This window comes from Lathyrus oleraceus, chromosome 7, assembly GCF_024323335.1.
Source record: "Lathyrus oleraceus cultivar Zhongwan6 chromosome 7, CAAS_Psat_ZW6_1.0, whole genome shotgun sequence".
Classification (NCBI taxonomy): domain Eukaryota; kingdom Viridiplantae; phylum Streptophyta; class Magnoliopsida; order Fabales; family Fabaceae; genus Lathyrus; species Lathyrus oleraceus.
Window position 1 is genome coordinate 459,833,370 of NC_066585.1, and position 72,089 is coordinate 459,905,458.

The window sequence follows — 72,089 nt, forward strand, 5'->3', positions numbered from 1 at the left end:
TAAACTGGAGATCATATCCAAGGGCTCACAATTGATCTGGCAATGAGACGGTGGCCAGCGCCACCGTCTTCTCCGATGAGCTCCGATGGAGACCAAAAAATGCAGAATTTCAAATGCTAACTAAAATGAACGATCTAGACACCATTCAAAAGGTGAAGTGATGTACATCAGTCCTATGCCACTCAATTCCACTCTAGATTCCTATCAGGAGAGAAATCAGAGATTGAAGTTTGGTGGTGTTCAACTGAACTTACTCGATTCCAACAATTAAACACACAATAATGATGCCTCTATAGAGAGGACTTCAGACAACACAATGTCAAGGCAAATGGAGCAAAGTACAATGAGATTCGAAGCAAATTTCAGTCGAGCAAAACCTTTGGATTGTGAAGAATTGAGTCACTCTCTTTGGTTCCTTTTGCAAACAGAAACTTCAATAGATCAAATGATGAAGGTCTAGGAACTTTAGATCTGAAAATTCAACCAAATGCAATTGAATTTCAGATCTGAATTTTTTTGGAGAAAAATGAACTTGTTCCTTTAGGTATGGTTAGGGATTCAATCTTGCAGCATTTCAGGCACCTTCAAGTTGGAGAATTGAAGAGATATGGCAAGGTATTTATAAATGGAGAGAGTTGAATGCATGAGCTAACTCGTGTGCATGGCAAATGGATTTTGCATTGCATGGGCTTGTGTGATCACGTGGAAGGCCCAATGAAGGCTGAAATAACTTGCTGAGTTCATGTGAAAGGCAGATGGACGTGTACATTAAGTATAATCAGCTCATGCATGGCAATTGAATTGAATTTCACAAAATGCACTTAATTCTTCATGTCTTCGAAAATAGTGCTTCCAAACTCCAAATGCTACCTTATGAGTAATGGTTAGAAAGCTTGTTGCATAAGGAACAAATGCTATGTTGATCAAAATTCCAATTGGGCCTTGGAAATTAGATAAATTTGAGCTTGAAGTGTAGGGTGCAAAACATGCATATGTGAAGTTTCCAAATTTGGCCAATGTTCAAGCCCTTCTGCTTTAATGATGCAAGCTCCAAATAATAAAATCTTCAACATGCAAGTTGTAGGTCATTTCAAGACAATCAATTTGGACTTAAATTTTGAATCATTTGGATTTTTAATGAAGGCGTTATGGGCACTTGAAGTTGGACATTTTCACATTTCAATGCATTTGGCCCAAAGTGACCTATAATGTTTTGCATTATCACATGTATTTCTTTTGAGATTTTGAAATTTTTCTCAACATAACATTTGAAATAGATACAATAAGCTTTCAAATTCATCAAGTATCATCCCAAAATCATGAAAAATTAATGAGTTATGTGCTTGGGAAGTTGACCCAAAATTAGGGTTTCAGTCAAAATGACCTATAATGTCTTGGAATGGAAGATGAACTTCCAAGCTTAAAATAAACATTTGATGAACATGAAAGTTGTTCATATTGTCTTTAAGAACATTTTTTCTCTTGGGGTCATCTCCATTTAACCAAGACATAAAAAGTTAGGTCTCAGTGCATTTCAAGATAGTCAGATGAATTGACTGATCAACTTCTCAAGTCCACAACTCATACCTTGATGAATTGATGATTGATGGCACTCCAATAAATTCAAATATGCATGAAATGATGAATTATACAACTTCCCTTGATTGTATTTGATCTTGGGCTGAGGTTGCTTCATGAGCAAGGCACAATTGGTACACAGATGAATTAGGGTTTCCTTGGGAAACAAGCCTCAAACCCTTTGATTTGATTTGATCAAAATGGTGAATTGAGACACTTGGGAATCATATTTGATGGATGAGAGCTTTGAGAACCATTGTCATGCTTGCTTTCATCTTCCCTTGACCATATTAATGCACATAGGATCTCCTAGAAGCTTTGGACCTTGTGATTGCTCAAGCTACAAACAAAAGATGTTAGTGACATATTTTTGTGCTTTTGGTTAATGAATAAAAATGAGAAAAGCAATAATATACAAATCAAGCATGCTCAAACCACTCACAAGAGGTCCCAACCAAAGGGAAGGAGCCAAGATGCTCATGATCCTTGAGGCTTTGCAAATGCAATGTTATGATGCCATAAGGGATCTTAGGGCAAAAATTGGGGTCTTACAGGATGTAATTACTCCCTTTTGTTCAATTGGTATATCCTTGATATGTTCATCCTAACTGATTACGGGTATCCTCCTTGACATCCCCAGGAAAGTCTATCCTTGATATGTTCATCTTAACCGATGACAGATTTTCTTCCCTGTCGAGTTTATCCTTGATATGTTCATCCTAACCGATGACAGATACTCTCACCCTTGGTCTTCTGCCTAGTAACCGGTAGTTATAAATCCTATTTTCTGCAGTTTTCCCCGGCAAGGTTATTCTTACCCAGTAACTGGTAATGAATATTCCCTCCTGGTTTTCCTCAGCGAGTTCATCCTTGATATGTTCATCCTAAACGATGACGGATGTTCTCCCTATAAGATTTTTATTATCTCCTTACCCAGTAACAGGTAATAGATAATAGATTTCTGCTCCTCCTGTGTTGAAGTTTATCTTCTCCCCAGTTGAGTTGAGTGCGCATTTCCTTAGTGAAATCGTTTTCCCTGCACGAGTCGAGTATTTCAGTCTCATCCTGACTTATTCGTATCCCTTGCAGATGTTGTTGTTCTCCCCGACTGAGTTTCCATTTTGTGGAATCCCTCAAGTCTCCCAGCAGTTTTAAGTCGTAGTTTGGCCTACACATAAGTCCCTTTTATCCCCTCAGGGTCTATGTCTCCTAGTGAGTTTTCCTTATGGAATGCATTATGCTCCTGCTGACTTTCGGTTTCTCTGATTTATTTTTCCTTTGTGGCAATATCTGATAACATGAAATAATATCACATTTTTGGACTCGATTTAATTAAATCATATTATTATTTGATTCGATTTATTTCATATTATTCGATATTACTTGGTATTTTCCTTCTATTTATTTCAGGCCACACTATTTGAAGCATACGTGAAAAAGAAAGAAAAGGAGGTGCAAAAAGAGGATAAAAAGCAATCCACTAAAGCCCAGCCCACAACTACAAGGAGAGGCGCTGTGATGCTGTGACGATCGCCACACAAGGTGTGACGAGCGTCACGCCCTCCTGCTAAGTGTTACGAGCGCCACACAAGGTGTGACGAGCGTCACACCCCGATTCCTATATTTTGGCTTTGACGCGTAACAGAAGGACGGTTCACCCTTTTTCTTCGCTTGACCAGTGGACGTGTGACGAAAACCTACTGAAGGACTTTGGAAGAAACGGTCACTTGAAGGATTGGTATAAATAGGACCAATGGTGGAACCCTGGAGCTCTCTCTCAATTTTCCAGTTTTCGGCACCGTGCATTATTTTTACTGCTTTTTAATTTTCCAGCACTCTACTTTCCTAGCAATTTTAATTTCCTTTTCTTTTCCAGTCAATTTTCTTTGCATTCAATTAATTTTCTCACAATAGTTTCTACACCGGAAACTATTGTGTAACTTTTACTAGATCTAACCTTACGTTAGATCATAGTATTTTATTCCTTCGCCTTTATTTTACTGTCTGATCGAAGATTGTGAAGAACAAATCCAACCGGTCTGTGGTGAAGTGTTCAAGCATCGAAGTTAGAGAACAATCAAGATTTCTATTAATTTTACAGGTTCATCAATTTATTGTTTTAATTTATATATGCTTTGTACTGATGTTTATCTATATTGTCTGTCTGATATGGTTGTATTTAAGTATAATGATTGTTTAGGCTTGTTTAGCATGTCCGGCTAAATAAACTTAGGTATCGGTATGTAAAGTAAGCGGAATAAAGGAATCAAAACTAAGTTGGTTTAAATTTATTTAAAGATATAGTCACTCTTTTTATGGTCTCAATTTACAGGGTTAACACCAAAGTTTTTGTATGAGAGTAAAAGACATAAAGAAGTTAAAATCAATAGAACGATAGTTTGAGCTTTTAACTGGACAGTGTAAATCGGACATTAATTTTAAATCAGGGCGAAAGCAATTTTTAGAGTTAATTAAATTCTAATCATTTTCAAAAAGTATTTTTATGGGTTAAATGTGAGGACGAGAGTTAAGCATTTAAGTTTAATCATATAATCTAAGTCAACAGAGCGAGAGTTTGAGACGAGGGTGTTTAGATGGTTAGCATTTCCTTAAAAAGAGTTTCTATAGATTCTATTGTTTTCAAAAAGTGATTTTAGTTTTAACTAAATAGTGAGAGCGTACGTTAAGGTAAAATCATAGTCTATTCAACAGAGCGAGAGTTTGAGAAAAGATTTTTAATCAATAGTGTCTAATGAAAGGACTTATTTTAAAACTAAGAAACCAACGAAGATTTGATTCCCTAATTACGACGAACTACATACCGATATCCGTGTTATTCGATATATTTAATCTAGATTTCATTTTAGCTTTACTTTTCCCCCTAATCATCAAAGTATCATCCACCTTAGCTTTACGAAGTGACCTTAGAAAACGGTATATCGATTCATAAGTCCCTGTGGGATCGATATCTTTTATTACTACGCGATTAGACTGTGCACTTGCAGTTAATACCCCAATAGACTCATAAAGTCGCAATCAAGTTTTTGGCGCCGTTGCCGGGGACTTTTATTTAGTCGATATCGTAACTCTTCTGTTACGCTGTAGAGACTAAGGCATTTTTTTATTTTACTATTTTTTTCTTGTTTTTCGTTGATTTGTATGCCACACACTCGCTCACAAGGCGAACCGTATTACTTACGAATCAACGACGTTGAACGATATCTCCGAGTCTTACGACGAATTCGAGAGTATCGTGCTGCAAACAATCTTCCTCCAATCGAAATTCCTGATCTCAAAAATCTTCTTCCTTCGCCGATACCCGAGATGGCAGAACCAGCTCGTGCCCTTCGAGATTATGCCGCTCCATCGCAAGATGAGCCGCATTCGAGTATTGCTCCACCCGCAATCGAAGCAAACAACTTCGAACTTAAACCTTCGCTGTTACATGCAGTGCAACAGAATCAATTCTCTAGAAATCCTACCGAGGATCCAAACCTTCATTTATCCGTATTTGTCCAATACGCTGATACTGTTAAAGCTAATGGTGTCACTTCAGAGGCAATTCGACATCGCCTTTTTCCTTTCTCGTTAAGGGATAAAGCTAGAAGATGGCTTCAGTCTCTTCCTTCCAACTCAGTCACCACATGGAATGAGTTGAAGAAAGTCTTTCTTGCCCGATATTTTCCTCCAAGCAAAATAGCTATGTTAAGAGCCCAAATAAATGGATTTAAACAGAAAGATAACGAGTCTCTTTTCGAAGCCTGGGAAAGATACAAAGACATGATGAGACTTTGTCCACACCATGGTTTAGAGGACTGGTTTGTAATTCATACCTTCTATTATGGTCTTCTATACAACACAAGATTAACAATAGACGCCGCCGCAGGTGGTGCGCTTATGGATAAACCTTACGCTGACGCTTACCAACTTATCGAAAGCATGGCCCAAAACCACTATCAATGGGGAAGCGACAGAACAACGGTAGAAAAACCTCAAACGAAAACTGGCATGTACGAGATAAGTAGCCTTGATCATGTTAATGCAAAAGTGGATGCTCTTGCCCAGAAAATTGAAAGTTTAAATGTATCACCTCCAGCCACCGTGGTTGTCGTGACTCAAAATTGCGAAGTCTGTGGAATCCAAGGTCACACTCCTACAGATTGTCAACTCCTAACAGGAATCCAAGCAGAGCAAGTGAACTATGCTCAAGGAAATCCTTACTCGCATACCTATAACTCAAACTGGAAGAACCATCCTAATTTTTCATATAAGAGTAATAATGCTTTATACGCACCAGGACAGGCTCCCAGTTAAGCCCCAGCTATACCTCCTGGATATCAAAAGCCGACCTCATCTACGCCTAACAATAACGTCCCTAGGAAATCCAACTTGGAAATCATGATGGAGAACTTCATAGCTTCTCAACAGCAAACCAATAAAGATTTCTTAAACCAGAATGTACACACTAACGAACAGATTAAACAACTAGCAAGTAAAGTAGATGCCCTGGCTACCCATAACAAAATGCTGGAAACACAAATCTCACAAGTAGCTCAACAACAAGCGCCTACTGCTGCCCCAACTGGTACATTTCCTGGACAGCCCCAACCTAACCCGAAAAGCCACGCTCATGCAATTATATTGAGAAGTGGAACAGAGGTAGAAGGACCATCTGATCCAAGAGTTGAGAACCAAAACTCTAAAAAGTCAACTGAGGAAGAAGATAAACCTAAGGAAAAGGAAGAGAGTAATAAGGAAACCGTAGAAAAGAAAGAACCTTATGTACCTCCACCGCCTTACAAACCACCTATCCCTTATCCTCAGAGGCTGATTAAAACCAAAGACGCGGGCCAATTTAAAAAATTTGTTGACCTACTAAAACAATTAAACATCACCATTCCTTTCACAGAAGCTATTACACAGATGCCCTCGTATGCTAAGTTCTTAAAAGAAATTCTTTCTAATAAAAGGAAACTTGAAGATAGCGAAACCGTTACACTCACTACTGAATGTAGCGCTATAATCCAGAATATGCCTCCTAAACTTAAAGATCCTGGTAGTTTCTCTATACCCTATCACATAGGAAAATTTGTCATAGACAAAGCTTTATGCGATTTAGGAGCCGGTATCAGTGTTATGCCCTTGTCCATATGCAAGAGACTTGAAATGGGAGAATTAAGACCAACTAAAATGTCTGTGCAATTAGCAGATCGTTCCGTTATATATCCCGTAGGAATTCTTGAAAACGTTCCCATGCACATAGGTCAATTCTACACTCCAACCGATTTTATAATTATGGACATAAGAGAAGATGAAGTTACCCCCATTATATTGGGAAGACCATTCTTAGCAACCGCCGGTGCTATCATAGACGTAAAACGAGGACGACTCACTTTCGAAGTAGGAGAAGAGAAAATTGAATTCATTCTTTCCAAATTTTTGAAAGCACCTGCAATAGAAGACACATGTTACTTCATGGATATCATCGATGAATGCATAAAAGAAACAAAATTAGAAAATGACGAATTAACTGACTATCGTGTAGAAGACAGACTGAACTAATGTTTAGCAATAACATCGGATCCTACGCAATGCCTTAAGAAACCTACCCTCGACCTGAAAACACTTGCCAAAAATCTGAGATATGAATTCCTAGACTCAGAACTTGAATGACCCGTGATAGTCAATGCAGAATTAGGAAAACTTGAAACCGAAAAAATCCTACATATCTTAAGAAAATATCTGACCGCACTAGGATATAACATCACCGATCTTAAAGGGATAAGTCCTTCTATTTGTATGCACCGCATCATGCTAGAAGAAGACTGTAAAACTTCTAGGGAACATCAGAGGAGACTAAACCTGATCCTGAGTGAGGTAGTGAAGAAGGAAGTAACGAAGTTACTAGAGGCAGGTATCATATATCCTATATCCGATAGCAAATGGGTTAGTCCTGTACACGTAGTACCAAAGAAAGGAGGTATAACCGTTATCGAAAATGAGAAAGGAGAAACTATAACCAAACGAATTGAATCGGGATGGAGAATGTGCATTGACTATAGGAAATTAAACAAAGCAACCCGAAAAAATCATTTTCCTTTACCATTCATAGACCAGATGTTAGAACGATTAGCAAAGCATTCTCATTTCTTCTATCTGGACGGATACTCGGGCTTCTTTCAAATACCAATTCATCCTGATGACCAAGAAAAGACAACGTTCACATGTCCTTTTGGTACCTTCGCTTATCGACGAATGTCATTTGGCTTGTGTAATGCTCCTGCAACCTTCCAAAGGTGCATGATGGCAATATTCGCCGATTTTCTTGAAAACATCATGGAAGTCTTTATGGATGATTTTTCCGTATGCGGACAAAGTTTTGAAGAATGCCTTGAAAACCTAGAAAGAGTTCTAGAACGATGTGTAAAAGTAAACCTAGTACTCAATTGGGAAAAATGTCACTTTATGGTACAAGAAGGAATTGTTTTAGCACACATCATATCAAATAGAGGAATTGAAGTAGACAAAGCCAAAATAGAAGTAATCGAAAACCTTCAACCTCCGAAAACTGTGAGAGAAGTACGAAGCTTCTTAGGACATGCCGGTTTTTACCGACGATTTATTAAAGATTTCTCTAAAATAACTAAACCTTTAACCGGATTATTAATGAAAGATGCTGAATTCATCTTCGACAATAAATGTTTAGAAGCATTTCAAACGCTTAAACAAGCATTGATCTCCGCGCCCATAATGCAGACCCCGGATTGGAATGAACCATTCGAAATAATGTGTGACGCAAGCGACTACGCCGTAGGCGCTGTTTTAGGACAACGAAAGGATAAAAAACTTCACGTCATATATTATACAAGTAGAACTCTAGATGAAGCGCAAATGAATTACGCCACGACCGAGAAAGAACTTTTAGCAGTAGTGTTCGCACTTGATAAATTTCGTTCTTACTTGGTCGGAGCTAAAATAATTGTTTACATTGACCATGCTGCCATTAAGTACCTCTTAACAAAAAAGGATGCTAAACCTAGACTCCTAAGGTGGATCTTGTTGTTACAAGAATTTGATTTGGAAATCAAAGATAAAAAAGGAACTGAAAACGTAGTAGCAGATCACCTTTCTAGACTTGAAAATCTGGAACCGGAAAGAACATCGATCAACGATGACTTCTCGTACGATAAACTTATAGCTAATTTGGAAGAAAATAGAGTTGATGAACAGGTAGAGACCACCTTGGATGTATGCGTTACACCATGGTACGCCGACTTTGTCAATTATTTAACCACCGGAATAGTTCCACTTGATTTATCCTACCAACAAAAGAAACGATTCTTCCATGACATAAAACATTATTATTGGGACGATCCTTTACTTTTCAAAGAGGCCCCGATGGTATTTTCCGTCGGTGTATACCCGAAGAAGAGATAGAAAGTATAACCCAACATTGTCATTCCGCCCCTTATGGTTGACACGCAAGTACATCCAAGACCTGCTCTAAAATCCTACAAGCCGGTCTTTATTGGCCAAACATATGGAAGGATGTCCATGCTGCTGTCAAGAAATGTGATAGATGTCAACGCACAGGAAACATATCTAGACGTGACGAGATGCCACAAAAGGGCATTTTGGAAGTAGAGATTTTCAACGTGTGGGGAATAGATTTCATGGGACCTTTTCCACCTTCTTTCGGTAACAAGTACATACTCGTAGCGGTTGACTAGGTATCAAAATGGATTGAAGCTATAGCTTCTCCAACAAACGACACACGAGTAGTAACTAGACTCTTTAAGAATATAATCTTTCCAAGATTTGGTGTCCCAAGAATAGTAGTCAGTGATGGTGGATCGCATTTCATATCTAAGATACTCGAAAAACTATTGTTTAAGTATGGTGTAAAACATCGAGTAGCGACACCTTACCATCCTCAAACCAGTGGACAAGTGGAAGTGTCTAACAGAGAAATTAAACAGATATTGGAAAAAACAGTCGCCACGTCAAGAAAAGACTGGTCATCAAAATTACCTGAAGCTTTATGGGCTTATCGAACTGCTTATAAAACTCCCATAGGAACAACCCCATTTAGGCTTATTTACGGAAAATCTTGCCACCTCCCGGTAGAATTAGCACATAAGGCCTATTGGGCTATTAAAAATTTAAATTTAAACTATAAGGCCGCCGGTGAAAAGAGAATCCTTGATATAAACGAATTAGAAGAACTTAGACAAGACGCATACGAAAATGCCAGAATCTACAAGGAAAGAACGAAAAAATGGCATGATAAGCGCATATCAAGGAAAACTTTCAAACAAGGCGATGTAGTCCTTTTATTCAACTCTAGACTTAAGTTATTCCCAGGAAAACTACGCTCTAGATGGTCAGGCCCTTTCCAAGTCACTAATGTTTTCCCTAGTGGAGCTGTGGAAATTAAGGGAAAATCTATGGAAACATTTATCGTAAACGGGCAGCGTCTGAAACATTATCACTATGATGAAAACAATGAAGACTCGCAAGTCCTGAAATTAGACGTATTGTCTCATAAATCTATAGATTAACATTTACTAATTTTATGTCGAGCTTGCGACATTAAACAAAGCGCTTCGTGGGAGACAACCCACACCAAAATTTTTATTTTTTTATTTTTTCTTTGATTATTCTCTTTTTAATTCTATTTAATTTTCATTCTCCGTATTCTTTATTTTAATTAAATTTTTCTTCTTTTCTTCTTTTGGCATTTGGCCAACTCCTGACTAAATTCTTGTTTTTTCTTTTCTTTAGTTAACACTGACCTGATGGGACAAATTGATCGTATGGGTATCAAATTCAGAGGGAGAGCTCAGAGACAAAAATTTGAAGAACTTTCTGAGAGAGAGATGCACCCAACCTTCTATGCTGATGAAGATGCAATGATCGTACTTGGGCTAAGAGATAGTGTCCTGTATCTGCTGAATCAAATAGGGTGGGAAACCACTCCTATTCGCAGACAATTTGTTACTTACCGAAGGCTAACTCTAGAATTCCTTAGCTCCCTGATCTATTTACCAAACCATGGAAAAGGAATAAACCGAGGTTTCATTCAATTCAGGATGTTCAATATGGAGTATCAGTTTAACATTCAAGAGTTTACTAACCTTTTAGGGTTCCCTACCTCTTTTGATACATTCACCGTGAGCCAAGAAGAGCTTTTTGAATATAGATAGCTTGAACATTTTTGGGGAAGTTTGACGGGTAATGACGACCCTAAGGAACATGAGTTTCTCTCTGGAAACAAACATAACCCGGCTTTTCGCTATTTCCACAAAATCCTAGCACACACTCTTTTTGGAAAGAGATCAAACATTACCACGATATCACGTGATGAACTCTTCATAATATTCTGTGCTTCCCAGAACCGTCCAGTGAATGGTGCCACATATATGTTGGCGAGTTTCGACCGCCTTATTCAAGCTGACCGTGCACCTATTCAAATAGGAGGATTGATAACCATGATTGCCAATGCCATTGGATTGCGCCAACCCATGCTTGCCTCGAACCCTTTCTGTGGTATCGAGTCTATGAACATACATTTCCTTTTCAACACTTTGTTTATCAGAAATCTGGGACATGAAGAGTTTGAATTAATAATTAATAACCAAGTTGTTTACCTATTCACAATGCCTAGTCCGATGACTAGTGTTCATGACCAAAATAATTGGCTTTACAACCTGGATGGAATACCTTCTCCTGTTAGATCTGTTGAATCCATCCAAGATTATGAGATTCTTGGCGACCAGATTCCTTATGCCGAGTCTGATCCACAGACACCAACTGGTTACCACGATGCAGCCTCTCCACCTCATCCTATCTCGACCGCAGAATCAACAATACCTGATCTTAGACATCATCTGCCCGGAAATGATTATAATACCGTTATTCAAGCTTTGATGTCAGAACAAGCTGCCATGCGAGAGGAGTTAAATATGATGGGACATGAAATTCTGCAATACATGAGCATTATGACAAATCATTTTCTCGAGTTGGACCGCCGTGTCAATTCCTTTGCTCCTCCGGCCAGAGATCCTGCAAGTGGCTAGAAGTTTTTAGTTAATTAATTTTAGTTTTAGGGAATCTATAGTTTCATTTAACATTGTTTTAATCTTAGTATTTACTTTTCCATGTTTTCTTTTACCTTCAAATGTTACATTATGTTTATTTTATGAAGCTATTGCATTATTAGTTAAATTTTATTTTGGTTTATGCAATACTGTATGCTGCTTACATAGCCTATTAGAGAAAAAAAAATATTTATACACTATAGTGTGTAGTAGAGTAACATGCATGGCAGTTCAAAAATATAACAATAGCAAAATATAATAAACATAAACAAAACAAAATAAAAACAATAAAATAATAAAAACATATTATGAAGCACCCACGAAAGTGACCGTTGCAAGCTGACTGGTGTGACGAGCGTCACACAATCCATCACGGTCGTCACGCAAGCACAATGTGACGCCCGTAACACCTTTTGTCACGAGCGTGACAGCTCCAGAATAGGTGAACGTTGGTGACCGTTGGGGACACGACCGTTACCCCCCACCTTTTTATTTTCCCCATTCATTCACCTCTTTACTCAATCCCACTCACATTCCTCCACATTTATTTTTCTCTCACCCACTCCTCTTCCAACTTCCAAAAACCTTTCCTATAAATACCTACACTCCATTTCTCCCTAAACCACATCATTCCAACAAACTACTCTATACAAATACATTTGCATCCTCTTTCCTTCTTTCAACCCACCTATCAATATGGCGGAAAACCAACAATTCGGAAATATCATCTTCCGATCGAAGATGATAACTATCAACGAGAGCAATTCGATCGGTTTCAACAACGAGGTGTCATCTCTACCAGGTATCCTGATTTAAATTGTTTACAAGAATTAGGATTACTTCAAGGTGTGCAATGGATGCTTCGGCTTGCTGATTTAACTTTTCTTTGCACACACAATCAACCTACCTACCCATCACTCACCTTAGAATTTTTAAGTTCTTATTCGTACACCACTCCAACCGGTGAAGACGAGTACTTAACCGGTACCGCAACTTTCCGCATGTTCAACACCGAGTACTCACTATCCCAGGATCAGTTGAGTGTCATGCTACAGTTCCCTGTAGGAGACCAAGTCCACCCAAGAATCCCTCCGAACTCACAGTGGCACATAAACGCCTTCGACCTCTTTAGAAAAATATCTGGTGTGGAAACAAACAACTGGGATGTACTACTTGTTTCACACATACATAACCCAACCATCCGGTATTTTATCCGCATTCTGCAAAACACCATTTTCGGTCGACCCAACAATAGCAAAGTCAATGCCAAGGAATTATTCTTCCTCCACTGCGTCTTTGCAATGGATACAAAGGTAAACGCCGCTTCTTTCTTATTTCACCATATCCGCACCCTATGTGCTAGAGGCCGCCAACCTTTCGTGATTTGAGGATTGATAACCTCCATAGCACTTGGTCTGAATCTAGGGGACTGACTTCAAAATTTACAATCTCTACCACCCCTATTTATGGATATAAGCTATTATCGCTCCAGCCGCTTAATCAAAAATAGGGTAGGCGGAAGGTATTATCTTATGGTGAATAACCAAGAAGTCCCAAGTGTTGTTTTGCCCAACATTGCCCTCACAGATGTCACAAACCCCGACCGATTCATCTACGATCTGAATGCTCCCGAACCTACCGAGCCTACACAAGCAAACCCGCCCCCGAACGAGTTTGAGGAAATGGAGCAAGGTGATCACGGTCCTGAACAACAGTCAGCCCCGCTTAACCCTTCCGATAATGCAACTGGTCCATCCTCCCGACGTCTTCGAAGAAGAAGGCCAGCAACTACTGATGACATCATGGATGCTATTGATGTTGTGCAGGCGCAAAATCTTGAAGTGATGCAACTGATGCGCCAGATGCAACATCAACAGGAAGCGAGGAATGCAATAACCGACCAGCGGTTCACTGACTTGCTCAACAGGTTTGATGACTTGGAAGTACGTCAACGCTCACCGGGTCTGAGAACAAGGGGACGCAGGCAGAATTGAGCATATTTATTTAATTTTCCCTTCTTTTCGCTTTTCTTTAAAACATTGGGGACAATGTTTCATTTAAATGTGGGGGGGAAAACTTTGTTGCAGTTATTATTATTTCTCTTTCAACATTTCTTTTTCAAGTATGTTATTTCCCTTTCATTTACAAATAAAAAAAAACTTAAGTCAAGTCCCTAGTGTGAAAATTTCGTATTATCTATTCCCCTCAATTTTCTTGAGCCATAACAAAAATTTAAAATTCAACATACTCAATAAGTATAAAGGTTGCTTATTTTATCAAACTTGAGTAAAATTAAGACGAAAATTATTACCGCCCCAACGCTCTAAACACCTCAACATGCTAGATCAGAAAAGTACCTATTATACCGACCCCTTGAACTTTTAGTTTTATAGTAACCCCGAGTAGTTTATACGAGAAGTCGGCATCATCCTAATAGCAAACTACGTGGAGAGCCGATGAATATAAGTGAATGATTCCCAAAACAACATAAAAAATATATATAAGGAAATGCACTAATTAAGTTAGGTGATCCTTACCAGATCATTTAATCCAAAGGTTGCGGACCCTACAAAAGCACGATATGAAAGATCCATTATGAGTTGGTTCAGCTGGTATCTGGTGCTGAACTTGGTAGGGCGGACTACGGTCCGATCCCCCGCAATTTACAATGGACTAAATAACGAAGTTATCCAACTTATGTACCAGAACTTCCAGCTAAAAAGGGAATCAGAATCGCTAACCGGTTACTCCACTATGTGCGCGAAAAGATAAAGGGCTTAATGTGATTTCGCTAGAATGAAAACGGGTGAAATAAGAGTAAAAGAACTAGGATAGCTACAATAGCGTGACTCGAACTGGTTTGCATAAGATGAGGTTATCTGAGGTTGTAACGGTAGTTGTTGATGTTGAGATTAAGCTCAGGTTATTCATAAACAAGATTTACTTGCAACCTGGTACGAATTGATGTGTGTTTGGAAATTTCATTTGGCTAGTATTTTAAACTGATTTCTACATTGAATCTTGCTTGAGGACAAGCAAAGGTCTAAGTATGAGGGAGTTTGATAACATGAAATAATATCACATTTTTGGACTCGATTTAATTAAATCATATTATTATTTGATTCGATTTATTTCATATTATTCGATATTACTTGGTATTTTCCTTCTATTTATTTCAAGCCACACTATTTGAAGCATACGTGAAAAAGAAAGAAAAGGAGGTGCAAAAACAGGATAAAAAGCAATCCACTAAAGCCCAGCCCACAACTACAAGGAGAGGCGCTGTGATGCTGTGACGATCGCCACACAAGGTGTGACGAGCGTCACACCCTCCTGCTAAGTGTTACGAGCGCCACACAAGGTGTAACGAGCGTCACACCCCCATTCCTATATTTTTGGCTTTGACGCGTAACAGAAGGACGATTCACCCTTTTTCTTCGCTTGACCAGTGGACGTGTGACGAAAACCTACTGAAGGACTTTGGAAGAAACGATCACTTGATGGATTGGTATAAATATGACCAATGGTGGAACCCTGGAGCTCTCTCTCAATTTTCCAGTTTTCAGCACCGTGCATTATTTTTACTGCTTTTTAATTTTCCAGCACTCTACTTTCCTAGCAATTTTAATTTCCTTTTCTTTTCCAGTCAATTTTCTTTGCATTCAATTAATTTTCTCACAATAGTTTCTACACCGGAAACTATTGTGTAACTTTTACTGGATCTAACCTTACGTTAGATCATAGTATTTTATTCCTTCGCCTTTATTTTACTGTCTGATCGAAGATTGTGAAGAACAAATCCAACCGGTCTGTGGTGAAGTGTTCAAGCATCGAAGTTAGAGAACAATCAAGATTTCTATTAATTTTACAGGTTCATCAATTTATTGTTTTAATTTATATATGCTCTGTACTGCTGTTTATCTATACTGTCTGTCTGATATGGCTGTATTTAAGTATAATGATTGTTTAGGCTTGTTTAGCATGTCCGGCTAAATAAACTTAGGTATCGGTATGTAAAGTAAGCGGAATAAAGGAATCAAAACTAAGTTGGTTTAAATTTATTTAAAGATATAGTCACTCTTTTTATGGTCTCAATTTACAGGGTTAACACCAAAGTTTTTGTACGAGAGTAAAAGACATAAAGAAGTTAAAATCAATAGAACGACAGTTTGAGCTTTTAACTGGACAGTGTAAATCGGACATTAATTTTAAATTAGGGCGAAAGCAATTTTTAGAGTTAATTAAATTCTAATCATTTTCAAAAAGTATTTTTAAGGGTTAAATGTGAGGACGAGAGTTAAGCATTTAAGTTTAATCATATAATCTAAGTCAACAGAGCGAGAGTTTGAGACGAGGGTGTTTAGATGGTTAGCATTTTCTTAAAAAGAGTTTCTATATATTCTATTGTTTTCAAAAAGTGATTTTAGTTTTAACTAAATAGTGAGAGCATACGTTAAGGTAAAATCATAGTCTATTCAACAGAGCGAGAGTTTGAGAAAAGATTTTTAATCAATGGTGTCTAATGAAAGGACTTATTTTAAAACTAAGAAACCAACGAAGATTTGATTCCCTAATTACGACGAACTACATACCGATATCCGTGTTATTCGATATATTTAATCTAGATCTCATTTTAGCTTTACTTTTCCCCCTAATCATCAAAGTATCATCCGCCTTAGCTTTACGAAGTGACCTTAGAAAACGGTATATCGATTCATAAGTCCCTGTGGGATCGATATCTTTTATTACTACGCGATTAGACTGTGCACTTGCAGTTAATACCCCAATAGACTCATAAAGTCGCGATCAATATCTCCCCACAGAGCATTTACTTTTTGCATTCATATCATATGCATCACGAGGTCTCTTAGGGACCAAAATTTGTTTCTCTATGTTTTTATTTAAGCCCATTCTACTGAGTTGAGCCGAAGATTTTAACCTTCACCTCCTCAGTTAGAATGTCCTTAAATAGGGGCAGCTGTAAGACCCCAATTTTGACCCTAAGATCCCTCATGCATTCCCATCATGAGCATAAGCATTGGGATCATACCTTGGCATCCTCCTTACCCCTCTTCCATTGGGTTTTTTTGGGAGAGATCACCAAGCATTTTGTGATTATATCATACTTGTATTTCATCATTTCACTAACCAAAATACCAAAAATATGTCTTTGCATTTGTTTAACTCTTTTGTAGGTAGGGCATGATCTCTTTGATTCATCAAGATCACATCTAGGGTCTGAGACCCTCATGAACAAAGAGCATAACCAATAATTGATTCAATAATGGTCATGAGCATCATATATGAGCCCCAATGATCTCTACATGTTATATTGATCAAATTTGCTTCAAGAGTTTGAGGATGATTTGCCTTGGAAACCCTAGTTTGACTAGGTATCTTGAGTAACTTCTCCAATAAGCTATCTCACCAATTGATCAAATTTATCAAGGGACACTTCAAATTTCATCATATTATCCATATATGATCTACCATGAGCCAAGAAAGTCAAGAGAATTGGAGTTTAGCAAGTTGGTTGATGGTGGTTGGCCAGATTAATTCATCTGATCAAAACTGGGTCTCCTTAGACCCTATCTCCTACAATTTTCATCATATGAAAAACATTCCAAGAGAAAAATTACTCTAAATGATATTAAAAACAACTTTCATGTTTAGACCTAGAGCTAGTTTTGCTTGTAAAGTAATTTTCAATGTTGAAACATTATAGGTCATTTTGTCTAAACCCTAATTTGAAAGTCAATTTCCCAAGGCCATAACTTGCTCAATTTTTATGATATGAAATATTTCCAAGTTTCACAATAAAATTCAATGTGTCTACTTCAACTTTTATGTGTGGAGTGGGAGCTAATTCAACATTTTTGAACATGTGATATGAGGCTACATTATAGGTCACTTTTGACCTATACGATTGATCAAGTGATTTTTCCAAACTCCAAAAATGCATAACTCTATCATTTCAAATCCAAATGACATGAAATTGGTAACCATATTGAAGGTCTTTGAGATAGATACAACTTTGATACAGACACTTTTCTCATTTGAAGCTCCTATAAAAAGTTACGCAAGGTGGAATGTTGAGACATATGGCTTGACACTTAGAAAATTTTTGATATGTCAATTTTTTCCAAACTTCCACCTCAAATCTCTCTAAGTTCCAAGCTCCAAATGAAAAAGTGTTCAACATTAAACTTGTTCATTTTGATCTCACCTTTCCAAAGAGCTAAAGTTCATCCATTTTGGACTTGAAATGCATAGGCTGCACATGGCTTAAACAGGCTGATATCATTTGGCATGGATCCAACTTCAAACATCAATGTTCAATTGCCTTGCATTCCAAGCTTGCTTCAACATATCTGATCATTCATTTTGGACTTCAAACTATCATTTCATGGGCCTATGCGCACCCATGCACCATGCTATCATCATTTGCCAAATTTGGAAGGTTGAAAAGAGTGTGCAAATATCACATGGATTTGGCTATATATACAGCTGCATTTGCTCAGAAATCACACACACATTGCGCCAGATTTGAATCTCCATTGAAAACCCTTCACTCTCATAGGATAACCTTGATAAATTCATTTAAATTTGAGCTTGAATCTCCATTGTTTTGGAATTCAATTCTCCAGGAGTCCATTGCTTCTAAACCTTTCCATTCCTCTCCTGCAAGCAATTGAAGTGAAGCCAAGCACAATTCAGATCAAGATCTAGCAAGTTCAGACCTTCATTGAAGGTAATTTGCAGAAATTTTAAACTCTTCGATTCTCTCAATTTATTGCTCAATTCCATTGATTCTTGAGTTGTCTGAAGTCCTACCAATGTAGGCAAGAAGATTGAGTTGCTTTGAGGCCAAATCGAAGCAACTCAGATCATGAACCTCATTTTTCAATTCCACATATCTCTCAATATATTTGGAATTGGAGGAATTGGAGGTCATATTCGTACTCAGTGATGTTTTTTCTTTAAGATCATGTCCCTGTTTTTTCATTAAGATCATGTCCCTGTTTTCTTTTTTGGTGATGGTCCACGTAATTTAGCATTTTCTGAATTTTATTTTAATTCTATTTTCTTCAATAATTCATATTAAATTTAATATTGATCCAAAATATATGGGACTTTCACCAAAAATTTCAAATATTTTTATCTTTCATATTCTGAATTAAAATTATTTTTTTGATCATTATTAATATTTTTCATGAATTAATTGATTTTGAATTTATTTTTAATTGTTTAAAAATATTTTTAAGTGTCCAAAAATTATGAAATTTTTTCTCCAAAGTCCTTTGACCTTGTTTGACCTATGATAAATCTCATGACCATTTATTTGGTGTTTTGATATTTAGGATTTGGACAAAATATATTTAAATTTAATGCATTATTTTACTATTTTTAATTGAATAAATGTCATTTTAATTGTTTTGACCATTTGTATTGACTTGATTGAGTTTCTTATTTGTTGTTGGGCCTTGGTCAAGGATGATTTGACTTTGTCCAATTAATATTATTGGATTTAGGGGATTGATAGAATGTACATTCCATCTCCCAAAATGAATGAATAATATTAATTTGGTAAAAATTCTCCTTTGACCAATTTGTGATCTCATTCATCCCTTTCCCTCTTCATCTGATTCCTCTTCTTCATCCATTCATTTCCAATTGGCCAATGACATCTCAAAGTCCTAATACTAGTTGATTGAAAAATTAACATGAGTATGGATGAGATTAGGCCACACCTTTTGCATATTTTTTGTGTGTGGTATGTTTAATGAACATAGTTCTTAATACTATGTCTCCAACATGTATTAACGCCAAAAGTTTATTGCCCGGCCTCAAATAGTTGTGACTTCTAGATAAGTTCAATTACGATTGCTTAACATAGCGTTAAATTTGTGACATAAAAGGCATAAGCATTCTAGTTAGTGAGATTGTAAGTCTCCCCTCTACCATGGTATTGTGTGGAAACTTGGCCTTCTTTCCTTCCTTTGGAAGATGTTTTGGTTCAAGGATCCATGCTTGTGGCAAGTGGGTTGAGTGTTCTCCAAAGAATGTCTTGAAATCAAAAGCAAAACAAAACTAACCTCTAACTTACTAACTATTAACTTTTACTTTCAAGCTTTTACTTTAATGCAATTTACTTTTAGCATTTTATTTCATTTACCATTGTACATATCATTCTAATTGTTTATGTTAATGTAATTTTCATTTTGTCCATTTGGACCATATTGTGTGATATATTTTGTTTGTGTTACTTTGTTTATTTGTATGGTCTTTGACCATTAATGCACATAATAATAACAAAAACCCTAAAAGAATTTTTGAGTGGACTGTTGGTTTGATCTTGCCCAATTGGACTTAGAACTTAGGCAACATTCCTTTGCTAATGGACTTGGCCAATGCCAATTTGTTGAAGAACCAAGTGCTTGCAATTTGAAATTCATCTGATACATCATTCAAGATCTCTCTAAGATTCATCTGCAACATTGATCATTGTTAAGCTGTTATGTTGAACCTGTGACTAGTGGAATTAATCTGTTACATGGGCTATTTTTGAAGAAGATCATTGAAGTGGACAAGCTTGGATGAGGCCATCTTTATTTGATGCCTTCGCTCTTTAAGATTGATAAAATTCTGCATTTGTGTGTTGCTTGTTTCTAAAAAGTCCAAGGGAGTTCTGGGTTTTTATTGACATACTTGTCTATTGGATTGCTCCCATTTGGTCAGATCTTTTCAACCTTAAACTTTTAAATTTGTGTGCATAGGTTAGCCTCTTCATCTTCTCCCCATTTCTTTAATTTCAAAATCTCTCCCTCCAATTTTAAAACCTTCTTTGTGTGAACTACTTTTGTTCTAAATTTTGACCACTTTCAAAAAGATAGAAACTTTGGCCTCATGCCATTGCATTTTCAAACTTATCTTCTTAAATCAAACTTGTAAATAGACTTAACTATACTTGACTTAAACTTTCAAAAAGTCAAAAAGAACTAACTCATTCAAAATATTTTAGGCTTTATGCCTTTCAAACTTAAATTTTGTTAAAATCAATGCAATCATTTTGAAATTTGTACCCCGAACTACGAGGTTTTGATCCCTCATTCTTATGTTGGTACGTAGGCACGAGACCGAAGGTCTTGTCAAACACAAAAATATAATTAATGAATTCTTTTCTCATCCTCTCATTCTATTTGTTTGTAAACATCACTTTATACCAAGTACATATGCACACAAAAAGGGCTCCCTAGGAGTACCTAGGACACTTTGGGTGCTAACATCTTCCCTCTGTGTAACCAACCCCCTTACCTGTGATCTCTGATTTTTATTAGTTTTTATTTGAAAACTTCTTATTATTTGGGTTTTGTTCGTACTTTTTCCTTTTTCCCTTGGAAACAATAAAAGCGCGGTGGCGACTCTTGTTAATTGATCTCTAGCTTGTCAATAGCTTGATGATCATGAATTTCCCACTACACATCCCTCCACTCTAACCGGACAACAAAATTAAAAAATGATATTAACTGCAATTTCATCTTCAACTAAATAATTATTATTTGTCTGATGTTGATTTCACTTTATTGTTGACTAGTTTAAGTAAAAGGTCATTTTTATGATTATGATTATATATATATATATATATATATATATATATATATATATATATATATATATATATATATATATATATATATATATATATATATATATATATATATATATATATATATATATATATATATATATGACCAATATTTAAAGAATATGAGAAAAATACATATTATTGCAATAAGTGATCATTAATCCTTAAAGAAGTACAATGATCTCTAGAAAACCCCCCACTTTATTTTTTTATTACTTAAAAATTAGGTGAAAACCAAAATTGATACAATGAAAAAAAAAGACAAGAATTATATATACTAGTGCTGGACACTCTTCACTTTTTGCACAATATGCAAAATATGGCAAATCATAAATTCATAAATTTACATGGAATTGGATAATTGCTTCTTTAAGAGGGAAAATTGGCAATGGCAATGGCAAAGGCAAATGGTATAAGAAATCCAAAATATACATATATAGTAATCAACATTTGGGAAGATCCTTAGGAGGAGGAGGCAATTTCTGATTAGGGAGCTCTCCATCCTCAACAATCCAAGCCATCCTCAATCCCCAACTAAGGTGCACATCAAAGTGGCAATGCATCAACCAAACACCTGATTCAACCACACGATCTTATAAAAACAACTTATGATATTTTGATTTTATTTTATCTTTCGTCGTAAAAATAACCTATCCATAAACACTTATATGATAAACGATTATTACTAAGCCGATTATTCAAACAAAACATTAGTCAATCACCTGGATTATCAGCAAGGAACCTTATTGCAACCCAACCACCAGAAGGAACAGCAACAGTATTCCTCTCAACAGGATCAACAAGATTGAACTTTATAGGATCACTACTTTCATTAAAATTTCCAAAACCTTGACCAACAACAAAAAAATTAAACCCATGAAGATGCAAAGGATGGCTTTCAGCTCCCAAAATGCTTGTCTCCTGCAACACCACCTGAACTCTAGTGTTATAAGGTATCACCACTGTCTTTGTTCCATTACTAACCATAGTGTTATTCGGAGGAGTTCCGGTATAATTAAACGGCCGAAGAGGAACGCCCGGAAAATCGGTCGTATAGCTACTACCGTTATTAGCTTCTCCGGAGAAATAATGTTGTTGAAGAAGTGCTATAGAAGGTAAAGCAAATGACTCATTGTTCATTGAAGCTGCAAATTTCGAACTATTATTTGGTCCTTGACATGTTTGGTTTTTCGGGCAAGGACTAGTTCCAAGTCCCACGGTAAAGAAAAAGTTCTTGTCAATAGTTTTAGGCACATTTGCAGGGTATTTAGGACTATTCAAGCTAAGAAATTTGTTACTGAAATTAGCAACAAAATTAGTATCATTGATGGATGGAAGTGAAGGTTTTATAATCGAAGATTAGTGATAATTGTTTGATTATTATATGGTTTAGTGTATTCTAAAATTCCAGCTACCGTGGAATTGTCGAAAGTGCCCGTGCCGGTGAAATATGGTCTAGCTAGCATGAAAAAAGTGGAATTTGGATAATTTGGTTTTGTTTTTAACAAAACATTTGTGGTTTGCCCTGGTCCAAGTAGGATGGTGTCGGATTCGAATGGTTTAACGTAAGATGCATCTGCTTCGACGACGATTAAGGTGTGGTTCGCTATGGTGAAAAAGAGTTCATCATTAAGTGCAGCGTTGATTAAACGTAGTAGATATGTTTTTCCTGGTTTCACCTTCAATTTGTATGTATCTGTTCATCATATAAGATGTATAGTTCTTATAAGTCAAAACTTGCACAAAAAATCAAATCAATTAGACCAGATACATTAATTATTCAATAAATCTAAAAAAATAAATTTTCTGTTATAAATATGATTAGAGGGAGTACTTATCAAATTTTTGAGTCTGAACAGAATAATTTTGATATTTCGAATGTGACGCGCGAGATACGGAGAAAAACAAGTTGAAAAAAAATCATGCACAGACATAGAAACATGTAGACACACAAGTTGCATGTGTACCTTTGGAGCAATTATAAAGAGGTCCAGGAAGGCCATTAATGGTGTATGCATCAGAAACATTTGGGCCACCCCCTGTCTGAAGAGCTTGTGCAATAACAGCTTCAGGATCTGCATTCCACCACTCACCTATATATATGTATTTGACAAAGATTTATAGTAAGAATTATCAATATACTATAACATGTTAAATGAAAAATTTAAAAGAGTATGGAATAGTATTATTGATGAATAATTGTGGATGTACCAAAGAGGATGGGGACTTCCTTGTAGGGTTTTTGAAAAGGATAAGATTGGTTGTGGGATGGAAGAAGAATGAGAGGTCCATAGAGAGTAGCTCTTAACCATGAGAAATGAGCATGCCAGAAAAGAGTTCCTCTTTGTCCAACAATGGTGAAATTGTACACATAACTCTGACCTGTTTTAATGGGGCATTGAGTTATGTATGATGGACCATCCGACCAACCACTACCAAGCTGTCTCACTCCATGCCTGTTTTTGTTATTGTCACACACCATTATTTTGTCAACATTTATATAATTATTCATTTCATGTCATGCTTCTAAACTTATACTTTTCATCACGATATCGTCAGATATATCTCTATCTCTCTCTCTCTCTCTCTGTGTATTAGCCTGCATGGTAATCTAGACAGTAGATGATTCAATTTGATTAAAGAGAATCTGAGTCATCTACTGTCTGGTGTACCATGCAATCGACTATTTAATTGTAAAATCACGTGTTGAAAAAAATTAAGTTCTTACCAATGCAAAGTGATATTGTTTGGAACATGATTAACAACCTTAACCAATAATCTATCCCCTTCTCTTACAACAATTCGAGGACCCGGAAACTTTCCATTCACAGTAACTATGCTTTTCGTGTGACACAGCCTCGTAACGTTTGCGAGTTTTATCTGCACAAATAATTAAAACAATGATATACATATACTAAATATATAAAGAAATTTCGTGCACTATGTCAAAAATGAATTCTCTAAATTTGTAATATTTATGAATCACGCAATCAGTACATCAGTACATTGATGGGCTGAATGTGTGAATTTGATACTGATAAAAAAAAATCATGATCTATATATGTTATACTCTAGGATGTTTTTTTTAAGCTAATTTTGTTGGGAAGATTTAAGAGGAATTATTATATATACGTCGAATTTGTAGTGTCTTGTAACGCTTGCACTATTTGAAGTAGCAAGAACAGGTTCGGGCAAAGTCCAGAAGAAACTGGTGGCAAAAAGAAAGGCACCAAAAAGGGCTTGTGATGAAGGAACAGTGAGAATCATTTTGATGTGCAAGTAGGTTTTTATACTTATGGAATTAGTCACAATGAGCTGCATGAGGAAACTTGGTTATTTATATACAAGAACATGGTACAAATGAAAATGTTTGGTGGTATGTCTGTTTCATTGGAAGTAGGATACAAGAGTATTGATTTTTACCAACTTTGTAAGGTCCCATTTTCTTTGGAATTGGAGTGCCACTAACGTTAGTTTTTTTACTAGTTGTGTTTCAATTAGATGTCCTAATCTTTACCCTAATTACAAGTTTCTTTTTCTGTTTCAAATAACATATTTCTTAAAAATTGAGTATTGAGTTCTCCGACACAACTAAATAACACGGGCTCTAAAATATTAAAATATGTAAATGTTTGCTAAATATGACATTGAATATTTTATAACTGATTGAACAATTAAGATTTTAAGAATAAGATGATGAAGAAGAATAGAGAAAAGAGAGAATTGAATTATCAAAACGGAATTCATATTGAGTGAAGTTGTTATTATTTACATCATATTATGTCTTTTATATAGGTACAAAAGCCCAAATCAAAAACTTATAAAGTGCAAAATATAAAGTTACAAATTACACTTCGACATAACAATTACAAGTTGTATTCTACTCTATCCAATACAACCATCTATAAACAACTCAGTTCGACTGAGTCGAACACACCACAGTCGAACTCAGACCTAATGTACTGAATTATCAGCTTCTAACACACCTCCTAATTCATGCTTTTGAGGTTTCTCATCCCGATACTTTTATTTAAGTCATCAAATCTGACTTTTTTCAGAGGCTTAGTGAGCATAATAGCTAGTTGTCATTCTGTCTTTCAATGCTCAAGTTCAAACTTTCCTTTGTTAATTTGATCCCTTAGAAAATGATACATCCTCTCTATGTGCTTACTTCAACCATGACACACTAGATGATTCGTCAGGTTGATAGCTGACTTGTTATCGACAAACAACTTCATTTTTTTAGGTTCCATAATCTTGAGCTCTTCGAGCAACATCTCCATCCATGCTACTTGACATGTTGCATATGATGCAGTCGTGTACTCAGCTTCACAAGATGACAAAGCCATAATGTTTTTCTTTCTCGAACTCCATGAAATTGGCGCACCTTCAATCATGAATATGTCTCCTGTAATACTTTTCTTCTCGTCTTGATCTCCATTAAAATGTGAATCAGCGTAGCTGTAATGCCCCATACTGCTTTCACGATTATCGGTTGACCCTACAAACCAACACGGATGTTTTCAGCATGTTTTATCATCACTCACACGCTTTTCGAGAAACTTCCTACAAGGTCATCCATCCAAATACTACTCCGAGTCAAACAAGCTTAACTATGGAGTTCGTATTTGTTAGGCTATCAAAAAAAGATGTATCTTGTTGGTATAGGTAGTACCAATCAATTCTTATAAGCCTTCCTTCAATCATGCAGTCTCATACCTGCACAACCTTAGGATCCTCTTGTTCCGATGTGAATTCAAGAGACTACTCCCCGCCCTCTTCGGCCTCGAGTGTTACAACCACCACCGCCCTCTTCAGCATCGAGTGCTACATGCCCACAAGCTTTCGCTTTGCTTGTCCTTGAACCACGCCGTATTGGGAGAAGTCTGCTCTAATACCATTTTTAACGCCCTAGATTGCCTTCAGGATTATCGACTGACCTCATAAACTAACATGAGTCTTTTCAGCATGCTTTGTCCCCACTCACACACTTTCGGTGGAACTTCCTAGAAGGTCGTCCATCCAAGTAATACTTCAAGTCAAGCCTCATTAACTATGGAGTTCTTATTTGTTATGCTACTGAAAAGAAGATGCATCTTATTAGTATAAGTAGTACTAATTAATCCTTATAAATCTTCCTTCAACCATGCAATCTCATACAGGTACAGCCTCAGGATCCTCTCATTCTGATGTGAATTCGGGCGACCACTATCCTCCCTCTTCGACCTCGGGTGGTACAACCACCCCTCGCTCTCTTCGGCCTCAGGTGTTACAGTAGCCATATACCTCCACATCCATGTTGGTCTTCTTTTTCCTCAGCATCAACACACCAGGATCAATCATTATAGAGGCTTCTCCGTGAACCTGCTTAACAATCCGACACTTTGACAAATGTATGGTCTGTTATTGCAAAAACACCCAAAAGATCCAATGATTTTTCTGTTCAGTATTGCACTTACAAACTCATCATTTGTTTCCTTTGTCAACTTTGCTTCAGTCTCCATTGGTCCAACATTTTCATTATAGTTACTCATCTTGAACCTCTTCAAGATGTCTTGGGCATACTTCATCTGATGCAGAAACACTCATTCACGTGTGTCTTTAAACTCCACCCCTGAAAGTATGATAAGTTTGATAGGTCGGACATTTTCAACTCCTGCATCAGTTTTGACTTGACTTCTATTATTTATGTTTCGTCTGCACCTGTAATTAGCAAATCATCTGAACACAAGCATATGATAACTCGATTAAGCCTGCTTTCATTATTGACATAGACTTCATGTTCTAAGACTCATTTTGAGAAACCTATTTTGATCGATAAGTTATATATCCTCTTATTCCAAGCCCTTGAGGCTTGCTTCAAACCATAGAGAGTCTTCCTCAATCTGTATACCTTCGACTCCTACCCTTTGATTTTGAATCCTGGTGGTTGACTATAACAACTCTGAGTCACTATTGCATCAACAAATATCAATTTAATTATTCGCAATTCTCAAGGGTATTTTATCCTAAGGCATTGGTGAGAAAACCTTTAATCATTCAACCCTAATCTCTATGTCCATAGAAAATTAGCGGTGAAATTAAGCCTTATTATATCAAGAATCATCTGGTTCATACAGGGTATCCCTAGTCCTAAGTGATATCTACTGCAGAGTAATCTCATGAAAATCTCATTAATGGAAATCAAGCCTAATCGATAATCATACATCAATCTCAATTATTCAGAAAGATAAAGTTTTACACACATCAAAAGATTACCGTAATTATAAAAAATAATATTGTCATTGCAATAGCAAACTCAAAGTCATACCAGATATAAATTAGGGACACCCCATAGCATTGAGGGGTTTAGCTACTCATATTGTTCAAAACAGATTCAAGATAAAAATTAGACATTACAAGTAATTGGATGACGTGGATTTTTAATTGCTTCCGCTCATGAAAATCTTCCGCTCTCTGAATTCCTCGGTCTCTCCAATTCTTGATCGTGTGACAATTCTTCGTGCTATATTCACTCCTGACCAAAAGTCCCATCTTTTCTCATAGAAACTATTCTAAATTAGTGAAAATCCCTTAGCATTGGTTGGAAATCCCCATAACGCTCTTGCTACTCAAGTCTTGATAAAAAACACAAAAACTGAAATAATTTGCGCCTGGGCCAACACGGCCCGTGTTAGCTGATACAGGTGGCCGTGTTACGCCCCTGTTTGTCCACTGCATCTTCTTTTCATCTCAGGTAGGCTGACACAGGTTGTTGTGTCACGCCCATGTCTTGGCTTCTTTTATAGCTTGTTAATGCCCCTCCTGACACGGCATGTGTCAGGTGACACGGGTGGTCGTGTCAGACTTCTTGTAACTTAGCAACTTCCTTCCTCAAACGCCAGATTTCTTGAATTTCTTGCACTGAGTCATTTCGGTCTTCTACTTGGACCTGAAGAGAATCAAAACAAACAACCAAAGCATATAATCCAGAAAACACGAAATAAAACTAAAAAATGATAAAACTCTCAATTAACTTACAAAAATAAAAACTAACTTGAAAGGTAACATAATACGAAAAAAGTATTCCAAAATCCTTGGCTTCTTGTCGAATAAGTCATGAAAATAAAGTAAAAATGGTGACCGGTGACAAATATAGACTTCTTCTTCTAAATTTCCATTTAGAAATGCTAACTTTACATCTAGTTGATGTATCTTCCATCTTTTGTATGTTGCAGTTGACACAACAATTCTGATGATTTCCATCCTTGCCACAGGTGCCTAAACATCGTCAAAATCAATACCATGTTTTTGTAAAAAACCTCTTGCTACCAATATTTCTTTTTTTCCTAGCAATCTTACCATTTGGCCTTAGCTTCAACTTGTAGACCCATTTCACATCAATTGGCTTCTTGATTTCTTTTTCGATTGTCTAAGTTCTTCTTGCATGGATGCTAACCAATTCGAATCATTCATGGTTTAATCCATATTGATTGGTTCTAATTCATCCACCATCGTTACTTCTTATATTAAGTTATCATCTGCATCAAGTGTTTGATCTGCAATTGTCTCATATCCAACTAGCCTTTTCAACTTAGTTCTTGATCTAGTTGATCTCTTAACATTCCGCTCACGTGGTTCTCCAATTCGATTGGTTGTGGCTTTAGTCTATTGTTCTCCATCAAGCACAATTGTGATTTTTTCTTTCTTCTGTCGAATCGACCATTGACTCCAATCCCACATTTTTCTTTCATCGACTAGAACATCTTGACTGGTAATTAGTTTATCATTATTTGGTGAATACAGTGTGTATGCAACAATCGAATGATAACTATGAGTACCATAGCCTGACTTCAATCATCTAGTTTCTTCCTCAATTGTCCAGCTACATGCCCGAAGCACATTGATCCGAAGACTTTAAGATGACTAACATTTGGCTTCTGTCATATCCAAGTCTCATAAGGTGTCTTCTCGACTATCTTCTTTGTTGAACATCTGTTTATAATGTATATTATTGTCAAAGTTGTTTCACCCTAAAATCTCTTTGGTTCTTCTTTAGCTTTTGACATGCTCCTAGTCATGTTCAATATACTTTTATTTCTTCTCTCAGCTATACAATTATGATGAGGTGTATAGGATGAAATGACGTCATGCTATATACCTTTATTTGTACAAAATCTTACAAACTCTCTAGAGGTGTCTTCACCACCACCATCAATTCTCAATTTCTTTAACTTGCATCCACTTTGCTTCTCGACATGCAATTTAAACTTCTTGAATTGTGTGAATACCTCACTTTTCCTTTCGATAAAATATATCCATATATATCTACTGAATTCATCTATGAAGGTTAGTAAATAGTGGTTACCTGCATTCGAACTTACTTCAAAAGGTCCACACACGTCAGAGTGAACAAGCTCCAACTTTTTTCTTGACTTCATATACAAGTCATGTTTGAATGCCTTCCTAGTATGCTTTGATTTTCATAATTCCTCACATAATTGACTTGGTTCTTTCACTTAAGGTAAGACATACATCATCTTCTTCTAGTTGAGCACACCTAGACCTCTGAAGTTTAGGTGTTTGTGTATGTGATGCCATAGCCAGTTCTTGTCTTCGACAATAGTCAAGTCAAGACACTGATGACTAACCATGTTAATCTCAATCTTGAAGGTTTTGTTGTCTTCCAATAGTGCCTTCAGGATCATCCTTCCTTCACCATTATACACCTTCATCAGATTTACTTCAAACTTCATGTTATACCATTTGGCAAGTAACTGACATATGCTTATCAAGTTACTTGTCATTGAAGTTACATACAATACATCAATAATGTTGGCTCTTCGACCGTTCCTTCTCATCAAATCTATGTTTCCTCTTTCCTCTGATGTAACATACATGTCATTTGCAAACTTGATCACTTTCTTGACTGATTCATCCAACTTGGTAAACCAATTTTTATTTTCAGTCATGTCGTTGTTGCATCTTGAATCCATATATCACATGTTGGTTTTCTCATTGTTCGACTGAGTATTTTCCATGAGCATCATATCATTAGAGTCGTTTTTTCTAGCATGTTCATATTACACTTCATCATCATCTTTTGCTCTAGATTCCTTCTTTCTCCTATGATATTTAGTATTATTACCAAATCCATGACTTTCAAGCATGGATTAGAGTGATCCTTTAAATTTTTGCTTGACGTCTCATCACTAGCCAAATTCTTCCTCTGTTTTTCCTTTTCTTTCCCATAATTCTATGTGAATCTCGCTTGCATTTCCTGTTCAGCCACTTTCTCCCTCTATGAGTTCATATGCTTTAGTCTCATCTCATGAGCTTCCAATGAAGCTTGAAATTCTTCCACCTTCATCTCAGCTAGGTTCTTAGACTCTTCGATGGACACGATAGTGTAATCAAAGTTTTGAGTTAGAGATCTCAATACTTTCTCAATCTTCTGTAGATCAGTGATTCATTCACCATTCACTTCCATCTAGTTTGTTAGTGATACTATACGCATAAAGAATTCTGAAATTGACTCATCTTCTTTCGTTTGAGTCATCTCAAATTGATTTCTCAGCGTCCGCAACTTCATCCACTTAAACTTTTCATATCCTCTGTACAAGTTATTTAACTTGTCTCACACTTCTTTTGTTGTTTCTTCTTCAATGATCTTCTCAAACACGTTAGGATCCACGCATTGAAGGATCAAGAACATAGTTTTTCCATCTTTCTTTCTTTCTCCGTTCCTTGTGCGTAGCTTGCTGAAAATCATTCGCATTCTCTTCTAATGCAGGTACTCCATCGTTCACGATTTCAACCACATCTTGAATTTTGAAGATGACCTTCATTTGCGCAACCCATCTCTCGTAGTTCTCCCCTTTGAAAATCGATAGATTCGCTAAAAATTGCGTTAATGTTGTGTTACTGTTTTCCATTTCAAAATCTCTCTTAATCGCAATTGGGCTCGTTGATACGAATTTGTTAGAATTGAAGGAACAATTAGAGTTCAAGAAGAAGATGATGAAGAAGAAGAATAGAGAAAAGAGATAACTGAATTATCAAAACGGAATCTTTATTAAGCAAAGTTGTTATTATTTACATTATACCACACTTTTTATATAAGCAACAAAAGTCTAAGTCCAAAACTTACAAAGTGCAAAATACAAAACTATAAGTTACACTTCTACATAACAAACACAAAATATATTCGAATTTATCAAATACATCCATCTCTAAACAACTCGGTTCGACTGAGTTGAACGCACCACAGTCGAACTCAAACTTAAAGCGCTGAATTATCATCTTCTAACATAACGGAGTAGGTATATAAAATATATAAAATTACTATATACTTTTTTTTAAAGTTTAAATTATTTATCATTGCAATTAAAATCTCGGCTCATTAATCCACATCCGTTATAGTTGAAAAGACATTCAATTACCGAAGTACGAGTTTGTATTCTCCTAGAACACAAAGAAAATGTCAATTTTCAAATCAACTGTTATAAGCTTACTAACCAAGTCATAAACAAAAAAAACACCTTTCAGTTTCAAGTTACATTAATTATTCATATCCTTTTCATGAAAGGCTTCAATTTGTGTGACTGGTTGGTGATGTATATTGTAACTTTCTCTACTTACCGTAAACAAAGTAAGCAAGAAGGAGAAGGACATTTGATCCAACTTTTCTTTTTCCGAGGAAGACAAAGAAAATATTGTGAAAAGTTTGAGAGCTTGGACCTTATCATGCTAATAAGTCAATTATCAAAGTTTGATGGTTCTATCATAGCCTTTATCACTAAGATAGTAAGACTTAGAAAGCTAAAATGAATACTTAACAAAGCAACATTGATAACAATCTAGCAACTATTCTTTAAATTGGACTTATGAAATAATTTTTTTAGGACCCACATAATTTATTTATCAACCTTTATTAGTAGTTAAATGAGGATTTATATGTTACAATGTAGTATACATTGTATAGCAGATCGAGCTCATAGGGAACAATGCTAGTGGAGCAGAAATCACTTGGTTAATGTCTTATGTTTTTCAACTCTTCTCAGAGACAATTTTAAGGATTAACTACATTTTTTTTTGTCACTTTATTGACTCTTATGATGAAATAAATAACCTTCAAAATCATGTTTCGTGGCTTCAAATAAAAATGTTCATAAGCAGAGCTAACAACAATTTACAATGCAAAAAAATTGCGATGACCTTAACAAATGTAGTTCATAAGTGAACTCTAGGGCTTTTTGAAGACCTGGCAATCCGTTTTGTTACCCAATTTGGTGCAAACAATGAGAATTCTTTCTTCATTGCCGACTTGTTTGATGTCCAACATCGTTTAAATGAGTCCATGAAGAGCTACCTAGTTCAATAGCCAACCTCAAAGCGGCGGGGTCAAATGAAGATATATTTGTCATAACCTTGGAGAAGAGTTTGAGTTCACGAACTTTCAGCAAAGTCTCAACTCTGTGTAAAGGATAAGTTTCAAAAATACGTAAAATACAAAGGTATTTATTAACGTATTTTTCAAGCAATCAATAAAAAAAATCTCAATTTATTAATAAACGACGATAAAACGGCTGTATGAGTTTTTTAATAGTGTATTCATTAATTAAATGTAAAAAGTATCAAGAAATCATCAAAATTAGAGAAAAAGCACATTTCAATCAACAAGGCTCGCTTAACCAAGAACGGGGCATCGCTAAGCGAGTAAAGGTGGCAAAAGATTTCTTTAGAGTCATGTAACTTTAAGGCTAAGCAACAAAGCTCGATTAGCGCAGTATCAGACGTGATAAACGAGGTATGGTGATTCAGAAATTTAAAGGCTAAGTTACTTCATGGCAAAGTAAGTGAGAACTCGTTAAGCGAGCTTGGAGGCACACTAAGCAATGATAGGTGGCAAAGACCACTTGTAAGATGAAGAAAGTAGGCGTGTTAAGCGAGCTTTGATCCTCGCTTAGCGAGAATGATAAATAAGCACCCTATAAATAGGGGTTCAGACAGTTCAGTTGAGGAAATTTGGTTTAAACTAAGTAGTTTTCCTAGTAAGAGTGAGAGAAGTCCATTATATACCAAAAACATAACATGAGAGGAAATGAGAGGAAGATTGGGGGTGGAAGCGTTGTCCGAGAAATCGCCAACAGATGCTTTTCAATGTCTTTCTTTTAGGGCTTAATTGTAAAGTTACAATAAGTAATTGTAGCTAATTTCTATTGTGTTGAGGTTAGATGTAGTCGTCTTAATGCTCATGACTTCTTCGTCTTAATGCTTGTTTTGGATTAGCTACCTGATGACTTCTCGACAAGTGTATCGATAGTGTCGAAATAATAAAAATATAGATCGTATCCACGGAAATTGTTATTTAACAAAACTACGATTGCGTGAAATATAAATGTAACTATTGATTTGGGGGGGGTCGAGTTATTTTGCAAAAAGTAAATTTGTTATGAATTCAATACGAGAAAAGCGACTAGATTTTACTGTGAATCCCCTATTTATCCCTTGTTGATGTTTAGTGCATTAGATGAATGATAAAGTCGTTATATTTTTACAGTGAATTAACGCAATCATTATACTCAATCCCTTGGTGTATAGCTCACTAATTTCTACTAGTGACTTTGTTGTGACAAACGCTACACCATAAATGAATACAAAACTATGAGAAATATTGAGTTTCTCGAACAAACACAAGAAACCCTTTAGTTTTACGAAAGAGAAGGAAGAGAGAAGAAGAACAACAAAAATGGGTCAAAACCGTTTTCTATTCACTTTTCCAGTTAGGGAAAAAAGTTACAAGTGAATAACAACAACCAACGCTTAACCCCTCTCTCAACAACCTGAGAGGGACGCCTATTTATAGACTACTAAGCTAACATAAGCATTAAACTAACTTAAGCAGTAAGCTAACTTAGAAAACTGCATGCTTGAATAAACTTTGACTATATCATGCATAATTATGTTGAAACATGAAGTTATCCATGTCGAGACTAGAGTTCGATCCAAAATACCACAAATCTCCACCTTGGAATACCTTATTATGTCCAAGCTAATGGTCAAGTCAAAGCGGCGAACAAGATCGTGATTGGTTTGATAAAAAAAGCACGTATGTCAAAAGCCAAGAAATTAGCATAAGATTTTAAACCAAGTGTTATGGACATGTCGAAACTCTCCCAAAGAATCGACTAACTTCACACCATTTCGACTTGTTTATGGACATGAAGCAGTGCTCCCTTTAGAGATTTATTTACAATCAGTCAGGATCTAAAGACAAGCAAAGATCCCGACAGAGTACTATTGGGGTATAATGTATGACGATTTAAATTATCTAGACGGAGAAAGGTTAGCTGCTTTAAATGTCCTAATGAGACATAAAGAGAGAGTGGCTAAGGCATACAATAAGAAAGTTAAGTCCAAAACGTTCAGCTTGGGCGACTTAGTTTGCAAAGTCATCTTGTCCATGGATAAAAAGGATAGAACTTTGACAAATGATCCCCAAATTGGGAGAGTCCCTTTAAAGTTCTACAAGAATACACAAACATTGCTTACGAAGTCGAAGAATTGACCCCTGAAGGTCGAATCCAGCGAATAAATGGCAAGTATTTAAAACAATATATACCTATTTTCCAGAAGATACATATTGATGCAGAGTAAAAATATAATTTCAGAATTAAGAAGACTAAAAACAAGTAGCCTCAAAAGATTTTCAAAATGCCACGAAGGATATACTTGAAATTACGAGATTCAAACTGTTACTACAGGTGACAAAATACTCTAACAAAAAACATAACAACAGAAGTATACCCCTGGAAGGGAAAAGAAATCTTGAATCTTTCATATTGAAGCTTTGTTGGTTCAGTCGACGGTCAGCCTGAGAAATTAGTGAAGCAAAACCAGCAATCTCAGTGTCAAGAGTGGTTACAGTTTCTAGGTCTTGGATCCCAACTTGGGTCTCTTCATCTATATGCAAATGACTCACCCTCTGGATGACTTTCTTTTCGCCTTTGGCCTCTTGCACCTTTTTCTACAAGGCTTCGATTTCCTTTTTCCAGTCAAGGATCTTAGCATCCAGAGCGGCGACAACTTCATTCTTCCGGCGAAGTTTTTCTTCCAATTGCTCAACGCACTGGTCTGATTCGTTGGCATGGTTCCATGCCATCGACCTTTCATTTGCTTTTGGTGCCATTTTTTGTTTTAGCATCATGTTTCCTTTGGAAATCAGCAATGATATGGTCGACTAAGGTCCCAAAAGTCATGAAGAAATCAACAACTTCACTGGGGACATCAGGAACGTTGAGCTTCTTAGCAGCGTTTTGATGATATAACAGTAGATAAATATTCCTCCAATGCTTCAAAAAGATTAACTCCCCCAATTTAGGCCTTCAGTTGTTTCAGAACTTCATCGATGGTCTCAAGTCCATTGTTTCCTACAAAAACAATCGAGGAGCTTGAACATCTGTCAGTGGAACTACCCTTGCGGCTTAGCACCATCTTCATGTAAGCGTGTGGATTGGTTTTCTTTAGTGCATCCGTTTTCTCCTGGGATAGGATATTTCTTGGTGAGGAGGTTGGTTTTGATGTCGACATTTTCTTAGTTTCTTTTTTGACAATTGGATTAGTCTCCACGCCAGGTTGTTCAACATTGGGCAAAATTTCAGCAGTCTTCAATTGTTGATGAGCATTATGAGTTGGCTTAGGGTTGTCATGAGAAGTTATGTGTTCCGTCTCTTCTTGCTCAAAGGTCTCCCTTGAAGAAGTTTCGTCCATATCGATTTGGTGTCATGCGCCTTCATTGGATATCGAGGAAGCCAACGCAGGTGGTTACGCCTTCTCAGTCAAGTGGTGGCATATGTTATCATCAACTTCTTTAGGTTTGCTGACCTCTTCAAAAAAAATTGCAACAGGAGTATGCTGATTTATGGGTGAGCTATCTTCTTGTGGAGTTATCTGAGTAAAGGCTGACACTGGTTTGGTTGACGCCTTGTCCTGCAAAACTCAAATTCTTAGTATTTAGAAAAGGAGAGAGATATGGAAAAGGGACAAGGAAGAGGAGGCTTACTTTTAAGGTTTCTGCATTTAGGCTTGAGTTTGCGTTCTTAGTAGAAGCCAATTTCCTTGATGTGCCAGTTGTTTTCCCTGAGGGAGTTTTCTTTTCCTTTTTCGATTTGGGAGTGGCAGCCACTCTAGGGCTAGCTGGGATTTTCCTGGCGCCAATAGAGGGGTTCCTTAGTTTCTTCTTTTGTGGGAGAGGCTCGGGAGATGAGTCTTCAACATGAATTAACTTAGGAATTATTTCAGTAGTGTCACCCTCGATGGTTGCATCATCATCCTACACAAAGTAGAAAGAATTCAAATGATGAAAATTACCTAAGTTCAATATGTTGAGTGATTTAAAAGCTTAGAATTATGATGTGAAATTTACCTGAATAGGTTTCGAGGAAGTTCCTTCGATGTTGGGCTGCCTAAGCGTTACTTTAGCACTGACACCATCCTTAGTCCTCTTTTTGTGCTCGACATCTATGTGCAAACGAAATTGATTGTGAGTACAAAGAAAGAGTATGTCAGGATTAGAAAAGATGGAGACGAGATCTTTCTCTTTTCTCACCTTTATGTATGGGGGTTTCGACCCTGACATGCTTTATGTCGACATGAAGTTGGCATTTAAAACTCTATATATCGTGCTTAGTCAGAGTCACTCATTGAATAGGTCGAATGCATTCTTTCTTATGTACCTTTAAAAATTCCCCACAAACGAACCACCGTGGAACCGGAGGGGCCAAAGCCAGAGCCATTTTGCTGGTGGACAAAGGGATAAATTTAGGAGGATGAAATTTTAGAGCGAACGCACACTTGTCCTTTACGTAATCAAGAATGCGTAAGTTGGGAAGCTTCGCAATTTTTTTTTCTTTTAGAGTAACAGTTGCTTCAGGGATCGTTCAACTAAGGTCGTCAGGGTCACACAAAGTTCCAAGGTATTTCCGGAAAGCTTGGATCTCTTTGATATGTCGAGCTTTTCCTTTTTTGAACTTTTGTTGCAGGGAACAAAAGTCATCAGTTAGATATTGGTTTAATGTTGCAGCAATCATGAATTCTTTGGCATGATACGCCTTCCATCAGGTGTCAAATTATGGAGTACAATAGAAGGATGGTTAGAAGGAAAATGGAGTCAGCTTAGGGCGATCACTGGCATGTTGAGTTATCCGTCGAAGGTAGTCATCTTTAGAGTAGTCAATCGTGTAAAGGCATAAGTCACTTTTTTGACTGAAAAAGGATTTGGGTTTGGTTTGACTGATCCTAAACTGGCGAAATACCAAGTTGGGTTGGTAGTCGGGAATCTTCACAACTTCCTTCAAAGTCCCAAGTCAGGTGGAAAGAAATCTAGGATTTAAGAAAGTTGCCCATATTTTCTTCGATTCAGCTTCATGTTTGTCGGTGGCTAGGAACTCACGGGTGAGCCATTTAGGCACATGTGTCCTTTTAGCAAAGGGGGACATCATTGCATTGAAGTGGTAGCGCTTGGCGAACATTAATAAATAAGACACAAAGGCCTCTCGATGTGATTTGTTCTTGTCAGTCGAAGTCATCAGGTTTAACCAATTTCCTTCGATGCTATGTTCCTTAATGGCTTCGTCGGCTTCGTTAGACGGTTTAACATCTAGAGAAAGCTCAAATGTGGCGTTAAGCCAGAGTTGAAGCATCCAAAAAGAACCAGATAGCAGTAAGCCATCTTTAGGCTGAATATTCCTTAAGGTTTCAGTTTCTAATCCTCGGGATTCATAGAGGGATCCAAGGATCAGTTGGCTAAGGCAAACGTCTTTGCCTTTATGTGGTCGGTTGGCTAAATTGATATACCTCTTCTCCACCTTTAAAGACCTATAGTAGAAAATACACATCGACAACTACAATGCAAGAAAGGCGACGTGCTCTTCGTCTGAAACATCGTCGTTGTCAGCGACATGGTAATTCTCAATATATCTGCTAAAACTGGCACGACTACCGTCGAAGTTTATGGTATCTTCGCCACTCTTGTTTGGGTCGAAATTTTCACCAATTGGGCGAAGGCCAGTGATGACTTCCATGTCAAAAAGAGTGAGTGCATGCATCCCACAGGGGAGTTGAAAGGTATTAGTTATGCTTTCCGAGAAGTATAGGGAAGCGACCAAGATGTTTTAGCAGTAGGCGGGACCAGTTCTCGACAACTGGTTTAGGTCGAAAATACCTCTTTCCTTCCATAATTCACTCTTTTTTGCCTCAATCTTGTTCAACCTGAGGATGTAATCCTCGTGTTTCTTGGTAGGGGGAGTTGAACGGAAGACACGCAAAGAAGTGGTCATGTACTCTAAGTTTAAAGGTCCTTTAACACTAACTATGAGTTTGGTCTTATGGTAAGAAAGGAAAAATCCCTAATGTTGGTAAGATCTACAAAAGTTTTTTCAGAGATAGAATAAGGAATTATTACATGGGATTTGTAAATGCGCAATTTCTCCTCATAAGTGGGAGGTTTAGGAACATACTCTTGGTTCTCAATCACAATAACACAGGGGAGCATGTTTGTTATTGGGAAAGAGTCCTTGGTAGCTTTGGTGTTCTTGGATTTGATGCTATTGTTGTGAGCTTAAGATTTCTGAGAGTTTTCTTGAAGAAGACACTTTTAAAATGGAAGTTTTTAAGACAATGAAGGAAAAGAGGAAAAAAGCGAAGGAAGCGATATTTATAATTAAAAAAACATTGTCTAGTCTTTACTTTGACAGATGGAGCGAAGAGGGTTGACACGTGTCACCTCCTGATAGGCGAGATCGAAATGATTTGATTCACGTAGCCACACCACCCTACGAAGGTGAGGCCATGATGAAGAAAGTTATGGGATAATGTAAAACACATGTTTTCAAGGTGACGGTTGATGGAAAGGTTATGATGATTGTGACGTCAGCCCACTAGTTGAATAGTGTCAAAGGTAAAAAAATCTCATACCTTCTAGTCCTTAAAAGAGACCTTTTTGAGAGGCAATTCGTTAGCTAGAATTTTCGACAAGGGCAAAAAAACCTTAGCATTAGGTCAAAGTTAGAGACATGTGGACTTTTGGTGACGTGTACGCAGATTAGAGTCTCAGACGAAAGAAATTAGGACTTAGTATTTTTAAAAATGTTTTGGAAATATTTCGACAATATTATTTTTGACAGTATTGAGTGCGTCGAATACGAGGTTATTTGGGCGCGCAAATGTTTTGTTCAAATGTGAGTAACCACTTTTTCGTTTTATCATAAAGACACATGGAGGAAATGCAGGACGAAATACATGCAAATTTCTTACGTGACAGAAGCTGAAGGAGTAGACGTTAGGAAGTAGTTATTCCATACTAATATAAATATGAATTTTATTTTAAAATTCAATGTGTTCATTTCATTGCAAAATCTTACTTATACTCAAAGTATCATCGCTAAAAGAAAAAAGTTTTCAATGAGAGAATGTATGAACCTTGAAACACCACTTTTTACTTTAATACAAAAAATTTCAATTCAATTTATGTTTTTTGCCCAGTTACTTTTACCCATACGTTAATAGCATTATCTTTTACTCTTGTTTTACTGCAACATTTTTGCTTTGTCACTGTCGAGATTACATCTCTGCACCTTCTTTATAACTTTTTCGACCCAGTCGAAACCATATTTTTTTCAAAGGAAAACTATAAACAGAAATCTTTAGCATTGTATCCTAAGATTTACTAGTCGATCCTTCCAATAACCTCTAATAAGAGAGTAACGATTGTTTATCAATTTTCAGAATAAATTAGATCAATACAGAGAAAGTTTATCAATATTGAATCCCATTTCTTATGATTAAACACTTAAACAATGTGGATTTTACATATCCCATGCCAAGTCCCAACCAATATTTTGTATTCATCTAAAAACTACATATTTATAATAAAAGTAGCTCGGGTGCATTCTTTTCTCTTGCAAGGACACAATTTTTTAGCAAGACCTCCATTTAGTATGAAATGTCTCGTGATAATAGGTTGAAAACGTAAACTTTCCACATAATGAGACAATCTTCACTTTCCACATGATGAGACAAACTTCAACCATGTACATGTTGACCTATCCTACAAAGAAGTGTGTCACATAAAACTCCTCCCTAGCAAAGGGATTGAGGATTGATAAACTCTCCCAATAATAAAACCCTACTTGAATCATTTACACGTCGACCTATCCTGATAAGTAGGCCACATAGAACTCCCCTCCCCCTAAAAAAGGGTAGGTCACATAAAACTACTCCCTATAAAAGGGATTGAGTATTGATTAAAACTCTCCACATAAAAGGCTAGGAACCTCGCTGAACTGGAGAAATCAAAACTAACTCTTAGATCCGATGAAAAAGATGTATAACCCAGAATATTGCGCACTTTACAGCCATATCAGAATAATATTACAAAATATCTGAATCACCTGACTCGCTATCGGTGTTTCCCTGCCTTTCTGACCCCATCCTAAATTTGCACACAGGACATGTTCCTTGTTGCCGAAGCCATGGAACGATGCAATTGGCATGAAACTGGATGGAAAGGAACAAGAAGCAAGTAAGAATTTTAGAGGAATGAGTTGCAACTGTAGTAAAGTGGCAGCAATCATGCTTTGTTTCAAGGAAAACGATATCGGATTTTATTGAGTTAACACAATAAAAATTTGATACTTCCAGAAACAAGTACTAATCTCGATTACTGCTAAATAATTTGTTTATAACAACAACAAAAAATGATGAAAGCAAGAGATAGGCTGCATTAAACCTGATGCAAGCACGGCAAGCTACGCACAAGTTCCCCCCTCGTAACTTGGTCCAAGCATATAGTACATATCAGCTCATCTTCTGAACCTTTGACACTTCTCTCTGCTCCTTTAGAGTCTTCTTTACTCTGATTAAAACATTTGAAAAAGAAATTAAAAACAACTCCATTTCAAACGAAAAAGTAGGAAAACATCACATAGATTGCCAAGAGATGCATTGACACTATTGCTACCAAAAAATGCCTCCATTACTCAAACAACCTAGTGAAACAACATAAACCTAAAGCGAAGATTTAGCTAACCGAGATATTTACCTCAGCTGCCTCTGAAAAAGATGTTAAACCGGTAGAGCCATGTCTGTTAATACAAACAAATTATGTCAATTTATTTATCGTGGCTTAGAATTTATTAACAAAACGCATACACACAAAAGGGAGAAAACAAATCCCGTTAACCATCTAACCTACTATAAGAACCTTAAAAATACACAAAAAAAACGGACCACTGGAAACATTTTTCTCAAGAGCTATTATTAAATACTGCTTCCTAAGCAATGCCATAATAAGGCCGTTTTTCCCCACAAATGATCAACTAGTAAGCTGTGTGGATATAGAATTAAAACTAATTAAGTAGTTAAGAATTGTTAAAAAAGTTTGTCAGTTAGATTTTAGTCTTTAAATAGCTAAGTACTTTTGTAACGAAGCATTATTCTTTTGGTTGATATGTTGTGACTAGAGAATTATCTAGTATGAAAGGAGAGTGCTCTCTGTGCTATAGGTTATCTACTTGTTCGTTCCTATTATTCTATTAGTACCAGAAAGATATTCAATTTTTTTCTCAATTCTGTTATTCAATCTTCATTTTAGTTATAATCATTCTGCTGTTTACTCAATTTTTTCCAGTTTTGGGGAATTCAAATGATCCTTACATAAGATCACCATTCTTTATGCAATGATTATGTTTCTAGTGTACACTATTCAATTTATCTTAAATTTAGGATGGAAATCAGCACCAAATATTTCATGATCAAATTTGAATCACAGTCTGTGGTTTATGTACACTATATTTCATTAAGTCATAAAAATAAAAAAATCATAATAATTCTAAACATTTGGCATAGCCAACCTCAGCAGCTCTCCTGAGGCATGTCTATTTCTGCATGGAGGAAGATTTATATTTTATAAACTTGATGGTTTTCTAAAACAAAATACGAGGACTTTAAAATCACCAAACATTAACAACTATTCAGCAGTAGGTGCCAGCTGAAGAACTGCAAAAAATGGTAAACCGACACACAAAACACTATCTTGCTCCTTGCAAGAAAAGAAAAGAAAAGAAAGAGCAAAGATGCACACAAATACAGCAAGCTTTTCTTTTGATTCATTAGCATTACTTTTTTTAATAGACTGTCACAACTTACTTTGTTGGGCCTGATACTTTATACTTGTGAATAGGCAAGGCATTTATCTCTTCCTCAGTCATTGAAGGAGTACTAGAAGCAGTATCAGAGTCTAAAGCTCTCAAAGTGTCATAATCTGCCACAAAATGAGCAAAAAAATAAAGCACAATAAGCTTTCATCTGTTTTGGCTTCCATTTTAGGCATTGTCAACTTAAAAGAATTTGCCAAAATACTGATAGAAACTGGTACCAAAACAAACATAGAAATATAAAGGAAATAACAGTCTTTTATTGAACAATTATGGTTGCTGTGACTAAAATTTGGATTACAACAGGAAATCTAATTTACAGAATCATAAGAGAGATTAAGATAGACACTTCCTACATAAGAAATTTGAGAATCTTGGTCTATCCCTTCCTAGAATTCGAGAGTTTGGTATCTCCTAATCAATATCCAGTCCAAAAATAAAATGCCTAGTGATTTTCCTTTCATTTCCCTACGTATTCAATAACTGTCTAACAACATAACTGCTTTCCTAATATATAACTGCTTCCTAATAATACAATAGCGGCAGTCTAATAATATAATAACCATACTAATAAGAGGTCTAACAAATACACGTCCAAAAGTGAAACACAGAAGCATAATACCTAGCTCATCAAATTCTCGGTCAAGAAGTGCAAGCTGAAGTCTAAGTCCCTGCAATCGTCCTCTAGTTGCAATTGCAATAGATGGTGGCATTTGAAAATGTAATTCAGCATGGCCAAGCAACCCAGAGGCTGCTGCAGCATGAGCCCTGGCTTGCGCTTGAAGCTGTTGACATGTTGCATACATTCTCAGACTTGTAGCCATCACGAAGACAGCCAGTACTATCCAGAGCTGAAAAAGAAAGAGTCAATCGTTACTTTTGTAACTTCATGAAGAAGAGAGCTAGTATGAAAACTAGTAGCATATATACATTATATTTTAAGTGATTGCTTACCAAAAAATAATGTGACATCTGAGGGGAGTTTAATATCATGAATACCAAAATAACTGCCAAATAAGTAAGAGTAAGTCAAATATCGATTAATATTCTACATATATGAAGCAGAAAAGCATAGGGTCTTGTTTGGATAAGCTACTTCTATGACTAAAAATAAGATAAAGTCAAATTGTTTCAATATAAGCTATAAGTTGTTTTCACAAGCTATATGATGGAACCTCACAAAAATTAAAATAATCGCACAGAAAATAGATAAATGAGATATTGTTTATTGAAAAAATTTGAGAAAAAGAGTAGTTACAGTGAATAGGAAACCAGAGCAATGCTCCTACCAGAGAAAATATTCTCCTAACTCATTCGTAACAATAAACATGTGCACCCATTCTACAATACCCTTCACCCTATATCCCTCTCTGCTAACAGAATTTCCAAGATTTCAACGACATTCCCAGCCATTTCACTAACTAACCGATTCTTCTCTTTTTTAGCCTTCCAGACACATCCACTCTCCACACCTCGTGTTTGGGCCTCTCACTAGCATTAGGCCAAATAGTCCTATCATTATCCTAGAAAATTTATGAAAATAAGTTGAAAACACCTTATGGACATATCAACCGTTGAATTCCATAAACTCTCTCAAACAATCTTATAACTCAAATAAGTCAATACAAATAGACTTTACATACATAAGATAACAGCTCACCCGTAATCAGAAAAGCTAGAGAATTGCTATGAGCCAACCGAGATCGATGAACTCGCTGAGATAAAATAGAGTAGCATAAGAATTACAACACAATTTAATCATGTACAATCCGAGCCACATGAGAAAAAGCAAGCACATTGCACAAAGATAACACCAACACATAAAAACAACAATGAGTAATCATACCATAGAGGTTCTTTCAGGAACATATTCTGAAAACCCGCTTTCAATATCTCCCCTACTCCCTCGAAAAGCAAAACTCATGACTGCAAAGAAACACTTTCAACCGACAAACGACGACGACAACAACAACACAATCTGCAAGAATTATTCCTTTAATTATTTACACGAAGATGAACTTATCAAGAGAAATAATGCAATTAACACACAGAATCCCAAATTATTGAACTAATTATGAAAAATCAATAAGCACTCATCCATTCAAGGAACAAACAAAGCAAATAAACAGAATTCAAACATGCATTTATGTGAATAGTTAACGGCATAAGCTACAGTACGAAAACGACGACAATAAAGCTAAGAAAACGACGGTTTCACTAGGGAGTAGAAAATACTTACACGAAAAATGGGTTGTAGACTTGAAGTGTACTGAAGGTGTTGGTTTGGTAGTTTCTACGTCGTTCGTGTGATGTAATGCGGTGGGGTATATAGTGACGGAATGGGAATACTATTTGTAAATAAATATTTTAAATAATAATAATATTCTTAATTCATAAATTTTATTGGCCTATATTATAAAAAGAGTTTAATTTTAAATATTATTATTATCGGTATTAAGAATATTACGTATGTATTATAACTATTCATATGTGTTATTTTAAATATAATTAAAATAAAAAATAAAAGTTATTTAAGATACTATAGTTGAAATTATTAAAAAGTGTAAAATACTTTTTCAGCGTCCATACATAAAGGCGCTTGTTTTTGAAATTTTAAAACTAATATAGGAATAAATTTACAAAATTTTAATTTAGAGTCTAATTTGTAAATATTGAAAATAAATAAATAAAAAGATTGAAATAAGATAAGCTATGAATTTTAACATGCAAATCCAAAACTCCAATGAGTGTATGAATAAACTTTTCAAATAAATTAACAAAAAAAAATGCTTCTTCTACTATTTTTATTATATGTCATTTTGACTATTTTAGGAGTGCTAAGAAATTTAATAATTATTATATGTGTCGCAGCCTGAAAAATACAGAGTGCGAAAAAAACAACCGGCGAGAAAGAAATGACAGAAGAGTCGCCACCGTGCGTTATTTATCCCAAAGGAGGGAAAGGAAACGCTCGAAGTAAACCTGAAGAGAAGGAAAGGAAAAGACAAGGTCTCGCAACCAAATCTTGGGTTCGGGAGTCGATTATGCGAAGGGGAGGTATTAGCACCCCTACGCATCCGTAGTACTCTACGGGATCCACTCTTGTTGTTCTTGTCTAAAGGGTGTGTGTTTATCTAATGTACTATTTACTAAAAGAAAGGGGTCAAAGAAATGACTCGCACGGATGTCGCATCCACTGCATACGTATCTCATCTGAATATGAGAATCAGAGTCTTCGTAGCTCGGCTACCTAAGGGTTAAGGATAAGTGTGCTCGCTAAGACGTCGCGTCTTATGCCTACGTATCTCATCAGGAATGAGAATCAGAGCAAAACGTAGTTCAGCTAACTATGGGAACAAAGGGTCTCGATTGCAACTAGGGCAAGAGAAAGGGTAGGTCTCGATCGCAACGAGGGCGAGAGAAAGGATCGCAACAAGGGCGAAAGCAAACAAGGATTAGTTGTTAGTTGTTAGTCAAACTCGGCAAGACATCGCATCTTGTGCCTACATATCTCATCTGAACATGAGAATCAGAGTTACCGTAGTTCGGCTACACGCACGCCAAACAAACAAACACACAAGCAGGCAAACATGGAGCCTGAATGCCAATCACTGGACTTACATCAGCATCCGAACCAAAACACAAAAAGGCAAACGTGGAGCCCGAACGCCAATCACTGGACTTACATCGGCATCCGAACCAAAACACACGCACACTGGAACCCAAATGCCACTCAATGGACTTACATCAGCTTCCAAGCACACAACAACCAAACAAGTTAATAGGGAGTCGGGAACTCGAGCCTATAACTGTCAAGCAAACACACACAAAAAGAAAAAGGGTGCCCGGAGAGATCTTGCACGATCCCCTGCCTACGTACCTCATCTGGTATGAGAATCAGGGCGACGTAGTTCCCCTACATAGGGATTGCCATCTGAACATGGACTTACAAAGGAGGAACCAGTTGTGTCAAAGGAGAGTGGGCAATGTGTCCACATCCTAGCAGTAGGTGTCGCAGCTCGCTGAATCGAGTCTTAGGCGGTTACCTCTTTGCAATAGGATGGACTACATGCCACAAGATCGGAGACGCTCGGAAAGGTCTAGAAGTGGGGGAAGCTCTGCCCTAGAGTTGTCATGCAATATGTACTTAAGTGTTAGGATTTACAAATGGGAATATCTACCTAATGTTAGCATGCAAAGAATAAGGGAATCCTACCTATGTTATCATACAAAAGGATATAGGAATCCTACCTATATTATCATACAAAAGGATATGGGAATCCTACCTATGTTATCATACAAAAGGACATGGGAATCCTACCTATGTTATCATACAAAAGGTTCTATCTAATGGGTGCTACCTAATCGGAACAAGAATTGACGAGTGGAGCAAGGAGAGGTGCTAGGAATAAAGGTAGACGGCGATGCATGAAGCAATCGACTTACAAGGTTGATGGCGATGCATAAAGCAATCGACTTACAAGGTTGATGGCGATGCATAAAGCAATCGACTTACAAAAGGGTGGATGAATACGTGCTGGTTCTGTTAGGTTTTGAAAAATGATTACTCGACGTTGGATCGAGGTTTTGATCTTGTTTTGAAATGGTTATCGAATGTTCATTTTAATTCTTGTATTAACAGATGAATAAAGAATGAAAGAATAAATATTATACATTTCATGGGAGAGGGATACATTTGTTATGAATGGGGATTGTTCATGGCAATCAAATAATAATAATATATGCCTCATACATCATACAAGTAGGCAACAGTTATTAATCAGACAGATAAGATATATAAACAAGTATATGATCAAGTCAAATAATCAGAGAATGAAATAATGAAGCATTAAACAATGTATGAGAATTATAAACATATTAAGCAATCAAACAATAAAGACATGGATGAAAGAAACAAGTACAAAAAATATCAGATGAATAAGACAAGTGAAATTATGCACACAAAGAATCAATGAATAATTTAATCGGGAAATGATGCAAGGATCAAATAAAATCAAGATGAAATGCCTCTAATATGTGGCACATGAGATGAACAAGGGAGGATCAAAAGATCTCTTCAATTGCCCTAAGCAATCCCTATGTCAAACATCAATCATAGAAAAGTCAACCGAAAAGTCAAGTCAACTTAAAAAATGTCAAATAAATAGTAAATTAATCACAAAAATTATGAAAAATTAATTCAAGTTAGATGGGGTCAGGACATCATCATCCCCCAAAAAGGTTTCAAAAACAATAAAAATTGGTTATTGAATTAATTGAAATAAAAACAGAAGTCAAATGAAATGTCAATCAAGCAAACTAGGTCAAAAATAAATCCAAAATAAATTAAAAAGGGGAAATAAAATTCCAAGAAAAGGTCAGGTTGACCATGGGACATTGGTCAACCCTCATCCCAAAAATCAGAATCTAAAAATAATTCTAAGTTATGAAAATAAAATAAATGAAAGAATGTGTATTAAAATGGACTATTTGAAATAAATAATTGAAATAAAATAGTAACATTAAATAAAAACGAAAATAAAAATTAAAATAAATTAAATAAGACAATAAGGAAAGTAAAAAATATTTTTTGGCATTTTTATGAATAAATAAAGCATTTTTATTAATTAAAACAAAACAGAAAAAGGAAATAAATAAAAATGAAATAAATAAAAATGAAAACAGAATGGGCCAGGTGGGTGAATAGCAGCTCTACAGTGCTATGCCCATTTTGCACACTGCCAGGCGTGACATCATAGATAATGAAAGGCAAAAGAAATAATTAGAACAACATGTCATAAAATAACTTGCAGCATGCATGTGGGATTCGGAAAAAACGCAGCCAACATGTCCGTTTTCCAGCCAACATAACTCGAGCTACGGTGCTCCAAACGGGATGATATAAAAAGCAAACTTCAAGTATCAAATGAGAGGAACACAATGGTATTTTATTTTGTTAAAAATGGTGACTCAAACATGGTGAAAAGTGGACAGCAAGGTGGACATGTGAGCACAAGTGTGAGCAGAAAAATTAATTTTTACAAAACAAGCAAACATATGGTTAGCAATGTACACAAGCATGGCACAAGGTATGAGCATGGTAAAATAGCATGATGATGAGCATGGTGGTGTCAAATAAACAATAGTAATGGCATGACAATAGCTATGAAATGGCATGAACACATGAGGAATAAGCACAGCAAAACAGTAGTGAACAAATCAAGGAATGTTTACCTAATGGAAGTCAATCCCTTACTCCTTGCTAGTGGAGAAAAATGGAAGAAAGTGTGTCACTCCTAGTGCTGCAATCTTGGAAAAAGGAGGCTGACTTGTGTTGCTCTTACTTGCTTGCTCACTCTTGCTTTGCTTCAAAAATGCAGCCACCCTTTTCAGATTAGGGTTTTAGTGCTTATATATGTTGGGTTTAAAGTGTCTAATGGGCTGAAATCCAATCTGTTTTGGTTATGTGCATTTGGAGCAAAAATGGCAATGTGAGGTGGTATGAGCAAATCTCCTGTTTTGGCAAAACTTAAGTGAGTGGACAAGATAAGTACATGGCCAAATGAGGTAAAGAAAGTGGGCTGGCTGGATTTGTGGTCTGGCAAACAAAAAAACAGCTTTTCACAGTGGAAAATACTCAGAAAACTGAGTTTTCGCGCGAGCGGTCGACCATAGGTCGGCTCAAAGTATGCTATGCGTCGACCATAGGTCGACTCCAGTATGCTATGCGTCGACCATAGGTCGGCTCCAACATGCTATGCGCTAACCCGTGGTCCATGCGCTGACCCTTATGGTCGACTCAAGCATGCTATGCGCTGACCCGTGGCCCATGCGCTGACCCTTATGGTCGACTCAAAGCCTGCAACAATTTTTTTTTTTTTTTTTTGAAAGAAAAGGAGGGAAAATTTTGAGATGTTATAGCTGCCCCTATTCAATCCACTGTGAACCTGTCGATATGAATAGCCTCGGCTTTCTAACGATTAGGGTGAAGAGTGATTGAATACCAGGAACAAACGAACAATTTGCACTCCGCTGGGAAAATAATTAACAATGCCTGTCAGAATCGGCAAAGAAGCAATCTCAAAAGAAGAATCCGTCTGGTATGGTGAAAATCGGCCTGAGCACCGAAACAGAAAGTTGACCTGGATACCAAAATAAATGGTAACACAGGAATACCCATGGCCTGAACGCCGCACATTAGTCTGAACACTAAGCATGAGAGTATCAATGTTGGTCTGACCACCGGAAATCTGGTCTGAACACCACTTCAATCTGGAAATCGGAGACTGGCCTGAATGCCACTTCGGTCTGGATACCGGAAACTGGCCTGAATGCCACAAGTTGCATCGACCTGAATGTCGGAAACTTCTTCGATCTGAATATCGGAAAAGACTGGCCTGAATGCCACTTCGGTCTGGATACCGGAAACTGGCCTGAATGCCACAAGTTGCATCGACCTGAATGTCGGAAACTTCTTCGATCTGAATATCGGAAAATTGGCCTGAATGCCACTTCGGTCTGGATACCGGAAAAAACTGGCCTGAATGCCACTTCGATCTGGAAATCGGAGACTGGCCTGAATGCCACTTCGGTCTGGATACCGGAAACTGGCCTGAATGCCACAAGTTGCATCGACCTGAATGTCGGAAACTTCTTCGATCTGAATATCGGAAAAGACTGGCCTGAATGCCACTTCGGTCTAGATACCGGAAACTGGCCTGAATGCCACAAGTTGCATCGACCTGAATGTCGGAAACTTCTTCGATCTGAATATCGGAAACTGGCCTGAATGCCACTTCGGTCTGGATACCGGGAACTGGCTTGAATGCCACAAGTTGCATCGACCTGAATGTCGGAAACTTCTTCGATCTGAAAATCGGAGATTGGCCTGAACGCCACTTCGGTTTGGATACCGGAAACTGGCTTGAATGCCACAAGTTGCATCGACCTGAATGTCGGAAACTTCTTCGATCTGAAAATCGGAGATTGGCCTGAATGCCACTTCGGTCTGGATACCGGAAACTGGCCTGAATGCCACAAGTTGCATCGACCTGAATGTCGGAAACTTCTTCGATCTGAAAATCGGAGATTGGCCTGAACGCCACTTCGGTCTGGATACCGGGAACTGGCCTGAATGCCACTTCGGTCTGAATACCGCCTCGGTCTGAACACCGGAAAATTCTTCATGTCTATCAGCATCGACGAAGATAACAAGACAGTGATAAATGAGCCGACACGCATGCCAAAGACCCATGCTGGGGATAACAACCGAAAGATTGACCAAAGAGTGCATTAGATATATTATCTATAGCCGTCAAAACGTAGATAATACACTCGCATGGAAGATTATCCATAACCGGGTTGTAGGTTGTTAAATGGATAAACGACCGAAAAGAAAGGCAACGGGGTACCAGACTAGGTATGCAAAAGATGACCAATCAAAAGAGGATAAAGTTGCTTACTCGGAGCAAGTATCCAAGAAGAAGGGGAAGACCCAATGGGGACAATACTGCTTGATCAAGGCAAGTATCCAATGGGGAAAAGAGTATCAATACCGCAAGTCGGATACTGATAACTGCAAAGAGGGGATTACATCTACCGGTTTGTAGGCAGAAAACCACGGAAAAAGTAACCGTCATCAATCAGGATGAGCACAAAGGGTTAACTCCAACAAGGGGATGAAAGTGGGATTTTACAACTACCAGCTAGTAGGTAGAAAACCACAAAGATAGGACTTACAACTACCGGTTTGTAGGTAGAAGCCAACAAACAGCATGAACCACAAAGGTTACCTCTGCTAGGGGGTGAAAGTGGGATTTTACAACTACCAGCTTGTAGGTAGAAAACCACGACGATAGGACTTACAACTACCGGTTTGTAGGTAGAGGCCCACAAATTCCGCTGAGGATAAGATGAACGAGTGCCGGTTAGTGAGCAACTATTCATTTATGCCCCAGGGAAGCACAAGAAACAGTCAACGGGGAGCCAATTTAGGATCGATCCAAAAAGGCAGACTGAAACAAGACTCATCCTAGTGAGGAAAGAACTCAATAGGGAAAACCCATCCCAATGTGTGTTGGGAGGGAACGGAAACAACCGTCATCCATGAGGATGTATCTCAGTGGGGAAATGGCAGGAAAGGATAGACACTTTCTGCTTAAGGGGTTGGCTCTACATGGAGAGATCAGACACACCCACATCCGCTAGGGAAATAGACCCAAGCTGGCAAGACGCTAACAATTGGGGAGTAACACTGCTGGGGATACCCACTCGACTAAGGAATCACTTGTTGGGAAAACACCAACCTCTCAACCATGCTGAGGAACCCAACTCTGAAGCCGATCCAATCGCGCGATGCTAAACTCTTTCCAACAACCGAATCTCGGCTGGTCACTACTGCCTAGGGCTAATGGACATGTTTGCAATGTTGATGCATGAGTTTTTTTTTTGTTTTACACAATGCCCCATGATCATGGAAATGCTATGCACTAATGATGCAATATGCTATGCTTGTCTAAATGATGGATGCATAAAACACACGTCTCCTCCAGGGACAACGCCAGGGAGCTCCAGGAACTGTGCTGAGGGTTTCATCACCGCGTCCATTTCCAACCTGCTGGGGAAAGACAACCTTTGCTGGGGAAAAACCATCAACACAACCTCTGCTGGGAAGACAGCTTCAGACTTGGAAAACAATCACAACTCCGATGGGGATACGGCAACCTTCAGGCTTGCTGAGGAGACACTGATCTCGAATCTGCTAGGGAGATGACACTCTCAAACCCATTGGGAAAATACGGACTATCGGACACGGGCTGCCGGTCGACTCGTCGAACACTGGTATTCAACATCCACCCACAGTATTGACTTTCCACTTTCGAGAACTCCCAGGCTCATCTGGACTTTTCTGATCCATCCCACGAAGATCGAATTCCTGGGATTCATACAAACTTTCCAGTCCTTAGACTTTGAAGAGTCTTCTTGATTAACTCCTTCCAGGATCGTCATCCTTCTTTTGTCGTCTCTTACGTTCTTCTATCCCTTGCCCCTGATTGGACTCTGTGGGGATTTCTTTTTTTTTTTTCAAAAGGCTTCATATCACCACCTGCCAGCGAATGAAGATATCTAACAGCACCGACACAAGAGATTGTTAGATAAAAGCGTGCCCCAGGCGTGCCAACACTTCAACATCTTGGTCGCTCAAACTTCCGAACAAGGTTTCCAGATTCCAATCTTATAAGCATGCATCGGAAGGGACCTCTATGTTTCAAAATGCAACTATTCTTATCAAAACAAACGGATGTTTTTGCAATCAAAGCGGTAATGAAGACAAAAACAAAATTATCTGACTGAACACGCATTTTATTGACTGAAAAAGATAGCTCGAAACCGAGCAACACACAGGAAGCAATCCCTGGAAAGAGGTGATTGCGCACAAAAGGAGAAAATCTATCCTAATGGCAATGTGAAACCGTGATCTCATCGGGTTCCAACTCGGTTACACCTCATATGTCCTCAAGACTTTCCGCACTTTCGGCCTTCTGAACAAGACGCTTCTGATTCGATCTCTGTCGGAGATTAGCCGTGATGTCTTAATCAAAGCACAAACGATCATGCCAGACACAGTTGTTCGTTTCATTCCCTCTTTTTCCTGGATCGCCCTTTCGGGTTTTCAATCCACCGGGATACCCATTTTTGCCTAAGTTGCCTTTTCAGGTTTTCAACTTACCGGGTGTACAGTTCTTTTCTTTTATTATCCCTAACTTTTGCCCGAACCTTTCTTCTTTTTTCTTGGTTCGCCGGGATGCCCCTTTTTGCCTGGACTCTTTTATTCTTTTTGTCCAGCGGGTCTCTTTTTCACGAAGTATCTTTTAACTGCGTCCGCATTCACAGGGGATGGAAAATCCTCATCATCCGTGGTCGTCAGCAACAAGGCTCTGTCAGAGAAAACCCTTTTTGACCACGAACGGACATTCATAATTGTTTATCCACTTGCCCCACGATCGTCTTGAGGAGGAAGGATCCTTTTCAACACCACATCTCTTCCATGCTACCCACGAGGTCGCACTTCTCGGTTAACAACACGCTTCACTCACTGGGTACCACTGCCCCAGGTAGATGCACGTACCGAAGTACGACACTCAGGATACCAACTTCGTACTCAGCCACCATCGTTGGTGTGTTCAAATGTTATCGGGGAAGCACTAGCTCATTCACCTTAAACTCTCCCCATCAGACATCAGAATCCGTTCGGATTCGGGGTCAGGCCCCTCCTCCGAGATCGGTCACTCTCAATCTTTCGATTCGAGTACCTCGAGATGTCCTCATCAGGGACTTCAAACTTCCTGGACTAATAATCATCAGTGGGCGAGATAACCATACAGTACCCTCCTCTTGATTACTTTCTGGGAGACATACTGAACATCGTATTCAGTCGACACCATTCGCCCTCTCTTAACCCGTCTGGTCCATGCTGACTTCTCAAGCACGTACTTGATCAGATCCATTTTGGACATCCACAAAGTGGTATGAACCAGCATACACTGTCTCAGTCGGCGAGCAGCCTATGCCAAAGTACATCAAGTTTCTCGAGCAGTGAGTGTATTGTTTCACAGTCGATAAACTTTTTGCTTAGGTAAACTGCATGCTCTTTTCGACAAGACTCGTGATGCTGACACCATACACCTCATAGACCCCTTGAGGGCTGTCAAGTACCAGATTAACAGTTGTTTCTTCCCCGGAGGGTATCAGAATCAGAGGTTCCTGCTACTCATTTTTTCTTTCCATGCCCCTGGGCAGTCATTATTCCACCTGACCATTTGATTTTTTTTTCTTTTTTTTTTTGTTTTTGGTTCAGGCGTTTCTTGCACTGTTCTTTTTTTCTTCTTTTTTTTTTCTTCTTTTTTTTTCTTTTTTTTTGCAGGATCGACCTCGATTCCTCTTTCATTCGCAACATGCCTCGGCAGCTTGCTGGACAACACCCCATAAGTGCGCTAATTCGAACTCAACAGTATGAGTTATCTCTACCTGTCAAACAACTTGATCCACCGGATGCCCCTCTTCTGCTTGGGACTTTGCCATCATGTCATCAACATGGCATTTGCTTTCACGATGAATCATATCATGAAACAAAGTCACCCTAGACTTCTGATACTTGGCACCGGCCTTCTCGATACTGAACGACATCACCTTATAACCAGAAGGTGCCCCTTGTGTGATGGACATGGTTTACGTCATATCATCTGGCAACAGTTCAATCTGGTCTCGGCCAAGAAGCCATCCATGAAGATAAACTGAGCATTATAATCAATCCAATACCTCGTTGTGACGTACCGGGAATTCATCTTTCAGATTAGCTCAGCTCACATCTCGACAGTCCACACACATTCTCATCTTTCAGCACCGGTTTCCGCTTCCCTGGAGGACAGTCTTCTCTCCATGGTAACTCGTGCCTCCACAACATTGGTATCTTACCTTGGTGTATCTAGATACAACCAGGCGCACATATACCATCCTGTTCTTGACTTGCCTCTGAAGCGTCCTCAATATTCGCTTTCTGACCTCGGCGGTGCTTGGAACAACAATTCTGAGCACTCCTCATGCGGTTGAATCATCTTCTCCTCTGGTTTCAACGACCCGGCTAATTCCAACAAATCACAATCTTCTTCGCCTTCTCCTTCGGCATGATAGATCGAATTGTCGAAGTCATACAAAGGTGTAACCAAATTGTTATCGATGAGATCAGGAGGGTAATCACTTTTGAGGTTGGAACGAGACAAGTTCAAAAGGAAATAGAATGAAAAACATTGCCATTTTTATTATTATTTTTTTTTTTTAAAACTGCAAAAAATGAAAAACAGGGAACACCGCTGTTAATTACAAAAACATCCATTTATTACTGATGCAAAAGGTTGCATAATGAAACACATGAGATGGCCCTTACAATGGACCATTACGTTTCGGGCAAAACGTATGGCTTTCATGCAAACAAAATTAAAACACAGAAATACTACACTTCCGGATGAGTGACAGTGATGCTCTTGGAGGCCTTCCAATTGCCTGGTACGCACGACTTTATCCACAGCTCGAGCTCGCGGTCGCAGTCGATCTCTTCACTCACCGAACAGGCATGATCAGAATCCAGCATTCCTGCACTGACAAAGATGTACGGTGGACGACGTCCTCTGTTTGGTCTAGACGACTCTTGATCTGGATAACCAATCCCGAACATGTCTGCCTTTACCACTATGTCAATGATTCTACCCCAACCTCGGGCCTCTTGGTTCTTCACCACCTCTAGAGCTTGTTTATAAGAAGAAATGGACAGCTTATTCTCTTTCTCGACAACAAGAGCGCTCTCCACCTGGACGGTTTCGATTGCTTGACTGGGTATTTCAAGTTTTCCAATGTCCATTTCTACTTCTTTCATCTTCTGGGTCGTGTCTCCCATCAATACACACCCCTCTGTGGCAACGGCCGCACAGCAATTATCAACCACAGGGAAGACTCCATCCTGCACCAGAGGTTTTGGAACCACAGCCAGGGGAACCTTTAGCTGATCTTCCTCAGTCATCTCCATTCCTTTCTTGACCTTTTTCACCATCTTCACTTTTACAGGACCCTGCCTGGGTACCGGGTTGACATCCCCATTCATGATCTGTGCCAAACTGATGATCTTGGAGTCTACCATGTCCTGGACAACATGCTTGAAAGCCCTACAACCCTCAACACTGTGCCCGGGTGCCTCAGAATGGAACTCGCACCTGGCATTCTCATCATAGTGTGCAGGCCTCTTCTGTTGTGCTATGGGAATCAAAATCCTTGGCCGGACTAACCCCAAATCCCTCAGTCTCCTGAACAGAAGGGTGTAGGTCACAGGTGGCTCCTCAAACTGACGATCCTCCTTCTTCTTCTTCACCTGGCTCTTAGCTCTCGGTGCCTTCTGTTGAGGTGGTGGTTGTTGCGGGGGTACAGGTGAGTTACCAACAAGAGTGGTTACAGCAACAGCATAAGGATAATAACGATCCTTACTGCGTTCTTTCTTTGCTGGCACACCACTTGACTCAACCTCCTTTTTGAGCGGACCACTGTCAGAGCGTTTCTTTGCTACCGAGCCAGAGGGATTTGTTACATCGGATGATGGAGCCCTTCCCTGAACTTTCCTCCTTGATCATCCAGCTCTCAATCCTTTCCAATCTCTCAGACATGGCTTTCTGCCCCAAGGCAAGCCCTTGCACAATACTGAACAATCCCCTCATCATCTCTTTTAGTTCAAGGATGTCGGCGTTGGGAAGATCCATCAGCTTGGATTTGTTGAGTCTGACTGTATGTCTGAATGGAAGAGCTATGCGCACCGGTTGACACCTTCAAAACAACAAATGGGTTAGTATGACTCACGCATGCAATGTCTATCCGTACCAGGAATATTCCTTTGATTTTGGTTTCACAGAGAACAAATAATTTTTCATCAATAACATTCTGACATCTGGATATCTCTCAACCAGAATCTTAATCAAAAAGTGGACCCTGAGTACGGATAGACACGAGTTGAATGCAGATGAATGCGATGCAAATGCATGAATGCAAGTCACTGCGCCCACAAGTCATCTGAAGACCCATTCTCTGAACCAGTCACAGTCAACTGAGTCACCATGAATCCGACTTGGGGAGTTCCGAAATAAACGGAACTGGAGATTACATCACTATCATCACATGAACATCCACTGAACGGATGACAGTCAGATCCTCTGAACAGGTACTCTCAAATTCAACCCGGGGATCCGAAATAAACGGAACCCGCTGATAAACTACGGACAGAACTCCGGCGTCCCAGAAATAAATGTCCATAAATTTGGCTGAACCAAAGTCACCATCACAGCACCACTGGCAGAAACCGTATCTGTAGAGATCAAACCCTCCCCTCACTGGTAGGTTCTAAGAACAGAAGTTTGTCAGCTTCAGCCCTTCAGTCGAGAATAATACGTTTACCACTGAAGGTTTGGCATTATTACGGGATAAAAGACCTCTGCTGACTCCCCTCAACAGGATATCCTAAAGCAAGTTCCCAGTCTCGGGGTCCTCGGATTGAGCAACGAGAATGCGCCCACCAGAGCTAGACTATAAACGCGTCTCGGAGGAGAGGCCTCGACTGAGCTCTCGGGAAATGGTCACCAGAGTCGACGATTTCTAAAGGAATATCTGTCGTTATGGAACACCCATAGGACAAAATATATCCAAAAGAAACCTCGTCTGGAATGTGGGTCTCATGAACGACTTAACGTAGCAACATGCCACGCAAGCCTCATGACTATCCACTCTAACACCTATGTGTACACTCAAGCCTGGGTAGTGGGCTTATCTCTCATAAAATATCCCATCCCAACAAACAGTCAACCCACAGAACCCACAGATACAACAAACATATGTACATGAATGCAATAAGGTAAAGCAGGTAAATGCTGAAAATAAATAACTGTACAAAAGAATAAACACCCAACAAACAAGAAACCTACAAAAGCTAGGAGGGACTCGCTTAGGGAAACCGATGTCCCCAGCAGAGTCGCCAGCTGTCGCAGCCTGAAAAATACAGAGTGCGAAAAAAACAACCGGCGAGAAAGAAATGACAGAAGAGTCGCCACCGTGCGTTATTTATCCCAAAGGAGGGAAAGGAAACGCTCTGAAGTAAACCTGAAGAGAAGGAAAGGAAAAGACAAGGTCTCGCAACCAAATCTTGGGTTCGGGAGTCGATTATGCGAAGGGAAGGTATTAGCACCCCTACGCATGCCGTAGTACTCTACGGGATCCACTCTTGTTGTTCTTGTCTAAAGGGGGTGTGTTTATCTAATGTACTATTTACTAAAAGAAAGGGGTCAAAGAAATGACTCGCACGGATGTCGCATCCACTGCATACGTATCTCATCTGAATATGAGAATCAGAGTCTTCGTAGCTCGGCTACCTAAGGGTTAAGGATAAGTGTGCTCGCTAAGACGTCGCGTCTTATGCCTACGTATCTCATCAGGAATGAGAATCAGAGCAAAACGTAGTTCAGCTAACTACGGGAACAAAGGGTCTCGATTGCAACTAGGGCAAGAGAAAGGGAAGGTCTCGATCGCAACGAGGGCGAGAGAAAGGATCCCAACAAGGGCGAAAGCAAACAAGGATTAGTTGTTAGTTGTTAGTCAAACTCGGCAAGACATCGCATCTTGTGCCTACGTATCTCATCTGAACATGAGAATCAGAGTTGCCGTAGTTCGGCTACACGCACGCCAAACAAACAAACACACAAGCAGGCAAACATGGAGCCTGAATGCCAATCACTGGACTTACATCAGCATCCGAACCAAACACAAAAAGGCAAACGTGGAGCCCGAACGCCAATCACTGGACTTACATCGGCATCCGAACCAAAACACACGCACACTGGAACCCAAATGCCACTCGATGGACTTACATAGCAGCTTCCAAGCACACAACAACCAAACAAGTTAATAGGGAGTCGGGAACTCGAGCCTATAACTGTCAAGCAAACACACACAAAAAGAAAAAGGGTGCCCGGAGAGATCTCGCACGATCCCCTGCCTACGTACCTCATCTGGTATGAGAATCAGGGCGACGTAGTTCCCCTACATAGGGATTGCCATCTGAACATGGACTTACAAAGGAGGACACCAGTTGTGTCAAAGGAGAGTGGGCAATGTGTCCACATCCTAGCAGTAGGTGTCGCAGCTCGCTGAATCGAGTCTTAGGCGGTTACCTCTTTGCAATAGGATGGACTACATGCCACAAGATCGGAGACGCTCGGAAAGGTCTAGAAGTGGGGGAAGCTCTGCCCTAGAGTTGTCATGCAATATGTACTTAAGTGTTAGGATTTACAAATGGGAATATCTACCTAATGTTAGCATGCAAAGAATAAGGGAATCCTACCTATGTTATCATACAAAAGAGATATGGGAATCCTACCTATATTATCATACAAAAGGATATGGGAATCCTACCTATGTTATCATACAAAAGGACATGGGAATCCTACCTATGTTATCATACAAAAGGTTCTATCTAATGGGTGCTACCTAATCGGAACAAGAATTGACGAGTGGAGCAAGGAGAGGTGCTAGGAATAAAGGTAGACGGCGATGCATGAAGCAATCGACTTACAAGGTTGATGGCGATGCATAAAGCAATCGACTTACAAGGTTGATGGCGATGCATAAAGCAATCGACTTACAAAAGGGTGGATGAATACGTGCTGGTTCTGTTAGGTTTTGAAAAATGATTACTCGACGTTGGATCGAGGTTTTGATCTTGTTTTGAAATGGTTATCGAATGTTCATTTTAATTCTTGTATTAACAGATGAATAAAGAATGAAAGAATAAATATTATACATTTCATGGGAGAGGGATACATTTGTTATGAATGGGGATTGTTCATGGCAATCAAATAATAATAATATATGCCTCATACATCATACAAGTAGGCAACAGTTATTAATCCAGACAGATAAGATATATAAACAAGTATATGATCAAGTCAAATAATCAGAGAATGAAATAATGAAGCATTAAACAATGTATGAGAATTATAAACATATTAAGCAATCAAACAATAAAGACATGGATGAAAGAAACAAGTACAAAAAAACTTAAGTGCATTTGGAGCAAAAATGGCAATGTGAGGTGGTATGAGCAAATCTCCTGTTTTGGCAAAACTTAAGTGAGTGGACAAGATAAGTACATGGCCAAATGAGGTAAAGAAAGTGGGCTGGCTGGATTTGTGGTCTGGCAAACAAAAAACAACAGCTTTTCACAGTGGAAAATACTCAGAAAACTGAGTTTTCGCGCGAGCGGTCGACCATAGGTCGGCTCAAAGTATGCTATGCGTCGACCATAGGTCGACTCCAGTATGCTATGCGTCGACCATAGGTCGGCTCCAACATGCTATGCGCTAACCCGTGGTCCATGCGCTGACCCTTATGGTCGACTCAAGCATGCTATGCGCTGACCCGTGGCCCATGCGCTGACCCTTATGGTCGACTCAAAGCCTGCAACAATTTTTTTTTTTTTTTTTTTGAAAGAAAAGGAGGGAAAATTTTGAGATGTTATAGCTGCCCCTATTCAATCCACTGTGAACCTGTCGATATGAATAGCCTCGGCTTTCTAACGATTAGGGTGAAGAGTGATTGCATAATGAAACACATGAGATGGCCCTTACAATGGACCATTACGTTTCGGGCAAAACGTATGGCTTTCATGCAAACAAAATTAAAACACAGAAATACTACACTTCCGGATGAGTGACAGTGATGCTCTTGGAGGCCTTCCAATTGCCTGGTACGCACGACTTTATCCACAGCTCGAGCTCGCGGTCGCAGTCGATCTCTTCACTCACCGAACAGGCATGATCAGAATCCAGCATTCCTGCACTGACAAAAAGATGTACGGTGGACGACGTCCTCTGTTTGGTCTAGACGACTCTTGATCTGGATAACCAATCCCGAACATGTCTGCCTTTACCACTATGTCAATGATTCTACCCCAACCTCGGGCCTCTTGGTTCTTCACCACCTCTAGAGCTTGTTTATAAGAAGAAATGGACAGCTTATTCTCTTTCTCGACAACAAGAGCGCTCTCCACCTGGACGGTTTCGATTGCTTGACTGGGTATTTCAAGTTTTCCAATGTCCATTTCTACTTCTTTCATCTTCTGGGTCGTGTCTCCCATCAATACACACCCCTCTGTGGCAACGGCCGCACAGCAATTATCAACCACAGGGAAGACTCCATCCTGCACCAGAGGTTTTGGAACCACAGCCAGGGGAACCTTTAGCTGATCTTCCTCAGTCATCTCCATTCCTTTCTTGACCTTTTTCACCATCTTCACTTTTACAGGACCCTGCCTGGGTACCGGGTTGACATCCCCATTCATGATCTGTGCCAAACTGATGATCTTGGAGTCTACCATGTCCTGGACAACATGCTTGAAAGCCCTACAACCCTCAACACTGTGCCCGGGTGCCTCAGAATGGAACTCGCACCTGGCATTCTCATCATAGTGTGCAGGCCTCTTCTGTTGTGCTATGGGAATCAAAATCCTTGGCCGGACTAACCCCAAATCCCTCAGTCTCCTGAACAGAAGGGTGTAGGTCACAGGTGGCTCCTCAAAACTGACGATCCTCCTTCTTCTTCTTCACCTGGCTCTTAGCTCTCGGTGCCTTCTGTTGAGGTGGTGGTTGTTGCGGGGGTACAGGTGGGAGTTACCAACAAGAGTGGTTACAGCAACAGCATAAGGATAATAACGATCCTTACTGCGTTCTTTCTTTGCTGGCACACCACTTGACTCAACCTCCTTTTTGAGCGGACCACTGTCAGACCGTTTCTTTGCTACCGAGCCAGAGGGATTTGTTACATCGGATGATGGAGCCCTTCCCTGAACTTTCTCCTTGATCATCCAGCTCTCAATCCTTTCCAATCTCTCAGACATGGCTTTCTGCCCCAAGGCAAGCCCTTGCACAATACTGAACAATCCCCTCATCATCTCTTTTAGTTCAAGGATGTCGGCGTTGGGAAGATCCATCAGCTTGGATTTGTTGAGTCTGACTGTATGTCTGAATGGAAGAGCTATGCGCACCGGTTGACACCTTCAAAACAACAAATGGGTTAGTATGACTCACGCATGCAATGTCTATCCGTACCAGGAATATTCCTTTGATTTTGGTTTCACAGAGACAAATAATTTTTCATCAATAACATTCTGACATCTGGATATCTCTCAACCAGAATCTTAATCAAAAAGTGGACCCTGAGTACGGATAGACACGAGTTGAATGCAGATGAATGCGATGCAAATGCATGAATGCAAGTCACTGCGCCACCAAGTCATCTGAAGACCCATTCTCTGAACCAGTCACAGTCAACTGAGTCACCATGAATCCGACTTGGGGAGTTCCGAAATAAACGGAACTGGAGATTACATCACTATCATCACATGAACATCCACTGAACGGATGACAGTCAGATCCTCTGAACAGGTACTCTCAAATTCAACCCGGGGATCCGAAATAAACGGAACCCGCTGATAAACTACGGGACAGAACTCCGGCGTCCCAGAAATAAATGTCCATAAATTTGGCTGAACCAAAGTCACCATCACAACACCACTGGCAGAAACCGTATCTGTAGAGATCAAACCCTCCCCTCACTGGTAGGTTCTAAGAACAGAAGTTTGTCAGCTTCAGCCCTTCAGTCGAGAATAATACGTTTACCACTGAAGGTTTGGCATTATTACGGGATAAAAGACCTCTGCTGACTCCCCTCAACAGGATATCCTAAAGCAAGTTCCCAGTCTCGGGGTCCTCGGATTGAGCAACGAGAATGCGCCCACCAGAGCTAACATAAACGCGTCTCGGAGGAGAGGCCTCGACTGAGCTCTCGGGAAATGGTCACCAGAGTCGACGATTTCTAAAGGAATATCTGTCGTTATGGAACACCCATAGGACAAAATATATCCAAAAGAAACCTCGTCTGGAATGTGGGTCTCATGAACGACTTAACGTAGCAACATGCCACGCAAGCCTCATGACTATCCACTCTAACACCTATGTGTACACTCAAGCCTGGGTAGTGGGCTTATCTCTCATAAAATATCCCATCCCAACAAACAGTCAACCCACAGAACCCACAGATACAACAAACATATGTACATGAATGCAATAAGGTAAAGCAGGTAAATGCTGAAAATAAATAACTGTACAAAAGAATAAACACCCAACAAACAAGAAACCTACAAAAGCTAGGAGGGACTCGCTTAGGGAAACCGATGTCCCCAGCAGAGTCGCCAGCTGTCGCAGCCTGAAAAATACAGAGTGCGAAAAAAACAACCGGCGAGAAAGAAATGACAGAAGAGTCGCCACCGTGCGTTATTTATCCCAAAGGAGGGAAAGGAAACGCTCGAAGTAAACCTGAAGAGAAGGAAAGGAAAAGACAAGGTCTCGCAACCAAATCTTGGGTTCGGGAGTCGATTATGCGAAGGGAAGGTATTAGCACCCCTACGCATCCGTAGTACTCTACGGGATCCACTCTTGTTGTTCTTGTCTAAAGGGTGTGTGTTTATCTAATGTACTATTTACTAAAAGAAAGGGGTCAAAGAAATGACTCGCACGGATGTCGCATCCACTGCATACGTATCTCATCTGAATATGAGAATCAGAGTCTTCGTAGCTCGGCTACCTAAGGGTTAAGGATAAGTGTGCTCGCTAAGACGTCGCGTCTTATGCCTACGTATCTCATCAGGAATGAGAATCAGAGCAAAACGTAGTTCAGCTAACTACGGGAACAAAGGGTCTCGATTGCAACTAGGGCAAGAGAAAGGGAAGGTCTCGATCGCAACGAGGGCGAGAGAAAGGATCCCAACAAGGGCGAAAGCAAACAAGGATTAGTTGTTAGTTGTTAGTCAAACTCGGCAAGACATCGCATCTTGTGCCTACGTATCTCATCTGAACATGAGAATCAGAGTTGCCGTAGTTCGGCTACACGCACGACCAAACAAACAAACACACAAGCAGGCAAACATGGAGCCTGAATGCCAATCACTGGACTTACATCAGCATCCGAACCAAAACACAAAAAGGCAAACGTGGAGCCCGAACGCCAATCACTGGACTTACATCGGCATCCGAACCAAAACACACGCACACTGGAACCCAAATGCCACTCGATGGACTTACATCAGCTTCCAAGCACACAACAACCAAACAAGTTAATAGGGAGTCGGGAACTCGAGCCTATAACTGTCAAGCAAACACACACAAAAAGAAAAGGGTGCCCGGAGAGATCTCGCACGATCCCCTGCCTACGTACCTCATCTGGTATGAGAATCAGGGCGACGTAGTTCCCCTACATAGGGATTGCCATCTGAACATGGACTTACAAAGGAGGACACCAGTTGTGTCAAAGGAGAGTGGGCAATGTGTCCACATCCTAGCAGTAGGTGTCGCAGCTCGCTGAATCGAGTCTTAGGCGGTTACCTCTTTGCAATAGGATGGACTACATGCCACAAGATCGGAGACGCTCGGAAAGGTCTAGAAGTGGGGGAAGCTCTGCCCTAGAGTTGTCATGCAATATGTACTTAAGTGTTAGGATTTACAAATGGGAATATCTACCTAATGTTAGCATGCAAAGAATAAGGGAATCCTACCTATGTTATCATACAAAAGGATATGGGAATCCTACCTATATTATCATACAAAAGGATATGGGAATCCTACCTATGTTATCATACAAAAGGACATGGGAATCCTACCTATGTTATCATACAAAAGGTTCTATCTAATGGGTGCTACCTAATCGGAACAAGAATTGACGAGTGGAGCAAGGAGAGGTGCTAGGAATAAAGGTAGACGGCGATGCATGAAGCAATCGACTTACAAGGTTGATGGCGATGCATAAAGCAATCGACTTACAAGGTTGATGGCGATGCATAAAGCAATCGACTTACAAAAGGGTGGATGAATACGTGCTGGTTCTGTTAGGTTTTGAAAAATGATTACTCGACGTTGGATCGAGGTTTTGATCTTGTTTTGAAATGGTTATCGAATGTTCATTTTAATTCTTGTATTAACAGATGAATAAAGAATGAAAGAATAAATATTATACATTTCATGGGAGAGGGATACATTTGTTATGAATGGGGATTGTTCATGGCAATCAAATAATAATAATATATGCCTCATACATCATACAAGTAGGCAACAGTTATTAATCAGACAGATAAGATATATAAACAAGTATATGATCAAGTCAAATAATCAGAGAATGAAATAATGAAGCATTAAACAATGTATGAGAATTATAAACATATTAAGCAATCAAACAATAAAGACATGGATGAAAGAAACAAGTACAAAAAAACTTAAGTGCATTTGGAGCAAAAATGGCAATGTGAGGTGGTATGAGCAAATCTCCTGTTTTGGCAAAACTTAAGTGAGTGGACAAGATAAGTACATGGCCAAATGAGGTAAAGAAAGTGGGCTGGCTGGATTTGTGGTCTGGCAAACAAAAAAACAGCTTTTCACAGTGGAAAATACTCAGAAAACTGAGTTTTCGCGCGCGCGGTCGACCATAGGTCGGCTCAAAGTATGCTATGCGTCGACCATAGGTCGACTCCAGTATGCTATGCGTCGACCATAGGTCGGCTCCAGCATGCTATGCGCTAACCCGTGGTCCATGCGCTGACCCTTATGGTCGACTCAAGCATGCTTATGCGCTGACCCGTGGCCCATGCGCTGACCCTTATGGTCGACTCAAAGCCTGCAACAATTTTTTTTTTTTTTTTTGAAAGAAAAGGAGGGAAAATTTTGAGATGTTATAGCTGCCCCTATTCAATCCACTGTGAACCTGTCGATATGAATAGCCTCGGCTTTCTAACGATTAGGGTAAGAAGAGTGATTGAATACCAGGAACAAACGAACAATTTGCACTCCGCTGGGAAAATAATTAACAATGCCTGTCAGAATCGGCAAAGAAGCAATCTCAAAAGAAGAATCCGTCTGGTATGGTGAAAATCGGCCTGAGCACCGAAACAGAAAGTTGACCTGGATACCAAAATAAATGGTAACACAGGAATACCCATGGCCTGAACGCCGCACATTAGTCTGAACACTAAGCATGAGAGTATCAATGTTGGTCTGACCACCGGAAATCTGGTCTGAACACCACTTCAATCTGGAAATCGGAGACTGGCCTGAATGCCACTTCGGTCTGGATACCGGAAACTGGCCTGAATGCCACAAGTTGCATCGACCTGAATGTCGGAAACTTCTTCGATCTGAATATCGGAAAAGACTGGCCTGAATGCCACTTCGGTCTGGATACCGGAAACTGGCCTGAATGCCACAAGTTGCATCGACCTGAATGTCGGAAACTTCTTCGATCTGAATATCGGAAAATTGGCCTGAATGCCACTTCGGTCTGGATACCGGAAAAAACTGGCCTGAATGCCACTTCGATCTGGAAATCGGAGACTGGCCTGAATGCCACTTCGGTCTGGATACCGGAAACTGGCCTGAATGCCACAAGTTGCATCGACCTGAATGTCGGAAACTTCTTCGATCTGAATATCGGAAAAGACTGGCCTGAATGCCACTTCGGTCTAGATACCGGAAACTGGCCTGAATGCCACAAGTTGCATCGACCTGAATGTCGGAAACTTCTTCGATCTGAATATCGGAAACTGGCCTGAATGCCACTTCGGTCTGGATACCGGGAACTGGCTTGAATGCCACAAGTTGCATCGACCTGAATGTCAGAAACTTCTTCGATCTGAAAATCGGAGATTGGCCTGAACGCCACTTCGGTCTGGATACCGGAAACTGGCTTGAATGCCACAAGTTGCATCGACCTGAATGTCGGAAACTTCTTCGATCTGAAAATCGGAGATTGGCCTGAATGCCACTTCGGTCTGGATACCGGAAACTGGCCTGAATGCCACAAGTTGCATCGACCTGAATGTCGGAAACTTCTTCGATCTGAAAATCGGAGATTGGCCTGAACGCCACTTCGGTCTGGATACCGGGAACTGGCCTGAATGCCACTTCGGTCTGAATACCGCCTCGGTCTGAACACCGGAAAATTCTTCATGTCTATCAGCATCGACGAAGATAACAAGACAGTGATAAATGAGCCGACACGCATGCCAAAGACCCATGCTGGGGATAACAACCGAAAGATTGACCAAAGAGTGCATTAGATATATTATCTATAGCCGTCAAAACGTAGATAATACACTCGCATGGAAGATTATCCATAACCGGGTTGTAGGTTGTTAAATGGATAAACGACCGAAAAGAAAGGCAACGGGGTACCAGACTAGGTATGCAAAAGATGACCAATCAAAAGAGGATAAAGTTGCTTACTCGGAGCAAGTATCCAAGAAGAAGGGGAAGACCCAATGGGGACAATACTGCTTGATCAAGGCAAGTATCCAATGGGGAAAAGAGTATCAATACCGCAAGTCGGATACTGATAACTGCAAAGAGGGGATTACATCTACCGGTTTGTAGGCAGAAAACCACGGAAAAAGTAACCGTCATCAATCAGGATGAGCACAAAGGGTTAACTCCAACAAGGGGATGAAAGTGGGATTTTACAACTACCAGCTAGTAGGTAGAAAACCACAAAGATAGGACTTACAACTACCGGTTTGTAGGTAGAAGCCAACAAACAGCATGAACCACAAAGGTTACCTCTGCTAGGGGGTGAAAGTGGGATTTTACAACTACCAGCTTGTAGGTAGAAAACCACGACGATAGGACTTACAACTACCGGTTTGTAGGTAGAGGCCCACAAATTCCGCTGAGGATAAGATGAACGAGTGCCGGTTAGTGAGCAACTATTCATTTATGCCCCAGGGAAGCACAAGAAACAGTCAACGGGGAGCCAATTTAGGATCGATCCAAAAAGGCAGACTGAAACAAGACTCATCCTAGTGAGGAAAGAACTCAATAGGGAAAACCCATCCCAATGTGTGTTGGGAGGGAACGGAAACAACCGTCATCCATGAGGATGTATCTCAGTGGGGAAATGGCAGGAAAGGATAGACACTTTCTGCTTAAGGGGTTGGCTCTACATGGAGAGATCAGACACACCCACATCCGCTAGGGAAACAGACCCAAGCTGGCAAGACACTAACAATTGGGGAGTAACACTGCTGGGGATACCCACTCGACTAAGGAATCACTTGTTGGGAAAACACCAACCTCTCAACCATGCTGAGGAACCCAACTCTGAAGCCGATCCAATCGCGCGATGCTAAACTCTTTCCAACAACCGAATCTCGGCTGGTCACTACTGCCTAGGGCTAATGGACATGTTTGCAATGTTGATGCATGAGTTTTTTTTTTGTTTTACACAATGCCCCATGATCATGGAAATGCTATGCACTAATGATGCAATATGCTATGCTTGTCTAAATGATGGATGCATAAAACACACGTCTCCTCCAGGGACAACGCCAGGGAGCTCCAGGAACTGTGCTGAGGGTTTCATCACCACGTCCATTTCCAACCTGCTGGGGAAAGACAACCTTTGCTGGGGAAAAACCATCAACACAACCTCTGCTGGGAAGACAGCTTCAGACTTGGAAAACAATCACAACTCCGATGGGGATACGGCAACCTTCAGGCTTGCTGAGGAGACACTGATCTCGAATCTGCTAGGGAGATGACACTCTCAAACCCATTGGGAAAATACGGACTATCGGACACGGGCTGCCGGTCGACTCGTCGAACACTGGTATTCAACATCCACCCACAGTATTGACTTTCCACTTTCGAGAACTCCCAGGCTCATCTGGACTTTTCTGATCCATCCCACGAAGATCGAATTCCTGGGATTCATACAAACTTTCCAGTCCTTAGACTTTGAAGAGTCTTCTTGATTAACTCCTTCCAGGATCGTCATCCTTCTTTTGTCGTCTCTTACGTTCTTCTATCCCTTGCCCCTGATTGGACTCTGTGGGGATTTCTTTTTTTTTTTTCAAAAGGCTTCATATCACCACCTGCCAGCGAATGAAGATATCTAACAGCACCGACACAAGAGATTGTTAGATAAAAGCGTGCCCCAGGCGTGCCAACACTTCAACATCTTGGTCGCTCAAACTTCCGAACAAGGTTTCCAGATTCCAATCTTATAAGCATGCATCGGAAGGGACCTCTATGTTTCAAAATGCAACTATTCTTATCAAAACAAACGGATGTTTTTGCAATCAAAGCGGTAATGAAGACAAAAACAAAATTATCTGACTGAACACGCATTTTATTGACTGAAAAAGATAGCTCGAAACCGAGCAACACACAGGAAGCAATCCCTGGAAAGAGGTGATTGCGCACAAAAGGAGAAAATCTATCCTAATGGCAATGTGAAACCGTGATCTCATCGGGTTCCAACTCGGTTACACCTCATATGTCCTCAAGACTTTCCGCACTTTCGGCCTTCTGAACAAGACGCTTCTGATTCGATCTCTGTCGGAGATTAGCCGTGATGTCTTAATCAAAGCACAAACGATCATGCCAGACACAGTTGTTCGTTTCATTCCCTCTTTTGCCTGGATCGCCCTTTCGGGTTTTCAATCCACCGGGATACCCATTTTTGCCTAAGTTGCCTTTTCAGGTTTTCAACTTACCGGGTGTACAGTTCTTTTCTTTTATTATCCCTAACTTTTGCCCGAACCTTTCTTCTTTTTTCTTGGTTCGCCGGGATGCCCCTTTTGCCTGGACTCTTTTATTCTTTTTGTCCAGCGGGTCTCTTTTTCACGAAGTATCTTTTAACTGCGTCCGCATTCACAGGGGATGGAAAATCCTCATCATCCGTGGTCGTCAGCAACAAGGCTCTGTCAGAGAAAACCCTTTTTGACCACGAACGGACATTCATAATTGTTTATCCACTTGCCCCACGATCGTCTTGAGGAGGAAGGATCCTTTTCAACACCACATCTCTTCCATGCTACCCACGAGGTCGCACTTCTCGGTTAACAACACGCTTCACTCACTGGGTACCACTGCCCCAGGTAGATGCACGTACCGAAGTACGACACTCAGGATACCAACTTCGTACTCAGCCACCATCGTTGGTGTGTTCAAATGTTATCGGGGAAGCACTAGCTCATTCACCTTAAACTCTCCCCATCAGACATCAGAATCCGTTCGGATTCGGGGTCAGGCCCCTCCTCCGAGATCGGTCACTCTCAATCTTTCGATTCGAGTACCTCGAGATGTCCTCATCAGGGACTTCAAACTTCCTGGACTGATAATCATCAGTGGGCGAGATAACCATACAGTACCCTCCTCTTGATTACTTTCTGGGAGACATACTGAACATCGTATTCAGTCGACACCATTCGCCCTCTCTTAACCCGTCTGGTCCATGCTGACTTCTCAAGCACGTACTTGATCAGATCCATTTTGGACATCCACAAAGTGGTATGAACCAGCATACACTGTCTCAGTCGGCGAGCAGCCTATGCCAAAGTACATCAAGTTTCTCGAGCAGTGAGTGTATTGTTTCACAGTCGATAAACTTTTTGCTTAGGTAAACTGCATGCTCTTTTCGACAAGACTCGTGATGCTGACACCATACACCTCATAGACCCCTTGAGGGCTGTCAAGTACCAGATTAACAGTTGTTTCTTCCCCGGAGGGTATCAGAATCAGAGGTTCCTGCTACTCATTTTTTCTTTCCATGCCCCTGGGCAGTCATTATTCCACCTGACCATTTGATTTTTTTTTCTTTTTTTTTTTGTTTTTTGGTTCAGGCGTTTCTTGCACTGTTCTTTTTTTCTCTTCTTTTTTTTTTTCTTCTTTTTTTTTCTTTTTTTTTGCAGGATCGACCTCGATTCCTCTTTCATTCGCAACATGCCTCGGCAGCTTGCTGGACAACACCCCATAAGTGCGCTAATTCGAACTCAACAGTATGAGTTATCTCTACCTGTCAAACAACTTGATCCACCGGATGCCCCTCTTCTGCTTGGGACTTTGCCATCATGTCATCAACATGGCATTTGCTTTCACGATGAATCATATCATGAAACAAAGTCACCCTAGACTTCTGATACTTGGCACCGGCCTTCTCGATACTGAACGACATCACCTTATAACCAGAAGGTGCCCCTTGTGTGATGGACATGGTTTACGTCATATCATCTGGCAACAGTTCAATCTGGTCTCGGCCAAGAAGCCATCCATGAAGATAAACTGAGCATTATAATCAATCCAATACCTCGTTGTGACGTACCGGGAATTCATCTTTCAGATTAGCTCAGCTCACATCTCGACAGTCCACACACATTCTCATCTTTCAGCACCGGTTTCCGCTTCCCTGGAGGACAGTCTTCTCTCCATGGTAACTCGTGCCTCCACAACATTGGTATCTTACCTTGGTGTATCTAGATACAACCAGGCGCACATATACCATCCTGTTCTTGACTTGCCTCTGAAGCGTCCTCAATATTCGCTTTCTGACCTCGGCGGTGCTTGGAACAACAATTCTGAGCACTCCTCATGCGGTTGAATCATCTTCTCCTCTGGTTTCAACGACCCGGCTAATTCCAACAAATCACAATCTTCTTCGCCTTCTCCTTCGGCATGATAGATCGAATTGTCGAAGTCATACAAAGGTGTAACCAAATTGTTATCGATGAGATCAGGAGGGTAATCACTTTTGAGGTTGGAACGAGACAAGTTCAAAAGGAAATAGAATGAAAAACATTGCCATTTTTATTATTATTTTTTTTTTTAAAACTGCAAAAAATGAAAAACAGGGAACACCGCTGTTAATTACAAAAACATCCATTTATTACTGATGCAAAAGGTTGCATAATGAAACACATGAGATGGCCCTTACAATGGACCATTACGTTTCGGGCAAAACGTATGGCTTTCATGCAAACAAAATTAAAACACAGAAATACTACACTTCCGGATGAGTGACAGTGATGCTCTTGGAGGCCTTCCAATTGCCTGGTACGCACGACTTTATCCACAGCTCGAGCTCGCGGTCGCAGTCGATCTCTTCACTCACCGAACA

The 72,089-nt window shown here is 39.2% G+C and overlaps 1 protein-coding gene, 1 non-coding gene and 1 pseudogene across 10 annotated transcripts; all 3 read right to left on the reverse strand.

The window, feature by feature from the left end:
- Positions 1-5,280: 5,280 nt before the first annotated feature.
- Positions 5,281-5,387, reverse strand: LOC127109250 (small nucleolar RNA R71). The gene has a single exon (XR_007796580.1). It is a non-coding gene; the product is annotated as a small nucleolar RNA R71 (small nucleolar RNA).
- Positions 5,388-21,507: 16,120 nt separating this feature from the next.
- On the reverse strand, positions 21,508-24,643 carry LOC127106689 (laccase-2-like; annotated as a pseudogene).
- A 15,472-nt stretch (positions 24,644-40,115) lies between these two features.
- LOC127106651 (E3 ubiquitin-protein ligase SDIR1) lies at positions 40,116-44,864 on the reverse strand. Of its 9 annotated transcripts, none has more exons than XM_051043952.1 (9): positions 44,365-44,650; positions 44,179-44,233; positions 43,473-43,525; positions 43,141-43,369; positions 42,511-42,625; positions 41,405-41,447; positions 41,093-41,218; positions 40,755-40,860; positions 40,116-40,406 (listed from the first exon to the last, which is right to left on the reverse strand). In XM_051043952.1, exons 1-9 carry the CDS (start codon positions 44,440-44,442, stop codon positions 40,387-40,389), a joined length of 825 nt encoding a protein of 274 aa, XP_050899909.1. In that variant the 5' UTR covers positions 44,443-44,650; the 3' UTR covers positions 40,116-40,386. The 9 variants fall into 9 exon arrangements, with proteins under 9 accessions (XP_050899909.1, XP_050899914.1, XP_050899916.1 ...); XM_051043957.1 differs by having other exon boundaries at positions 40,116-40,646; XM_051043959.1 differs by having other exon boundaries at positions 40,116-40,411; positions 44,365-44,649.
- Between the last annotated feature and the right edge of the window lie 27,225 nt (positions 44,865-72,089).

Coding starts and splice junctions, on each gene's coding strand:
- LOC127106651 (XM_051043952.1), bottom strand. CDS start 44,442: ATGAGTTTTGCTTTTCGAGGGAGTAGGGGAGATATTGAAAGCGGGTTT. Junction 43,370..43,472: donor AGATGTCACATTATTTTTTG/GTAAGCAATCAC, acceptor TTTCTTTTTCAG/CTCTGGATAGTACTGGCTGT. Junction 41,219..41,404: donor CTTTTTCAGAGGCAGCTGAG/GTAAATATCTCG, acceptor TGTTTTAATCAG/AGTAAAGAAGACTCTAAAGG.